Consider the following 60948-nt stretch of genomic DNA (forward strand, 5'->3'; position numbering starts at 1 on the left):
CGAGATCATGACCTGAGCCGAAGTCGGACGCTTAACTGACTGAGCCACAAGGCACCCCAGTAACACAAACAGTCCTGTCCACAGGAAGGCAGAGGCATATTGTACCACAGAGATAAAGCGCTAAGATGCAACATTCGTATTTTACTGAGCTATAGGATATTAACCAGTTTTGTGTTTATTAGCACAATCCCATCAGCACTAATTGCGTATATACACACATTCTCCCAAATCTCCAAATTCTTTGACACATCTTCATTTTATGTCTGTTTGAGAGCCATGGTTTTTAACCTAATTTCAGGAAATCCTACTTTAGCGATATTGGCGGCTCCACCGAGAAGGGCGAGGACGCCGTCCTGAGTCCTTGGGTCCCGGTGGCTGAACTGGCCACACCCTGTCTGGCTTCCGGCGAGAGTTCCGAGTGACGATGGAGCTCTTAGCTTTGCTGACTCTCTTATTCTCTGTTTTTTTCCTCTCTCTCCCTCCCTCCTGGTCTTGTGTTTTGTTTTTCTTTCTGAGCTGCCCCAGGTCAAGAATTTATTTTCAGTTGGTTGCACCGGTGACCGGGAATTTGGGTTATAGCATAACCATGTGGTGAACGAGACGGTGGAGGCGAATTCTCTGTTGGGTGAGAAACAACATAGACTCCGGTGGACGAGTCTTTTTCAGCTGTCTGTTCATCAGCTTGTGAGCTCGAATCAGTTCAGAATGTTGTGCCCGCGGGGAAGGAGCAGAGCCCGAGATCTAAACCAGTGCGTTTTTGCGTCTCTGTGTTCCTTCTTGACCCCTGGCTGAAGTGTGAGAGGGAAGCCACGAGCCCTGTGTGTTCTGATCTGTGCGTGTTCGTGTCTGAGCTAAAAGGGGCTGCACCTTCAGTTGTGCGAGTGGGAAGTTCTGCACAACTTCTGGAAGCTGTTAACACTGGAGGGCATTAAGGAGACGGATTATAATGTCTTTTAAATTAAAGAGGCCCTGTTTGGATTTTTTTCTTTTTTGTAGCGGTAAATACGTCCTTATGTAATTGTCAGATTCCTGTAATTCACAGAAAATAAGAAAAGTGAAGTTTTAATGTGGTAAATGCACTAATTTGTAAAAAACCCTTTTTTAACAGAGGCTGTTTACTCAGAAACATCTTAAGAATTTATGTTCACGTCATAACTGTAAGTCTTGGACCAATCAGAATGGCTTAATCATGTTGGTTTTAAGAAAAAAGCTGTTTTTTCTCTGATTTTTCACCGTTCAGTATAATATACTTTATGCATTTTTTAAATAAGACATTCGTTTGTTTTCTCACGAAAATACTAGTTAATTTGTACCTTCTCAGGGGGGCTCTCCTGCTTCCCAGACTCAAAATTGCAAACTATGCCCCCAGCCCACAGTCACAATCGACTGACCCCGCTCCTCAATTATTTTTCCCATCACCTTCTAACTACCGCATAGTTTAACCATTCGTTATGTCTACTGGGCACCTGTCTTCCTCGGGTCCGGGGGAGGCTCCCGAAGGACAGCGGTTTTCGTTTGGTTTGTGGACATAATCCTGCGTCACGTAGATACTCGACAAATGTCGTTGATGCTGGATGGCGGCAGAGATGAGAAGTCACTGACAGGATGTATGGTCGGCCTGGCCAGCTCCTGACAAATCTCCTCTGTCCCTCCACTCTGGAACGGACCCTATGCACAGTACAGGCAGATCAGCAGACCCGAGAGATCCGCAGAGCCTGAGGCTGGATTTCTGAGATGACGCTCAGGGACCCTGGGCTGACGAGGATGAGACACGAGCGTAGTTGAGCCCAGACTCCCATCACGGAGCACCTGCCCCGAGGTGCCTCAATTCCTTCCCAAGTTCTAAACCCAGCAAGGAGCCCAAAACCCAGATGGGGGCCTTCCCCCTTCCCCTAGCCAGGGAAGCTGATAATCCCACGGAAATGCGAGCTCACAGAGGAAGCGAGTGACACATCTGAGGAGAGCAGGGTGTCCGAGAACAGTTCACACCCTGAAAACCTGTATCTGAGCACACGGGGAGCGTTTACGCACATTTGACCACGTATGAAGTCAGACGGCGGCTTGTTTGGACAGTTTCTTTGAAACACGTACTTTCTGAACTGGACACAGGGAAACTGGAAAATTTGAATAGCCTTAGATATATTAAAGAAATTGAATTTGTAATTAAAACCCTCCCACAAAGAAAACTCCAGGCCTTGGCGGCTTCACCAATAAATTCTAGTAAACATTGAAGAAAAAAAAATACTTACCACAGACAAACTCTTTCGTGTAACAGTGGAGAAGATATACTTGCCAACTCATTTCGTGAGACGGCGTAAACCAAATATCAAAACCAAACAAACACAAGAGAAGAAAATCCGAGGCTGATATCCTTCACGTCCGCAGATGCAAGGATTTTAAACAAGTGTCAGCAAATCGAATCCCGCAGTATAGAAAGAGGATAACACGTCATGACTAAGGGGGGCTTATTCCAGAAATAGAGCAAGGTCAGTTGAAGATTTGAAAAATCACTTTACTTACGATAAAAAACAAAAACCAAAGAAACCTATTTCGCCATTTCAATATGTGGACAGTCATTCAACAAAATTCCACACTTGCTCCTGATGATGGAAGACAAGTCCCCAACCTGCTCTCAATGGGTGAAACTTCCATTCCTTAGTACGCACATAACCTACGTGGGTTTTAAGCTCTCGAAACAAATCTGAGCTGGTGGAAACTTACCCAGATATTTCTGTGACTAACTTGCGATTAACGAAGAAAGAAAAAGGAGGAGAGAGACAGAGAGATGGAGAGAGTTTGATAATGTGGCTGTAGCTCTTCTGAAAAGGTCAAAGTCCTGTCAGCAAAGCCTAACCACTAGAGTATTGTTTTGAAAACAACAGAATCGACCTTCTAGTTCCTTTGGAGGGAGGAAAAGCCAAGCCATCTTTTCTCTTTCCTTCCCTCTTGCCACTTTTAATTTATTACGGTTCCTGTAGTGCGTTTGGTCCGTGCCACTCACTCAGCAGTTGGCCTGGATTTTCCTCTCTGTACGTGCTCACGGCCATTTCTAGTCTTACCTGTGTGACCATGAAGTCACAACTTGTCAGGGTTACTGTGGGTCTCAAAGCAGATTAGGTGTGCAGAGATGCTCGAAAAACTATAGTGTCGAGAGTAATTCCGGCGCCGGCCAAGGGGTGAAAGGGATTCGAGTCTGGGATTTGCCCTGGACCTCAGTGCACCGGCCCATTGGCAAGCCAGACTGGCCCTTTCCATACACGCCCCCCTGGACGGCTGGACCAAAGTTCCGGGGAAAAATGGAACCAAACAGTGATTTCGGGACCGGGAAATGTGGCAAAGACACAGAGACTGTGGTTTTCAGGCAAACACGGGAGCATGTGGTGGAGACCTTGCCCGTCCCCTTCTAAGGCTTGGTGAGATTACACAGGTGTTTTCACTCTAAGAACAAGGTGGATTAAAAAAAAGAAGATCTTGGGGCGCCTGGGTGGCGCAGTCGGCTAAGCGTCCGACTTCAGCCAGGTCACGATCTCGCGGTCCGGGAGTTCAAGCCCCGCGTCGGGCTCTGGGCTGATGGCTCAGAGCCTGGAGCCTGTTTCCGATTCTGTGTCTCCCTCTCTCTCTGCCCCTCCCCCGTTCATGCTCTGTCTCTCTCTGTCCCAAAAATAAATAAACGTTGAAAAAAAAAAAATAAAAAAAAAAAAAAAAAAAAAGAAAAGAAGATCTTGAACGTTCTTTTACTCTGTTCAGTTCAGGTTCTTAGGCGACCAACAGCTTTCTCCTGGGAGAGCAATCCTCAAGATTTTGCGTTTTCTTTTTGTGATTTGTGCTTGGATATTTGTACCAGGAAACATAAAAACGAAGAAAAAAGAAAACCCAAGCCTCTGGTTGAGAATTAAACCATGTTCCTGAAGAAGGGAGGGAGCGTGGCTTAGCAGACTGGGCACTGGATGTGATTAAAAAACACTCGAGACTATTTTCACCTGCCTTCCTACTCCTGTAGAAGGCACTTCTGCCCCAAGTTCCATGGTGGTCGGTGGGTGTGGGGGCTCTCACCTCCTTCTTGACTCGGGCGTCTACATCTGCCTACCCAGCTGGGCCTCGACCCTGGCACGTTCAGGGGGCAGACAAACCCGACTAATTTACTATCGCAGCTGCGGTTCAACCCCGGGTCTTCCCGATTTCCCGCCGTTCTCTGGCTCGCGTCGCCCCAAACCTGGACTCATTCTCTGCTCTCCTCCTTTTCTTAATCCCAGCACACACACACGGTAGGAGCAATTCCCGTCGGCTTTTGCTGGAGAATTTCCCTGCATCGGACCAACCTTCGCGCCTTCACTGCCGCTTCCCTGGTTGGCGTGTCACCGTCTCTACCCTGGAAGAAACCCACCATCTGGTGTCCCCACCTCCCCTTGCTCTTACACACGTCTGCCACCCAGCAGCCACAGTGCTTCTCCAGAACATAACTGAGAACACCTCATGCACCTGCTCAGAACCTTGTCGACTCGTCAGTGCCAAGCTGCCCTTCCTTGGTGGCCAGCAAGGCTCCCGCAGTTAGGGGATCCTTCCTTTCCCATCTCAGTCTTTCTCCTCGTCTCTCCCTCCCTGCCTCCGGCCACCCTGATCTTCCCGCCTCAAGGCCTCGCACTTACTGCTTCCTTGGCCCTCCCTTTACTCACATCTCTGCATAAACGGCCCCACCTCAGAAAGTCCTCTCCCCCAACGTGCTTTTGTAAAACGGCACGGCACACGCATTAGCCGCTCCCCCACCTTACTGACCGTCTTCAAAGCATGTTCAGTGTCTCTCACTACATCTGCATCTGTTTGTTCATTTGAGTGTGGAATGTCTCTCCCATCAGAATGTGTGTGCCTCGGGCGCAACAGTTTCACTGCAAAGCCGCTGAGCCTAGGTCATGTCAACGTACGGTCCGTGCTTCGTGAATATGTGTGCGTGGACTCCATGAACACGGAGGGTGGGCGATGGCGGGGTAGCTGGGTCCCTCGAACAGGCCGAAGTGAGTATTTGTGGGGATGACACAATAGTGTAGCGAAGAGATGAAATGTTTCAAAAGCAACTGCTGATAAAATTACCAACTTCCGGAAACTTCCAGCACATCATGGATGTAAGTCTGGAGTTTGGAGAAGGGGCACCCTGCAAGCACTGGGCACCCGGGGTTCTGGAGGCCGGGCCCTAGCAGGACTTCTGTTCCATCCTCTGCAGAGGCAGCTGTAAACATGTCTACGACCCAACCTCTAAAGCTCTCATTATTTTTCATTGCTTTACAGGCTGGCGTTTTCTGGCTACTCACGTAGACATGCTTTTTTCCTTTTCCTTCCCACTGCAGATGATCTAAAATGAATTTCTACGGCTCATTTCTCAACTCGTCTTTGCAAATGTTTTCTCATTGGGTCCGTCCCTCCTTCTCTCTTCTGGTGTCCCCTCACACTCTCGTCAGGACAGCAGGCTGCATTGTACAACGAAAGTTTGATTCTGTCCCCCGCCATTTAAAATGCTACACCGAATTAAAGGAAAGTATGATGGATTAAGGTTAATGGAGGAGACAGTCAGGACGTGTGCCTTACAAGAATTCCCTTCTGGAACCCAGAGTCATTCACGAACTTCCTGCTACAGCATATTTACCAGCAGATCCCAGTTCTGCTCTTATTGGGATTACGGGAGCCCCGGTGGTGGGAGTGGGGCAGGGATTGGGGCATCTGGGGTACAGCAGGATGTGCTTTAGTCTGGTCACGTTGTGCGCCCCTTGGGGGTGGTGGCACCAAGGACAGCTCCACAGATGGCACGATCAGAGGATATTCCTTCTCCCTTCTACTGGCGCCTACAGGGGACAAATACAGGAAACCTGTGGCTTTGACTTTCCTATGCTCCATGACGGAGTCAAAACCTCCACGCCATTGACCAGCTTTATGCATTTCTTCTCAAATGGCGCTTCACTGGGTAATTTTAGCGATGAATATTCACAAAAAACCCTGCAATATCATAGAAGGAAATGACTAGAAGCGGGATTAAGTAGAGTACACGTGGATAATTCATAAACGAGAGCATTTGAAGGTGATGGTTTAAAAATATGTCAAACAGAACCCCAGAAAAAGAAACCGCATAGTTCGGCATCTACGTAAAAGGGAGGTCTGAGGCGTTTCTGAATGACCATCTGGAAAAGAACAGAGGACCCGACGATCGAGCTGGGTCTCCATTTCTCTCCAGGCTACGTGGTCCTCACTGCGGGAAAGTCAGTGCAGAGCTGGTAGGGGAGCTCCCCACCGGGGTGGATCCACTTGTCCTTCAGCAGCCCCTCTGGTGCTTTCCAAGAGCTTCTGGGCCACCCGTCAAGTGACGATCACCGAGGTCAGCAAGACAATGCACACGGGTCGTCAGAAAGAAAACTGTTCTGCTTACTCCTTCCTTTCTCAGAGGAACGGTCGAGCCACACTGGGCTCAAAACTATTTCACAAAACGTTGTCACGCTCGCTCTGGAGCCGAGTGACGAACACATGTTATAAATTATTTCTGCACAAAGTCTTGTCTCAGGGGAGCCGATAAATATGCCGATGGAGTTTTGACACAAACACGGTTACTGTTTTTTTGTGCTTGAGAGACACTGTTGTGTCTTTCCAAAATATGTCCAACTCTATCTAGGAGACAGAAGTTGTCTTACTCAACAAAGGAGTAATAATTTGTAAGATTTATTTCAGGGGGATGGGCGTTAACAACAGTCAGCATATTACTTGCGTACTGATTTCATTTGCAGTTTGGAAAAGGAAAATCTCAGGTCACTGGTTATCAACCCTCAGGGTGCTGGAGAGCTGTCATATCCTCGGCTATCCCAGAGGAGGCAGACACGTTCTCTGAGATGTCTCACAACGACAATTATAGACCGTCTAAGAGCCTTGTGTATTGTGACTTGTATATTTAAGCCTCTAAGTATCTCTGGGAGGTAAGAACTCTCCCTATTCTGATATTTAAAGGAAGAAATCGAGACTGAGCTTAAGGAACCGACCAACATCGTACAGCTAAAAATAACAGATCTGGGGCTTTAAGCCCGTCAGACCTCAGAGCACAAGCTGTTTTGCTTCCAGTGAAGGGTCTATAATGCGCACACCCCTAGGCTAGCAGCGGGCGCCCGGGGGGACATCTGGCTGGTCGTGCTCAGCTCCAGATGTCTTCAGGCCACAGCTTCGTTGCCATGGGCTCCGTGTCCGAGCTGGCCAGACCACTCGGCCCGCAGAGATCGTCACACCACCTTGATCTCCTGGTTTATTGTCATTTTTGAAGATGACAGATTTATTGAGATGTAATTCACACACCATACAATTTATCCACTTAAGACGTACAATCCAGTGGCTTGTAGTATATTCGCAGAGCTGTGCAACCCTCACCGTCATCACTTGGCAACATTTCCATCGCCCCACAAAGAAAGCCCCCACCCCTTAGCCATCACCTTCCAGTGCCCCTCCACGACGCCTGGCAGGTGCACATCAGCCTTCCACCTCTGGATTTTCTTATTTGAACATTTCACATAAACAGAATCCTAGAACACGTGGCCTCTTGTATCTGGTCTCTCAGTGCACCGTTTCCAAGCTCCATCTGTGCTGTTGCACGCGGTGGCTCTTTTTTTTTTTTTTTTATTGCCCAATAATATTCCATTGTAAGGATTTACCACAATAAACAAACTCCATTTGTCATTTTACGAGCACATTTGCACTTTTTGGCTATTCTGAATAACGCTGCCATGAAGGTTTTTGGGCACGTTTTGTGCACATTTTTGTGTGGACGTGTCTTCCTGGCTCGCAGGCAGACATTGGAAAGTGGTGGGACGGTTACATGGAAACCCTGGTTTTAGCCACTCGAGGACCCGCCAGACCGCTTTTCCTCATTGCTCATTGCAATTAAGTAGTTCTCCTCAGCTAGCTGCTTCTGCAAAAGTGACTTTTCTTCTGGAAAGCACGCATACTCGAATGTGTCTTCAACCGTCAAAGATTCGACATCTGGTTGGCCATCAATAGCCACTTTCAGTAACAGAAGCCAAGGGGAGGGTTGAGTCAACCCTCCAGTGAGGGCCCCGCCCTTCTTTTTTTCCTTAAGTTTATTTATTTTGAGAGAGTGAGTGAGAACAAGGTGGGGAGGGGCAGAGAGAGAGAGAGAGAGAGGGAGAGAGAATCCCAAGAAGGCTCCACACTGTCAGCGCAGAGCCCGACTTGGGGCTCAAACTCACGAACTGTGAGATCGTGACCTGAGACGAAATCGAGAGTCAGATGCTCAACCTACTGAGCCACCCAGGCACCCGGCCCTGTCCCTTCTCAACACTAGGAAGGAATTCAGTAAAGGACACAACAGTAACGGCTGACAGGGTGACACTGTGGCCATCCCGGGCAGCCTGGGAAGTCTACTAAATGTATTTATCATCTAACGTTAGGATCACTTCATCTTTTGACTCCTTACATTCTAGAGGGTCAGATTAAAAAAAAAAAAATCACAAGAATGACAAACCCCTGTCTTTTTTCTGTACTGATGAGCAGGTAAGAAAGAGAAAAGGTTTAACTTGAAGTAAGAAAAACTAAACAGACCAACTCCCCTACATGGAAAACTACTCTGAAGAGACTCACATGCGTGGTTAGAGACAGTGTCACTGTAGGTGTTTTATTGTCAGGAGGCAGGAAATGGACTGAACATCTGCCATTTCTCCTGTGTCTGCATATGAACTATCTCCAGTTTTGAGTTTTCTCTAGGTTCGTGGAGTCTGTTGCCAAAGAATGTGTCATAGAAGCTAGTAGATACTGACTGAGGAGAGAAATGAGCGACGGTTCTCATACAGCATTTTTATTGGCTGTTGTTAAAAGTTTTCCTGTTGCAAAGTTTCCCTCTCTTGCCTAGTCCGAAATTTCATCTGAGTGGGCTTGCCCACCGCGACCTGCTTCAAAGACAGTGAGCACAGTTAAACAAAACTTATATGGTATTTTGTTTGTGAGATGTTCAAAGCACAGAGGGGCAAATTTATACTCGTCACAACACATGTAAAGGCAGCAAAAGCCACTACTGTGAAGAGTAGTTAAAATTTGCACGGCAATGACATGTCCTTTTAAAAGAATTATAATACATGTCAGGGAATCCACAAATAGACTTCTTCTCAGAAATAAAAACCCAGATTTCTCAATTTGCTTCAGTATGTTGGGTAAGAAACAACAGCAGTGGGTGTCTCACAGAGGAGAGCATTGTGTTGATTCCGATTTTATGTGAAGTTGACCATCTATAGAAATCTCCCATTTTGATTAAAATTATGAATTCACAACCGTGAAGAAATGTAGAAGTGTAATTATTTTTGATGAACTGGAAACTGCCCTTAGGATGGAAGGCCACGGGAACAACCCCCATCCTACATTCTGCCTTGGTCCTTACGTCCAGGGACCAGCTGCTTGCGCTCGCGTTCGTTCCCTAGAAAACACGAGACCTTCCTGTCTAGCAGCCAATCCAGGAGCTAGATTTCAGCACACTGACCACATCTTCCTTCTCTGTGTCATACTTGTACGCTTTGGGTCCTGAAAAGAAGTAAATGTAGCCTAGAAGAGACAAAGTTGAAAATGTGGTTACTGAAGATGACCTAGAAATCCGTAAATGGAGGATTTGGAGGTCGTCCTGGAGGCGAACTGGGGATTTGTCAGCCGGAGCACAGGACCTCTGACTTGTCGCTCATCCCTCACCTTCCGCTGGGGTATACCCTCCGGGAAATCCCCTCCCCCGTCTCTCCCTAGTGAACCACTGGCCATTCTGTAAGCCTCAGCTGAAGTCCCACCGTGAAGTCTCCAACTGGGAATGTTGGTTCTCATCTTTTCTTTCTTAGATCACCTGCTGCAGTTGCTGTGAAGATGGCCACACAACTCAGTACGAAATTACACTGTCTTGTTTTCTAGTAATCTTATCTATGTTGGATGGAGGGGCATTTCCGACTGTTGTTAGCCTCTCCCCAAGAGCAGAGAATGTATCAGGAAGGGTCTCTGAATTTCTGAACAGAGTCCAGCTCTGTGCTATATACTCAAGAAGAATGTGTAGACTGGTCCACCAGATCCAATCGCATTTATTCCACTTGGTTCAGTTCAATTCAACTTTCCCGGCTACATGATAGATTTCAGGAGTTGAGTGATGGGAAAGGGAAAGGCCCTGGGAGGGCCACGAATGTGCACATTTTCAAGATGAAAAGGGCAGTTTTTACTGGATGGGCTTTAAGATGTACCCGACTGATGGACTGAAGCTGTACTTTTAAAACTTTCTATTTGCAAAGAGAGATTCTGGATGGCACACATTTTATACTCTTTCTAGCGACGTGGTTTGCTAAATTTATAAGGGACTCAGGACTGACATTAAGAACAAGAACTCCCATTTGGAAACCTGTTTTCTGTCATGTGAACGCACAGCCCAGATTTCTTGCCACAGTTTCCACAAAGAAAGTTTTTGGTGGAAACACTCACCATTTAATTCCACAGCAGCATCTATCTGGCCATTAACTCCTGAAAATTCCTCTTCAGTGTTCTTTGGGTAGTCTTTTTCCATTTTCCCTTTTCGTTCGTCATAGCTGGAAGAAGTGTTATTTCATGAATGATGTTAATAAGAGGTTCTTATCCATTGCAGGTGACACGGTGCTACTTCGGCATATTTAGCCAGGGCTGATTTGTGGCTTTACATGCACGTGTGTGTGCCTCTTCCTCTCTGTGTCACACACATGTGCACACACACGCGTGCACACACACACTCTATCGCTTCTCTTCCAAGTTCCTGGGATTCTAGGACCACTAATTTGGCAATCATTTGCTCCAAACAGTCTAAACAGATATATTCTTAGAATTATTCTTGGAATTATTAATTAATCATTAATTCTTAGAGTTATTCTACGCGTTATAGCAACATGTTCCTATAATTAAAAAAAAGACACGCTGCCTCTCGAAAGGAACTCTACATATATTTTTGGTGCTTTATTAACTGTTTCAATGATCCCCCGCCCCCCTCCACGCATGAATCCGTGGGCTTAGATTCTCGTCCGAGAATCAGTTGAAAGCCCTTCATGGGGACTTTTTAGTCATGGGCTCCTTGCTTCGAAGCCGTGGAGGAAGGATCAAACAAACAATGCAGAGCGAATAAACACAGATGTGAACAGTCAATAGATAGCGATCAGAAACAAGGAAATCTCGGATAACTGAGCCTCTGCTTTGAAATCAGTTGAACTGAGTTAAATCGCTTTTGTTTCCTGGAAAGATTATACGACTGACCGGAGAGTAGATTAACTTTCTTTTTCTGGATACGCAGTGATAACTCAGAAGACTGTTTAATACATCTCTTTGTGATCTGCGTTGCCCCTTGTGAAAGAGACTGACTCGTATGAATCAGCGTGACTCGTACGGTTCGGCACGTAGGCAGTTAGGCAGACTTGGTCTCAAGTGTGAGAAAGTTCCTTCTTCGTCGGCACGGAGCCCCCCGTGGGCACATTCCCAGAGTGGACACCACCCGCCCCCTCCCGCCCCTGCCCCGAGAGGTCAGCCGGTTCCTGCTGGTGCCTGGAGTGCGGGGCAGTTTCCTGCTGCCACAGACGACAGCCGCCTGCCCAGTGCGCCCGGCGGGTGGCTCTGAGTGCGGGCTGTGGGCGGGGGACAGACCTGTCTGGACACTGGGAGGGACCCCACGCCAGGAAAGAAGTAGTCGGGCCAAAGTGACAAGTGGGTTGAGCTGCTTGGTGGAGTGGTGTGGACGGGAGTGGATGCCGAGTGTCCCCAACTCCCTTTTCGGGAGTCACTGCACACAGATAAAAGTGGGAAGCATTTACTGTGTCACCAGAAGTGTCGATACCGTGTGTGGGGACGGGGCACCTGGGTGTGGGGAGTGACCGCAATGTCTCAGGAGAGCAGTCAGGGCAAAGCTGGAGGAAAAAATAGGAACGGCCTAGGCACATTGGCTCCTACATTTCTTTTGTTCACTCCCTTCCAGGCTGTGAAAAATCTGCAGTCGTTCATTCAAAGTGCCTTGCTTATTAATCTTTGTTCACTAGGCTGTGTCTACTTGCTTCCCTGACACGGTTTTATGGAGGAAATGGAAGCTTTGAGGAAGAGAGATCTAAAGCCTAGAATACTTGGGGAGTAAGTGCAGAGGGGAGGGCGAGGGGAGGGTCTGCAGGCGGAGAGGGAGGTGGTGGGAGGGTGGTGCCCCTGCCTTCCTCAAATTCTTTGTCTGAAGCCAGCCCCGTGCTCAGGGAGTGGTGGAAGGACTTTCGTGTCTGTGTTCTCTTTCGCCTGCTCGGAATGGAGCCCTCGAGCCTGCACTTTGTACACCAGGCTGTGCCTCAGCTTTGTGCATGGTAACCAAACATTTAGGAGGGACCTTGAAAACATAATCGCCATTTATACTGTTTTGCGGCAAAATGTGTTCTCCATCCGAACGAGTGACTGATGAAAGAACGCCTGCAGGGAAACCACTCGCAAGCGGGGGTCTGCCTGTCACAGGCATTGCGTGCTTCTTATTACAGTGGGTGGGTGGTATATTACAGTCAATGGGTGTTACATTACAGTGGATGGGTGTTATATTAAAGTGGATGGGTGTTATGTTACAGTGGGTGGGTGTTGTATCACAGTGGATGGGGAGGGCTGGGGAAAGGACAGAGCAAATACCTGTTGTTCTCGAGAACAGAAAAACAGTTTAAAGGCAGGAATACCTTTTAAAGAGAGAATACTGATTATCAACCCAATAGGAAGATATGGAGGAAAGATCTTTCTCTTTTATCTGTCTGCTTATTCACAAAGAGGGGTGGCAGTAATACCTAAGATCTTATACATAACTCTTCAGAGGATGACAGGGGTAATAACATAATAAAAGTGTTTCGGGAGAAACAGGAAGAGCATTACCATCAAACCATCGAAAAGAATTACCACTTGTTTTCATGATCATTTCGTAAAGAAAAGAGACCTTAACACCAAAAAGGCAGAGAGGACATAATCTCAGCATAAAAGACGGTTCTTGCCAACAACGTGTCTTTATACTGACCTGGACTGTACCCCTACATTTATGAAGTTGTTCTGTTCCTATTTTGCTGTGGGTTGGTGCAAAGTCTGTGATAATCTAGTCCTTGGTTTGTGGGCAGATTGTGAGGGTTTCTGCTACAGAGCAAAAAGCATACTGTGTACCATCAGATGGCTCTGGGTGTGAGCTGACTCTGTCACCTCCCGGCTCTGAGATCAGGGGAAAGAGCTCTGAGCTCTGGTTTTCTTATTTGGAAAAGAGTGGTCATGAGGATGAGAGACAATTTACACACACACACACACACACACACGTTCCTGGCATATGTAGACACCAAGAACCATTAACGGACCTGCTAGCATGGGGTTGAGTAAACTTGGTGACTTGACCTGGGCCCTTAAGTCATCCAGGAGCTTAATCTTTACCTAATCTTCAAGCACACTTCATCCGGGTAACATTTTGCAGTAGAGGCAAGGGTGAGAAGAGGTGGAGAAAGGAGGACTACAGAATGTGGAGGTAGTCCAGAGAGCACAGCGGAGATGCGATTACGATTCAGAAGGTCTACTGTTACGTTTCGGATTCTGCTGAGGATAAAAGGAAGTTGTGAGACGGGATGAGAGCCACGGGTGTGCGTAGTTTGACGACGGAACATGAATGGGGAAAAGGTCACGAAGAATGACTGTGCGGAGGATGGCGAGGACCTCTGGGTTTGGACTCACAGGGCACGAAATCCAGCCTCAGATGGACCACTTTCTAGCGAGGTGGCCTGGAACTAATGATGTAAGCTCTCTGAGAGGCAATGTTTTAGCTGTTAAGTGGAGAGAGGAGCACCTACTTCTCAAGGTTGTTGAGAAGGCAGAGGGAAAATGAAAGAATATGAGGAAATACTCACCATGATTCCTAACACACAAGCCATCCCAAAACTAGCTGAATGAGAATGTTCAGGAAAGAAATGCATTTTTATTGTGCGTCTGTCATGTACCAAGCACCTGCTAAAATCACTGCCCGCAATGTCTTATCTTGTTTGTAAAACCTGAATACCAACTAAAAATGATTGACCCGTAACCATGTTTATTTCCTCTATGAGCTTCTGTTTCATCATTTAATATTGGTTAATGGAAATAGATATTAAAGAAATCACGACTGGCAGTTAAACTTTACTGGCGATATCATAGCGCCATAAATGTGAGGTGCTTTTTTTTCAGATATGTTACCTTACTCTCCACCTTGGTAATCTAAGGGCTTGGGGGACTATTTTGGTAAAGTGCCAGCATGTGGTTTAACTTAATGCTTTGAATTTAGATCGGGTAGGAATTCTGGTGTGTCCATTATGATGATTTCTAGCATGTGCCAGTAGCAAAAACTGACCCCATTCTGCCTGCTTTGAAGCACTGAAAGAGAGCTGTGTCTGCTTAAGGAAAATGTGAGAAAGGAGGGCAAAATGGGTAATTTAGTGGTAAGGTATCTAAGTTCCATGTTTTCAGGAAGTTTCTTCAAGGAGACCTTTCTAGTGAGATGAAAACCTGGAATCCCCTTTGAAGTTCATAATCTACTTCAAGCTAGGAATTAATGGCCTTTTGGGGAGAAAGGGCCTTGTGCAGAGTGTAGACCACTCTCTACAAGTGGTCTAGGAGGAGAGTGGTCAGGAGTGGGAAGAAGGGAGGAGACCATCCCACATCGGGGTTAGGAACCCTGCCTTTGAGGGAAAGGGCTGTGGGAAGATTTTGGAACAAAGACTCTGTAACAATGTGGAAAAATATTGATGGTCTCCATTTCCACCTGATTGTGTGATGACATTTAAATTGGCATTGCCAGCCTGAATTCTCTGAGTTCAAAACCTGTATAGAGAACCGTCTTCTGGACATTTCCATTCTTGGGTTTCACCAAGATGCCAAACGCCACATGTACGAAATGGAACTCCTGTTTATTCCTTTATTTCTGCTGTACGTAATTGTATTCTTTCCCCCACTGAAGGGCCTTAGCATCTTTGCCAGAAATCAGCTGACCATATGGGTGTATTTCTGGACTGTCGATTTTATTCCATTGATCTCTAAGTCTATCCTCATGTTCCTATCACACTGTCTTGATTACTCTTGCTTTGTAGTTAAGTTTTGAAATTGGGAAGGCTGAGTCCCCCACTGTGTTCTTCTGTTTCAAGATATTTTGGTTTTCCTGGGTCCTGTGAGTTTCCATGTGAATTTTAAGATCAGCTTGTCCATTTTTTTTTTTTTTTTTTTTTTTTTTTTTTATTTTTTTAAAAAAAATTTTTTTTTTCAACGTTTATTTATTTTTGGGACAGAGAGAGACAGAGCATGAACAGGGGAGGGGCAGAGAGAGAGGGAGACACAGAACCAGAAACAGGCTCCAGGCTCTGAGCCATCAGCCCAGAGCCTGACGCGGGGCTCGAACTCACGGACCGCGAGATCGTGACCTGGCTGAAGTCGGACGCTTAACCGACTGCGCCACCCAGGCGCCCCAGCTTGTCCATTTCTACAAAGGAATCCAGTGGTATTCTGATAGGGATCGTGCGGAGTCCTGTAGATCAATTTGGGGAGTATTGTCATTTAAAAAATATTAAGGCATCCAGTCCATGAACATGAGGTATCTTTCCATTAAGGTCTTGTTTACTTTCTCTCAACAGTGTTTTGTAATTTTCAGGTTGGAAGTTTTCCACTTCTATTAAATTGATTTCTAAATATTATTTTTCTTTTTGGTGTTATTTAACTGGAATTGTTTTTTTTAACCTTCATTTTTGGATTATTTGTTGAAGTGTATAGAAGTACAATTGATTTTTGCAAAATGAACTCACATTCTGCAACTATGCTGAACTTACTTATCAGTTCTACCGGGTTTTTTTTTTTTTTTTTTTTTGAGAATTCCTTAGGCTTTTCTATATAAAAGGTCATGAGATCTAAACAGTTTTACTTTTTTTCCAATCTGAATGCCTTTTATTCTATTCATTCTTGCTTAACTGCCTTGCCTAGAGCCTCCATTACAGTGATGAATAGAAGTGGTGATAGTGAAAATTTTTGTCTCGTTCCTCATTTTAGGGGGAAAGCATCAAGGCTTTCACCATTGAGTATGAGGTCAGCTGTGGGTTTTCATAGATGCCTTTTCCCAGACTGAGAAAGTGTCCTTCTGTTCCTAGTTTGTTTAGTAGTTTTCATTTTGCAACGGTGTGGGATTTTGTCAAATGCTTTTTCTGCATTTGAGATGATCACATGGCTTTTGTTTCTTAACCTATCAATATGGTGTATTACGTTAATTGATTTTCAGAAGTATTTTTGAGTGATTTTTGCATCCGTATTCACAAAAGCTATTGCTCTGAAGTTTTATTTTCTTCTGATGCCTTGGTCTGGTTTTGGTATCAGGGTAATACTGCCCTCGTATAATGGGTTGGGAAATGGCCCCTCCTCTTCTATTTTTTACAGGAGTTTGTGAAAAACTGGCATTAATTCCTCTTTAAATGTTTTGGTAGAATTCATTACTGAAACATGTAGTCCTGGGTTTTTCTTCATGGATCATTTTTTGGTTATGAATTAAATGCCTTCACTTGTTATGGGTTGGTTCAGGCTATTTCTTCTTGAATCAGCTTCACTCTTTTATTTCTAGGAATTTGTCCATTTCAGGTCTTTTATCATATTTATTGGCATACAGTTATTCATAAGCCCTCCTTTATAATCCATTTAATTTCCGTAAGGTTGGTAGTAGTGTTCCCGCTTTCATTTCTGATTTTAGTAATTTGAGTCTTCTCTTTTTATTTTTTTAAAGTTTATTTATTTTGAGCGAGAGAATGAGTGTGTGCAAGTGGGGGAGGGGCAGAGAGAGAGGGAGAGAGAAAGAGAATCCCCAGCAGGCTGTCAGCATACAGCGTGATGTGGGGCTTGTTCCCACGAGCCTTGAGGTCATGACCTTAGCCAAATACAAGAGCTGGTTGCCCAACTGACTGAGCCATCCAGCACCCTGAATCTTCTCTTTTTGATTAGGTCAACTCGTGAGAAACGTATCTATTTTGTTGATCTTTTCAAAGAACCAAATTTAGTTTTGTTGATTTTTCTCAAATTGCTTATATATTCTCTACTTCATTTATTTCCACCATAATCTTCATTATTTACTTCTTTCTGCTGGCTTTAGGTTTCATTTGCACCTTTTACCCAGGGTCTTAGGTGGAAGTTTAAGTTATGGACTTGAGGTCTTTTTTTTTTTAATTTTTTTTTGTTTCAACGTTTATTTATTTTTGGGACAGAGAGAGACAGAGCATGAACGGGCGAGGGGCAGAGAGAGAGGGAGACACAGAATCAGAAACGAGGGAGACACAGAATCAGAAACAGGCTCCAGGCTCTGAGCCATCAGCCCAGAGCCCGACGCGGGGCTCGAACTCACGTACCGCGAGATCGTGACCTGGCTGAAGTCGGACGCTTAACCGACTGCGCCACCCAGGCGCCCCGATTGAGGTCTTTTTTTAAAGGGCATTTAGAGCTGTGCATTTCCCTTTGGGTACTGCTGTCACTGAATCCATACGTTCTCAAATGCAGTGTTTTTGTTTTCATTCTTCTTTTAAGTATTTTCTAATTTCTCTTGTGATTTCCTCTTTGACACACCGGTTGTTCATTTTCACATAGTTGTAAATTATCCAGTTTTCCTTCTGATACTGATTTCTAGCTTAGTTTCATTATGATCAGAAAAGATCTTTGGTATGATTCAGTTGAGACGTGTGTGGCATCCTAACATGTCACCTATCCTGGGCAATAAGCACTTGAAAAGAACGTGATTTAGTTTTTGTGTCAAGTGTTTGCTAGATCACCATTAGGGCTCGTTGGTTTGTGGCGCCGTTCACAGTTTCTGTGCCTTATAGATCTTGTTGTGTGTTTGCTCCGTTCATTACTGAAGTGAAGTAATGAAGCCTTCAATTATAATTATTCAGTTGTTTCCTCCCTTCATTTTTGTCAAGTCTTTTTTTTTGTTTGTTTTGGCTTCCTGAATTTTGGGGGTCTGTTGTTGGGTTGTTTTATCTTCTTGGTTGATTGACCCTTTTGATCAACCCTTGTTTTGATCAACAACCCTTGATTGATCACTAAAAAATGTCCCTCTGAATCCCTAGTAATGCTTTTTATTTTAAAGTCTGTTTTGCCTGATATTAGCATAGTCATTCTGGCTTTGTTATGATTGCTGTTTGTATGATAGATATTTTCCTCGTCCTTTTACTTTTAGTCTATTTGTATCTTTGAATATGAAGGTGTGTCTCCTTCAGCATGGAGCTGGGTCTTGTTTTTTTTTTTTTCCATTCAGTCTAATAACCTCTGTCATTTGATTACACTGTTTAATCCATTCACATTTAATATTATTGATGTAATTGGATCTGATTCCACCACTTTGCTTTGTACACGTCTCATGTCTTTTTGGTTCCCTTTTTCCTCCTTAGTGCTTTCTTTTGCATTAGTGAAGATCTTCCAGTGTACCATTTTAATTTCTTCCATGACTTTTTCACTACATTTAAAAAAGTTATTTCCTTAGTGGTTGCTGTAGACCATATCATATATACCTTACTTTACCACAAACCGTTGGATTTATACTAACTTAATTCCACTGAGATTCAGAAACATTATTCCTATAAAATCCATTCTTTGGTCTTCCTTTTGGTGGTGGTATTGTTATATTTATTACATCTGTATATGTTATGAACCCCCAAAATACATTGTTCTAATTACTATTTTAGATAATTTAATGTCTTCTTGAGAAGCTGAGAGGAAAGTATATGTTTATAGTTTTTGATATGTTAACTTTTTTTTTTTTATCATTTCTCCTTTCTTTTGTTGTTCTTGTAAATCTGCATTACAGATTTGATATCATTTGATATCATTTCCCCAGCTTAATACAATTTTCCTTACACCCACTTCTTTGATGCTGTTGTTGACAAATATATGTTTCTGAATATTATAGGCCCAATGATACAATTTTATACATATAAATAATAAACATATATACGTGCAGTTTTAAACAGTTAATTTTAAAATCGGGGGTGCCTGGGTGGTGGCTCAGTTGGTTAAGAGTCTGACTTTGGCTCCAGTCATGATCTTTGGCTCACGGCTCATGAGTTTGAGCCCCACGTTGGGCTCTGTGCTGACAGCTCAGAGCCTGGAGCCCGCTTCAGATTCTCTGCCTCCCTCTCTCTCTGCCCCTCCCCTGCTCACTCTCTATCTCTCCCTCTCTCTCTCAAAAATAAATAAACATTAAAAAATATAAAATCAGTTAAGAGAAGGAAAGGGAGGAAATATACCTTTATTCTATCATAATTACATAATTACGTTTACTGGTGCTCTTTGTTGTTTTAATGTGGATTCAAAGTGCTGTCCAGCGTCACTTGCCTTCAGCCTGAAGAACTTGTTCTAGTATTTCTTGTAAGGCAGATATGCTAGCAATATACTCTCTCAGTTTTGTTTATCTGGGAATGTCATATTTGGTCTCCATTTTTGAGATAGTTTAGCCAAGTGCAGGATTCTTGGTTGGGAGTTTTTTTCTTTGAGCACTTTGAAGACGTTTCCCAGCACGTCCTGGCCTGCCTGGTTTAGCCAACCTGCCATCTTGTCGGCTCTGCTCCAGTCACACTGCTGCCAGAGTGAGATTTTTACCACATGAATCTTACTGGGTGACTCCCTTATTCAGGACACTTAAAGATATCCTTTTTTTATAACTTCACACTGGTCTCTCTGGAAAGGTGCAGGCCCCCTGTCATCTACACCTCGGTCTCCTTGGGCCCCATCTCTCATTCTAGCTGCATTATGACTCTTGGAGCTGCCTGCAGTTGTCCCCAGACATACAGGCTGTTTTGCGTTATCAGTGCCTCTGCTTTGTCTGGAAGCCACGCCCCCCCGCCCCGCCTCCCTCCTGGGAAACTCCTACTTTCTTCTCAAGATGTTCCTTCTTCGACACCTTAACTTCCTCTAAGAGTTCCTTCTTCGACACCTTAACTAGAGCTGGCCATTTCCTATTTGTTTTGCCCCAGTGATCCCCATCCAGTCTTCTACGGGGGCACCTGTGACACTTGGATTGCTCTTAAATCTTTATCCATGCATGTACTCTCAACTGTGCGCCTTGCTGAGGGCCTGGGCAGCGCCCCATATGAGCTCAGGATTTATTATGGGACAGTCATTTCACATCCTTCTCACTCACACCCACCGCCCTGTGAAGCAGATACTATTTCTGCCTCCCTTTGGACGATGACGAAACCAAAACAGAAAGGCCATCCCTGTTGCCCAAGGACTGCTGAGATGAACACTCTCTTAGTCCTGCCTGCACTCTCAGTCCACAAACTCTGAGCTCTCTCTTGAGTGTCAGGGTCCTAGTACAGAGCCTGGTGCAGAAACGTACCCAACAAATTTAAGATTAAAAAGCAAGATTTTGAACTCTACCCATCTTTCTGGTTTTTATCACTTATTTCTCTATGGTGACTTCAGTATATTTGGGGCATCATGAAGGGGAGAACATGTCCTACTTTGCATCAATCACGCCTCCAGTCTGTCTGCATAGAAGAGTGCCTTAGGGATGGAAAGGGGTGGGGCCTGCAGATTTGCAGGTCACTGTACACAAAATTCTTTGACTACCTCAAAGAATGATGGATCTGAGGGCACCCCCGGTCCCCAGGAACTCCCTGGTGTAGCCACTCCTCTGCTGTTGGTAAGCAAGAGAGAACATTTACAGGGAGAAATTAGCCAAAGGTGACGGAAATAACGTAAAGGAAGAAAAAGTGGCTGGACCATTGGGGCCCGCCAGGAAGAGGAAAGGAAGGAGTGAAAGCAAATGGACGTATGGGGAAGAAGCCCTTGTTGTTATGTTTAAGCAACACATCGTGTAGCTTGTGGTGTTGTGAGCGCAGGGTGGGGCACGCGGTGGCGTCAGCATGATAGAGCTCCCTTTTGGATTTCAACTTGTAGTTCTCTGCGGCTGCTCCCTGTGCATTACTACTACAGTGACATGTGGGCTCTCACTCTTAGAGCCTAAACCAACCTGGCCCCAGGCTAACCGTCAATCCTCAGTGGGGGATGTTCTTCCATAGTTGTCTCATGGCACATCAGTCACTGAAACGGGTCCCAGCCCTCGGACGTCATGGAGAATCTCCCTGACATTAAGCCTATCCAGAGACTTCTCTTCCCTTGGCACATCATTTATGTCACAGACTGAACCAGCATGACGACCGAAGAAGAACCTGATGAGTGACTAAAGAAAGTAAGTCGTAACACATCAAACAAATTCTTGGTCTATAACTTGAGGCTGCGGCCTTCTGTGTTTTTGAGTATGGCCACGTGCTTTACTGATAGAACATTTGTCTCCTTTGGTCTTTCCCCCCTTTCCTGTTTATTTTTTTTAAGTTTGTTGATTTATTTATTTTGAGAGAGAGAGAGAGAGAGAGAAGCAGAGAGAGGGAGAGAGAATCCCAAGCAGGCTCCACATTGATGTGGGGCTCAAACCCACAAACCATGATATCATGACCTGAACCAAAGTCAAGATTCGGAGGCTTAACCAACTGAGCCACCCAGCTGCCCCTCCTGCCTTTCCTGTTTGGAACAAGACGTAGTGACCGAGGCTTCCTTGAGTCTTGGGGCAACCGCAAGAGTGGCGTCTACATGTTAATAGCAGAGCAAAATGTTAGAAGGAACTTGGGTCCCTGGTGACCATGGATTCACTCTAAGTCTCTTAAACTCCTGACACATTACATACATGAGAAAAACAGACCTTTACGTGTTTCAGCTACAGTTATTTCTGGGTGTCTCTCACTCGCAGCTGAACATAATTTCTAACCAACGCATGGCTTCACATGACAATAAGATGTCATACATCTGAGGCTCTGCTAAACCAGGGGTGCGGAGTTCAGGGTGGGAGAGTTTGTTAATGGAGTAGCTAACGACAGCCTTTGCTCGACTTCTGAGCTGTAAGTCCAGGTTGTTTGTCTTGTTCTTTGGTGCAGAAACCAGGTGTGTTGGAGCATGTGACACAGAAGACTCTCATTGGTGAAAGGAACTTCCCTGTGACCAGCTCTCTGATTGGAGTGCTGCTCAGAGAACTGCTGAGGTTTCAACAATCATTTGTTAATCATCACAAGTTTTTAAGCAGTTGTTAGGCACCATGTAAGTTCCTACAGTTACTGAAAAGTTACTCTATTTGAACACCTACTATGTGCCAGGCTCGGTCTAGGTGTCTCCCTGCACTGTTCACTTAATACTCTAAATAACCTCGGAAGGGTAATTTTCTTGTATTATTATTTTTTAACTGTTTATTTATTTTGCGAGAGAGGAGAGACTGCACGCAGGGGAGGGGCAAAGAGAGAGGGAGAGAGAGAATCCCAACCAGGCTCCTCACTCTCAGCGCACAGCCCACTGTGCCTCTTGATCTCAGGAACCGCGAGATCATGACCTGAGCCGAAATCACGAGTCAGACGCTTAACCGACTGAGCCACCCAGCTGCCCCAGCCTTGGAAAGTTAATTTTAAAAGTGCCTGCCGGGTTTCCTTCCCATAATACCAAAATGGGTCTTTGACATTTGAGTTAAACCCCTAGACCAACTTTTTAATGAATCTGTTTTATCCAGATTACTAAGACTTTTCCTTAATAGACACTCACAGAAGCCTAGTTGGAAAGGTGCACTGTGCTTTCCTCAGGGGGGAACCGGGCATCATTATAATCAGAGACACCCTTCCTCACCAACCTTACATTCTCAGAGAATTAAAAACCTCTCAGCAAGCCTCTTGTGTCAGCTGTTAAACCTCAATTCCGCCTGGCTGGAGGTGCATGCTTTGCTGGTAGATGATAGATTAGTTCAAAGACTAGGCAATGAATGGAGAATTGAAATAATGGAAGAGTGGATAATCTCCCAAGTGAGATTCGGGCTGTGAGCAATCTTTGAGAAATTAACTGAATTAACACAAATGCCCTCAAACTCCCACACGCAGGCTTCTACAAGCATTTCCAATCTCATTCTTGGAAAATCTGCAATGGGAGTTGGGTTTCTCAATACCTATCTTCCGGTATGTCAGCACTGTGATTACAGCCACTTTATTTTAAATGAGGACCTGGGGGAATCTGCCCAGCAGACACCAGGGGCTTAATAAATGAATTATGATCAGGATTTCAGAAAAGAAGTTCCGAAAGAAAGATCTCTGGCTTCTTGGTTTAATCACTGGACTGGAAGTGACGGGTCAGGACAACACATGATGCTCTGAGCAGTGATCCCAGGGCTCTCAGTGGCCTGGAGTCAGCAGGTCTACATTTGTTTGGCACTCATTTCTATAAAATAAAATTCCCTTCTCACAAAACAGATCTGTTCTCCAGTTATATTACTTTCTTGGCTCCAATTTGGAGAAGCTATCAGTCAGATGGAAGAAGCCAAAAACGTATTTATACATTTCCTTTATGCCTAGAAATGGTTATTAAGAGTAGGTGATATGCCAGCACAGCTATGATTCAGAATAGAAGGAGAGTTGAAGAGTTTCTCAGACAAACAAAAACTAAAGGAGCTCACGACCACTTCACCTGCCCTGTAAGAAATATTAAAGGGGACACTTTGGGTGGAAAGGAGACACCAAAAGTGACAGTATAAAGGCAGAAAACACAAAAGCAGTAAAAATATTTCTGTTAAAAAATCAGCCAAGGAACTCACAAAGAAAGGGTAGAAAATACAAAAACATACATCTAAACCATGGGGAGGAGACGAGTGAAGAATGGGTTCAAACTTAAGTGACCATCAACCTAGTACAGAAATGCTATTTGCAGAGGATGTTATATACATACCTAATAGTAACCATAGATCAAAAGTCACTAATAAGCACATAAGAAGACAGAGAATGAAATTGAAATATATTGTTAAAGAAAATCAGCAACACATGGAAGTGACAAAGACAAGAAAACACCAGAGAAAAGCTCCAGAAACAAGCACAAAACAAGTAATAAAATGACAATAAAGTCATATTTATCAATAATTACCTTGAATGTAAATGGACTAAATGCTCCAATCAAAAGGCATCGGGTGTCAGAATGGAGAAAAAAACAAGACCCTTCTGCCTACAACAAACTCATTTAGTCATAAAGGCACCTGCAGATTGAAAGTGAGGAGATGGAGAATCATCTATCGTGCTAATGGATCCAAAAGAAAGTCAGGGTCATCATACTTATATCAGACAAATTAGACTTTAAAACAAAGACTGGAACAAGAGTCGAAGAAGGGCATTATATCATTATTAAGGGGTCTATCCAACAAAAAGATCTAATAATTGTAAATATTTATGCACCCAACATAGGAGAACCCACGTATATAAAACAGTAACAAACATAAAGAAACTCATTGATAACAATACCACAATAGTAGGGGACTTCAACAGCCCACTTACACCAATGGACAGATCATCTAAACAGAAAACCAAGAAGGAAACAATGGCCTTGAATGACACACTGGACCAGATGGACTTAACAGATATATTCAGAACATTCCATCCTAAAACAGCACAATACAGATTCTTTTTGAGTGCACATGGAATATTCTCCAGAATAGATCACATATTAAGTCACAAAACAGACTTCAACAAATACAAGAAGATTTAAGTCATACCATGCACCTTTCTGACAACACTGCTATGAAGCTAGAAGTCAATCACAAGAAAAAAATGTGCAAACACCACAAATATATGGAGGTTAAATAACATACTGTTCCAATTTTAGTATATGTGCTGCCGAAGCGAGCACTAAATAACATACTGTTAAGCAATGAATGAGTCAACCAGGAAATCAAAAGAAGAAATAAAAAAATACATGGAAACAAATAATAATGAAAATACAATGGTCCAAAATCTTTGGGATACAGCAAAAGTGAAAGGGAAGTTTACAGGCCCATCTCAAGAAGCAAGAAAAATCTCAAATACACAACCTAACCTTACACCTAAAGGAGCTAGAAAGAGAAAAATAAACAAAACCTAAAACCAGTAGAAGGAAGCAAATAATAAAAATTAGAGGAGAAATAAAGGAGATAGAAACAAACAAACAAACAAACAAATGACAATAGAACAGATCAATGAAACCAGGAGCTGGTTCTTTGAAAATATTAATGAAATTTGATAAATCTCCTAGCCACACTTATCGAGAGAGAGAGAGAGAGAGAGAGAGAGAGAGAGGGAAAGAATAAATAAATAAAATCACAAATGACAGAGGAAAACTAACAACCAACACCACAGAAATACAAACAATTACAATTTTAGAATATTATGAAAAACTATATGCCAACAAATTGGACAACCTGGAAGAAATGGATAAATTCCTAGAAACATACAAAACTAAAACAGGAAGAAATAGAAAACTTGAAAAGACCACAAAGCAATGAAGAAATTGAATGAGTAATCAAAATAGTCTCAACAAATAAAAGTCCAGGATCAGATGGCTTCACAGGCCAATTCTACCAAACATTTAAAGAACAGTTAATACCTATTCTTCTCAAATTATTCCAAAAACTAGAAGAGGAAGGAAAACTTCCAAACTAATTCTATGTGGCCAGCATTACCCTGACACCAAAACCAGACAAGACTCCACTAAAAAAGAGAACTACAGCCCAATATCCCTGATGAACATGGATGTAAACATTCTCAACAAGATACTAGGAAATCGAATCCAATAATACATTAAAAAAATCATTCACCATGATCAGATGGGATTTATTTCTGAGTTGTAAGAGTGGTTCAATATCAATCAATGTGATACATCACATTAATAAAAGAAAGGATAAGAACAATATGATCATTTCCATAGATGCAGAAAAAGCACTTGACAAAGTACAACATCCATTCACGATGAAAACCCTCCACAAAGTAGATATAGAAGGCACAGAGCTCAGCATAATAAAGGACATATACAAAAAACCCACAGCTAATATTATCCTCAGTGGGGAAAAACTGAGAGCTTTTCCTCTACAGTCAGGAAGATAGATGGGATGCCTGGGTGACTCAGTTGGTTAAACATCCAATTTCAGCTCAGGTCATGATCTCATGGTTTGTGAGTTTGAGTCTCACGTCGGGCTCTGTGCTGACAGCTCAGAGCCTGGAGTCTGCTTCTGATTCTGTGTCTCCCTCTCTGTCTTGGCCCCTCCCCACTTCTATGTGCTCACTCTCTCTGACTCTCTTTCTCAGAAACAATAAATGAATAAATTAAAAAAAAAAAGATAGGGATGTCCACTCTTACCACTGTTATTTAACATAGTACTGGACGTCTTAGCCACAGCAATTTATCAACAAAAAAATAAAAGGCATCCAGATAGGCAAGGAAGAAGTCAAACTTTCACTATTTGCAGATTATCTGATACTCTATAGAAAACCCGACCTAAATGTGAGACAGGAAGCCATCAAAATCCTAGAGGAGAACACAGGCAGCAACCCCTTTGACCTTGGCTGCAGCAGCTTCTTACTTGCTATGTTTCCAGAGGCAAGGGAAACAAAAGCAAAAATGAACTATTGGGACCTCATCAAGATAAAAATCTTCTGCACTAAAAAGGAAACAATCAACTAAACTAAAAGGCAATCAACAGAATGTGAATAGATATTTGCAAATGACTTATTGGATAAAGGGTTAGTATCCAAAATCTATAAAGAACTTACCAAACTCAACACCCAAAAAACAAATAAGCCAGGGAACAAATGGGCAGAAGACATGAATAGACACTTTTCCATAGAAGACATCCAGATGGCTAACAGACACATGAAAAGATGCTCAACATCATTCATCATCAGTTAAATACAAATCAAAACCACAATGAGATACTACCTCTCACCTATCAGAATGGCTAAAGTTAACAACTCTGGAAACAACAGATGTTGGTGAGGATTCAGAGAAAGGGAAACCCTTTGGCACTGTTGGTGGGAATGCAAACTGGTCCTGTCACTGTGGAAAACAGTAGGGAGGTTTCCTCAAAAAATTAAAAATAGAACCACCCTATGACCCAGAAGTTGCATTATGAGGAATTTATCCAAAAGATACAAAAATGATCATTCGAAGGGGCACACACACCCCAATGTTTATAGCAGCACTTTCAACAATAGCCAAATTATGGAAAGAGCCCAAATGCCCATGGACTGATGAACAAAGAAGATGTGGTATATATGTACAATGGAATACTACTGAGAGATGAAAAATAACGAAATCTTGCCATTTGCAACAATGTGGATGCAACTAGAGTGTATCATGCTGAGTAAAGTAAGTCAGAGAAAGATAAATATCATACGATTTCACTCACATGCAGAATTTGTTAAATGCAACAGAGGAACATAGGGGAAGGGAAGGAAAAATAAGATGAAAAGAGAGAGGGAGGCAGACCACAAGAGTCACTTAAGTACAGAGAACAAACTGAGGGTTGATGGAGGGAGGTTGGTGGGGGGATGGGTTAGATGAATGATGGGCATTAAGGAGGGCACTTTTAAGGATGAACACTGGGTATCATATGTAAGAGATGAATCACTGGGTTCTACTCCTGAAGCTAAGACTATACTGTATGTCAACTAACTTGAATTTAAATTAAAAAAAAAAAAAAAAGAAAATCTGAAAGACTCCACCAAAAAACTGCTAGAAATGATAAATGAATTCAGAAAAGTAGCTGGATATAAAATCAACAGTAATCTGTTATGTTTCTCTACAGTCATCATAAAGCTGCAGAAAAAGAAATTAAGGCATCAATCCCATTTACAACAGCATCCAAAACAATAAGATACCTAGGAAGAAATTTACCAAAAAGGTGAAATATCTGTCCTCTGCAAACTATAAATATTGATGAGAGAAACTGAAGAGGCCACAAAGAAATGGAAAGACATTCCATGATCATGGATTAGAAGAACAAATATTGTTAAAATGTCTATACTACCCAAAGAAATCTACCCATTTAATGCAATCCCTATCCAAATACCAACAGCATGTTTTACAGAACTAGAACAAACTATCCTAAATTTGTATGGAACCACAAAGATCCGGCATAGCCAAAGCAACCTCGAAAAAAGTTGAAGCAAAACTAGAGGCATCATAATTCCGGACTTCAAGCTATATTACAAAGCTACAGTCATCAAGACAGTATGGTACTGGCACAAAACCAGACACATAGATCAATAGAACAGAATAGAAAACACAGAAATGAACCCACAACTATATGGTCAACTAGTCTTTAACAAAGCAGAAAAGAATATCTAATGGAAAAACGTCTCTTCAACAAGCGGTCCTGGGAAAACTGGGCAGCAATGTGCATAAGAATTAATCTGGACCACTTTCTTACACCATGCACAAAAATAAATTCAAAATGGATGAAATACCTAAGTGTAAGACAAGAAACCACCAAAATCCTAGAGGAGAACACAGGTAGTAACTTCTTTGACCTCTGCCATGGCAACCTCTTACTAGACATGTTGCCAAAGGCAAAGGAAACAAAAGTAAAATGAACTATTGGGACCTCACCAAGATGAAAGCCTTCTGCACAGTGAAGGAAACAATCCACAAAACTAAAAGGTAACATACAGAATGGGAGAAGATATTTGCCAATGACATATCTGATAAAAGGTTAGTCTCCAAAATCTATAAATAACTTATAAAACTCAATACCCCCAAAACAGATATCCAATTAAAAATGGGCAGAAGACTTGAATAGGCATTTTTTCCAAAAAGATACACAGATGGCCAACAGACACATGAAAAGATGCTCAACATCACTGATAATCAGGGAAGTGTAAGTCAAAACTACAATGAGATACCACCTCACACCTGTCAGAATGGCTAAAATTAACAACTCGGGAAACAATGGATGTTGGTGAGGATGTGGAGAAAAGGGATCCCTTTTGCGCTGCTGGTGGGAATGCAAACTGGGGCCTCCACCCTGCAAAAACAGTATGGATGTTCCTCAAAAAGTTAAAAATAGAACACCCTATGCCCCAGCAATTGCACTACTAGATATTTATCCAAAAGATACAAAAATACTAATTCGAAGGGATACAGGCCCCACCCCCGCCATGTCTCTAGCAGCATTATCATCAACACCCAAACTGTGGAGAGAGCCCTTATGTCCAGTGACTGATAAATGGATCAAGAAGCTGGTGTATATATAGAATGGTATATTACTCAACCATCAAAAAAGAATGAAATCTTGACATTTGCAAGAACGTGGGTGGAGCTAGAGAAATGAAGTGAAATAAGTCAGAGAAAAACAAATACCATATGATTTCATTTGTATGTATAATTTGAGAAACATAGGGTCAAAGGGGAAAAATAAATAGAGACAAAGCAAGAAACAGACTCTTAACTAGAGAACGCAATGATGGTTACAGAGGGGAGGTAGGTGGGGAATGGGGGAAATAGATGATGGGGGTTAAGGAGGGCACCTGTTGTAATGAGCACCGGGTGACGTGTGGAATCACTATAGTCTACACACGAAACTAATATCACACTGTACATTAACCAACAGGAGTTAAAATAAAAACCTAAAAATAGTTAAGTGACATAAAATAAAGATGAAAACCCTTGGGCCCAAGTTGGGTACTCTCCCATTCACCAACAGATCCTTCATGGACCTGATGTATTTAGCACAGCCAACTGCTTAGAATCTGGTTTTCTCAGTCCCCTCTTCTGAACTTTGGATGAACAGGCAATTCGGAACTGAGAGTGGGGAGTAGAGGCAGAGTGTGCTCTGCCTTCAACTTGAGTCAGTTAAGGACAGAAACCCAGCAGATGGGAAGAGGTGTGGCCCCACGTGCAGGGATTGGTCGACAGATGGCGCCTTGCTCAGTCTGCTTATAAAGACCCCTGCAGGTGGGACAGGGCTATCCTATGTGATCCACTACGGATAGGAAGAGCCTTCATGGTCTGGGTTGCATGAAAGAACTTAGCAATAGTGCTTTTCCTTTCAGCAGAACTTTCCTTCGAAGAGCCCCACAGTCATGACCACATCCATTCTGCACAAAATCACAGAGTATTCTGGGATACACTGGTACCCACATCCAGGGAGTCAGTTCTACCCCCAGGCACTCCCTGCGGGTAGCCATGTATTTGGGGAAGCTGTACCCACTGGAGATCCAGTGCATTGAAACATGAGGGTGTTTCACGTGCTGGAGAACACGTAATGGGATTACTGAATGAATGTTTCACTCATTTGGACAGTTTGTATCTTTGAGACAGTGTCCACCATGAGTAAATGGCACCCCAGGGGCCAAGAGGAGCCCACGGCCTTTTGCTAACTTGCTTTGCATTCTTTTCTGCTGAGGGATTTTCCCTTCTCATTGAATGCATCTGGAAAATCAAAAGGAGAAGAGCCATACCTGTAGTATTCGTCTCCGACAAAGAAAAGGGTCTTCTGCACATCCTTGAGGTAGACGGCAGCATCTATTCGCTGTACATACCTTGGGAAGCCAAAGTCATAAATGGTGCGAGGAGGACCTTGCATCTGGAATCCTCTTGTTACCCAGTAGTGGGGGCCTGAAAACAGAAATTAAGTTTACAAAAACTCGGGGCGCCTGAACGGCACAGTCGATCGAGCGTCCGACTCTTGAGCTTGGCTCAGGTCGTGATCTCACAGTTGGTGAGTCTGACCCCAAATGGGGCTCTGTGCTGATGGTGCAGAGCATGTTTGGGATTCTCTCTCCTTTTCTCTGCCCGCCCCTCTCTGCTTGTGCGCTCTATCAAAAACAAAACAAAACAAAACCCTAAAAAATTTATATATGAAAAAAGTTTACAAAAATTCTGTGCCACTCAGTAAGGCATTTCATTCATGAGGATTTCTATGCATGGTCACGATGGGAGTGGTTTATGGGATAGTCACTGTGGCTATTACCCAATATATAAGATTTTATTCAATTAAAACTACTCTTGAGGCGAAAATCTCAAGCGATGCCTTAAGAAAGCAATAACGTTGATACAATTGGGTCTTACATTTAACACATTAATTTTTTCAAGACACTTTCCATGTGTACAATCTCATTTGGGTCTCGTACGCGTGCATGGGAGAGGACGGGTGTGGGATGTGCCAGTGCTGTGATTCTTAGGCTGGCACCAGCCTTCTGTCTTTACCTAACCTCAGCATCAAGAAAAAGGAGCTAAAAGTGACAGTTGTCCCTAACTGGGTAACGTCCACTGGCTAGCCATTGTCGCATCTCCAAGGTCGGTGTTACTATCATCACTGTGCGAAGCGAATCATGAAGAGAATTGGCCAGAGTCACGCAAACAGGAAAGGGCTGGAGCCAGGGAGTGACACTGTGCATGCCCACCTCCTGAAACCACAGGGGTCCTTCCATGCCCAGCTGCCTCCCGCAGGGCACATAGCAAGGGTGCTGTCCTCACACGGGGTTCTGTGTTGGCTTCTGTTCACTGGAGGATCTCAGTGGGATGTGCCACTCTGCGGGGCAGGAGCCGGGTCTGTAGCCCCCGGGGGTGCTGTCACTTAGCACGGTGCCTGTCTTGGGTAAAGTCCTGGCTCTGACAGTCATTGCCATTCTTGCCATTGTTGTAACGGCAGAGTGGCATCTCCCACCCAACCTGAGGAGGTGTGACTGGAACACGCTCCATGATCACGGGACAGAGGCTGACCGCACCAGATGTCCCAGCATTCCGGGCCCTGCCCCCTGCCGTGTCTTCCCTTCGGGGGTCTGTCGAGTACCTTTGAAGAAGTAGGCGGTGCCCCTCTCGGCCACTTCATAAGCTGCGTCCACGTTGGACATAAGCTGGGGGAAGGAGCTGGTAATGGTGCTGGGCCGGATCCCTGCCATCATGTGCACCTGACGACGCCAGAAAATCCTGTTGGCCAATGGACAAGACATCAAGGTTGAGGTTGATCTTAAATGGGACTCGGACTGAAACGTACTGCCAGCCACACATCAGAGGCCATTTCTAAATTCCTCTCACCCTTGCCTTGTTTGCAAAGAGAACATCAGTTTTTTGACCTTGGTAAATAGCTCTTCTCCCTTCGTGTTCTTTTTTGTTCCCTTTTGTTCTTTTAGCATCTCTGCAATCCCCTTTTACTGGTGATGTACGTATTTAAGCTGTGCACCTTCCATCGGAACTATCTCTTGGTACACATGTCCCTTTCCTACTCTGATCTTTTAAAAATGAAGATCTCACAAAAAGAAAATTCAATCCAGGTTAACATTATGAGTATTACAAATGAACCAAAACTTTGTGGTTAGGAGATGCGAATTATTCCCGCCAGAACCATTAGCCAGCAAGAACATTAACCGTGATCAATTATACCGCTGATATACTTAGCTATTCAAAGTGTTCATATCCTTGAAGCTGATGGCTTGTTAACAGAAAATCTGGCACGCACAAATTAACGCGAGGTTTAACAACTCTTCCAATATTGTTTCCATAAAACCGTGGTAGTACCACAAGGGCATTGGGCTGAAACTGTCAATATAAATGTGGTCCATTTTGAATTTTGGAGGCGAAAGTCATTTTTACAAAACATGAAGAGCTGACTTGACTCTGTAGAAACTAGAATCTATACATAAAATTATTTATCGAGAGTGAAACTGTGATAAAGTTTTGACATTTAATTTTCTGGGTAGTTAGGGTAGGAACTCCTCAATCTTACGTTGGGTTTTCGTGTTCAGTTAATTTAACAGATACAGCGAGCGCCTATCGGCAGGGACTGTGGCAGATACCAAAGATGAAGCACTGAACAGACCCAGGCCTAGCCCCCAAGGAGCTACAGTTCTCCAGATGGGTATGTAACTAGGCAAGTATAATTCAGACAGGTAGGTGATTAGGCGGTTATGATCATAATTACAACCAGGTAGTTGTGCTGCAGAGTCAAGTTTAGGACGCCCTGGGAGCACAGCGCATGCCCCACAGGACGGAAGTTCTGTCGCATTCCGCGTTGTGGTGAAAGTGTCCCAGGGGAGGCGGTGTAAGCTGATGTTGAAATTTAAAAGAGCTTTATTACAACAGACATGTGTTCATGTTTCCTAAGTAGCATCATGATGCAGAAGGAAAAGCCCATCGTGTTTTAGAAGACATAGGCTTGGGTTCTAACTCTGACCGGCATCTCTAAGCTCAGTCCTATCATCTCTTAGATACAACTACTGATACCTGGCCTGTCCCATGAGATCATTACGAGGGTAACGAGATAGTGATTGGAAAGTGTATTATCAACTGTAAAGTGCCAAATAGCGAGATATTGTCCATCCTAAAAATTATTATTTGCCTAGTTGCTACCCACCCACCAATTGGGCACCCCAGGGTGGCAGGCATCCATGTAGGGCACCGCCCCCCCCCCCCCCCCCCGCCGCTGTCCACGCCCTGCACATCACAGTCTTATCTAGAACATGTATTAACAGATGAAACACCAAGACCCAGGAAGGCTGGTGGGCCCAGAGGTCATCTGGTGGTTAGCGACAGACAGAGCTGTCTTGATTTTCATCTCACACTGATCTCCTCCACATGTTCACTCTCAGCCCCAGATCTCAGGTTTCCTCTGTTCATAACCTGGTGCCTCGTCCAATCAGAGCTATCCTTCTCTGAAGGCAAGAGGGACCCCCTTCCCTTCTCTCTCTCCACCACCAGGACAGGAGGACAGGTTTGGGAACCCAGAAGATTTTGGGTAATGAAAACAAAAAGGTCAAGTTCACAGTCTGTCTTCTGGTTTTTGTTAATGAAAACCTGATGAGAAATCCAAAAAATCAAGTGTTTTTCACTTAATTCAATATGTAGTTCTGAAATGCCGACTGTTCATGTCACGGTGCTAGATGCTGAGCGAGGCACCGAGCGAGCATGCGCTGCAGGGATGAGAATGCTGGGGAAGAGGAGGTGAGGAGAGCGGGCAGAGAGGAGCAGACATTTCCTCTGGGGATGAGTCACCACCTGCATCAGGTCTCTGACGAGGCTCAGACAAATTCCTACTTCTTTCTCCTTGGGCACCATAAAGCTGGGAAATATTTCCATTAATTTTCATTTAAAAGTCAACAGGTGACTTTCGGCAAACTTAAGCCTCATTCTCAGGTGCAGTAGGGACACAGATGTCCCGGATGACTCAGGACAAGAGGGAGGAAAATGCAGCGATCAGGAGAAAACGTACTGTCAGAACTTGTCACACGTGGCAGAATCTAAAATTCCTTTCTGAAAACACCCTGACTTCGGATACTGCAGGTATTGTGAGGACCAGATCGAAGGAAAGTCGGCATTCTAAATCAAGAGCGATGTTGCGCCCCCGGAGACATTTGGCAATGCTTGGGGACAAGTTTGCTTGTTGTACCTGGGGGCGGTCAGTACTATTGGGGTGTAATGGGTGGAGACCACGGATGCCACTAAACATCCAACCATCCACGAACAGCCCAGCCAACCAAGACCTACCTGGTCAAACATCAGTAGTGCCCAAGTTATGAAACCCTGGTTGAAACACTGTCACAACGTATTGTAATGCGTAAACTGGACACATAAGGTAGAAATAAATACTGTCCATCACTTACATAAAACAGCGCAAGTTCCAGAATAATCTGTAATCATGAACATTTTCAGGACGCTAATGGTGGGTAGTGAAGCAACAGAACCCATACTCAGAGGATACACAAAGTTGGAGCTATTGATGACAATAATAAATGAATGAAAATTGACAACGCTCTCCCACCGAGTACAGCAAATAATCTCCTGATTCATCTGTCAATGGGTTTAAAATCTAAGCAAAAAGAAAGACAATCCACGTACTTCTTGGACAACGCCAGCTGGAGGATGTATTGGAACTGGCAGTGGGAATAGGTAAACACCCTATCGATAGTCTGTAATCTGATCTTTGATAAGAGGGGCAGGACAATGGGACTTATTGACAGGATAGATCTGCTGATCATACATTTAGCTGCACTGTTTATCTCTTGGTTCCCTGGAGCCAGTGCCGTGCCTGGCACGTGGTCAGGGCTCAGTAAATATTTGCTGACTTCATAAATCGGTGCCAGGGATGGAGAGGAGCTAAAGAGATCACCAACTTTCATAGTCTCTGAAATTTTTATTCCCTTTTCCTAAAGAACAGCAGCTAATTCACCAAGTTTGAGATTCGTTTACCCACAACCTTCACCTGGCGTTCGCCTGGGGCCGGGTCACGGCTTATCCATTTTTCTAGCCCCCGAACACCAGGGCACTTACTCCACATTTGCTGAACTTTTGTTCTTTCTTGGTTGTACCAACCGTCTTCACTCCCCACTAGTGTGGGCTGAACCCGTCCGTCTGTCTGTCCCTCAGCTCTCATTTCAGGAGAGGCCTCCACCTCCTCACTGTCCGACTGTCAGGGTAACTCAGCATGAGCCAAATGGGGACCTTTACTTTTCCTTGACTTCGACCCTCTGTCCTCCTTGACCGCTCTTCTCTCTAATCCCGCTCCCTAGTTTCAGGGGGAAGAAGGATCTTTCTTCTATGTTTTTGATGCTTGTGGTCGAATTTCTGCTTATGTCCCACGGAGGTGGGGCTGTGTGGCCTTGTGACAGGAGCAAGGGAGCTTGGGGAGATGTGTGACCTCGTGTGTATCACTCAATTTTTTGAGACTCAACTTCCTGTCAAATAAAAGTGAGATATCATGCTATCTGTGCTGATACTTCAGAGGATCGATTGAGATGATGCACATAGAAGTGTTTTAGAAGCTCTTGACTACTCTTAAAATAATTTGTAGATATCGTAGGAAGACATGTTTCCACCCTGCAAACGTACTGATTGGTGATAGGTAACCTTGAAGTTAGTAGAGCTAAGTTTCTTTCTAAATCTGTCTCGCCGATGTGAAATTTTTGTCATTGGAAGCTCTGAAGTCCAAACTATCACATCATTGGCTGACAGGCCACTCACTTTGGGGGTTCCACTAACCAGATAGACGCCAAGAAATAAAACAGTCATCGCTCATCTCCTGGAGCCCAAGGAAGACACAGCTTATAAAACTGAAGACCCGTATGTAGACAGTGCTTAAAAACGGCCAGAGCAGAGCGTGGGGTCCTTAGCTTGTTTATACCCCTCTGAGGAGCCTGGGCGTCCATATTTATCAGCCAGAACCTGTGAAGCTGTCAAGGCTCCTCCTCAGCCAGGAGGGTGTTCGGAAGGGACAAGGAATCCGGGCTTCTACTCTACCTTCTGCCCCTTTGTTGGAATTCTTGAAAACACAATGGAGAATCAGTCCGAGTAAATACACCGCCTCCCGCTCCCTTTCCATGACGCAATCTCATACCCAGAAAAAACACGTTGTCAGGGAGCCTTCAGGTGTGCGGGCTGGGCTCAAAGCCACGGAGTCCTGAGGGATGCCAGACACAGAAAGTGCTAGTTTATTGTCCCTCCTTCCCCAGCAGCTTCGCGCTTGCGTTCCTCCACTGGCTCCTTGTCATGCCTTCTACCACGTCTGGTTATTTTCCCACAGTGGACCCTGCTGCCTGATCCAGCCGTTAATTTACCTCTCTCTGCCACCAACAAGACTCTCAGGTGAACGGCCCGTGCCTACCGTTTCCACACGCCCCCCAGCTTTTGTTCTTTTGCTCCCCAGGACCTGGATTCCTTCCTCACTCCTCCCTCATCCTGGCCAGCCTATCTCCTTTCTTCAGTCCTCAGTCTGATGGGCTCGGCATCCTTTTCCACCATTGAGCGCGTTTGGTGGGGGGCCAGGGGGGCGGGGAATCCTCTTTTCCTTCATTTAGTTGAGGTTCCATGAAGGGTTTCTGTCTCTGATGTCAAGTAGGTTTAAAAGTCCAGCTGGGGAAAAGAACACTGTGCATACGTGAGTAAGCGTCTGGAAAATGCTTAGCACAGCACAGTGTAGGTGATCATGGAACGTCAGATGTCATTATTAGGGTTCATTTTCAGACCCTCCGCTGCCTCGTCCACATGGGAGGACCCACGGGGCCACTGTGAGTGCTCCCCTGAGCACCAGCTTCTGTAAAACTAGATCGCCATCACCATCACTGTGGACATCTAACACCGAGTGTCTCACAGATTGTGGTTTTCCTGTCTGCTGTCTTTGACTCTTCTCTTCCACTATCTCCTCACTAAATGAGCCAGGTCATGCAGGCGACTCCCTTCAGGATGCCCCTTCATTCATCCCCTGCATTTCCTTGCGTAGCCCGATGTGAATGTTTTCCTCTGCGTGCTGATCTAAGATGCGTAACATCGTTCAGGAGGCAGCCATTAATGAGGGACGGATATCCTTAATAAAGAATTGTGTTTTGAGAATAAAACAGAATGCAGACAAGCCCCTCAAATATTTTCCACACACCTCCATGGTCTAAGGACTTTCTTCTCCTTGTGGTAGATGAAGGCCCTCACGCCCTTTCCCCGCACACTCCAGAGCATTTGGGTCAGAAGGCTAGACGGCGCTCATGTCGAGTGCTTCCCTTGGGAGGTCCCCTGCATGGCCAGTTTTCCGTGTGAGGGACAAGATGGACTCTGGACCAGGAGTGAGAAGACCCGGCTGGCAGGAGGGTCTGCTGGGCTGACAGACAGACGGGGCCCACCTTTCTCACCTCCAACACGAAGGATGTGGACACAGTCAAGCCTCAGGCTTATTCCGTAAGCAAAATGCTATTCCTCTTGTGAGGTCTATTGCTGGCTGGGATAGTCTTGGTTTTATCGGTAACATTAAATTGGATAAAACCTGCAACAGTCTGAGAGACACAACTACAATTTTGGCCCCTTCTCTTCCCTAATTGCCTGAGGAGATGTTAATATTCTGCCATCCACCATAAAGAATAAACGCGTGTGAATTAAACATGGGCATACACTTGTATGTAAGTCGTATGTATTTATGACGTTCACCTTAGTATAGTCGAAGCCCAGTCTCTTCAAACAGAACGCTGGAATGTTCCAATGGACCTGTACACACCGCGAGAGTGTGCAACCGTCTCACGGTGACCGTGAAAAGCTCTGCATTGCACACCGTGTGGTTATGACGTCCACGGTTTGAATTGTCTCCTCCATGGATTATTGGGGAACCCTGGGCTGGGGGAGAACAATGGCCTGCCGTGCCTTGAAAGAATTCTCTGTTCTTTGTCCAAGCTTAGCAAGCACTTAGGGACTTTAGGTGACAACCAGCAGGGGATCAGAGCTGCAGTCATGGGATTCGAGCTCCAGATAGCACCGAGGGAGGCAGGGAGTCAGCGGTGGGGGTGAGGGCTCTGGCTGGTCACAGGGTGGCCGGTCCCCAGCTCTGTGCTTTTGTGGCTCCTTTCAGAGTCTTGTGAAAAGGGAACCATCATTCATACCTCACTGGCCATTGTAAGGACCTGATAACAGAGTGCTCATCACTGTAAGTGCCGCACTCATGGGGGTCCCTGTGATGTCCTGTGATGTCTGAGCGACCTGTCCCAAAGAGGAGCAGGAGAGGTTCAGGGCCCCCGGCCAGCTTGGAAAGGGACCACTCCTACTCCCTGCCTCGGGTACTTCCTCAACCTTTGGGCTTGCCGGCCCCGCCCCCACAACCCAGCGGAATGGGAGGACACAAGGGGGGTGGTGACTGAGCATTCCTGTCCCCTGACCCCCCCATTTCTCAGTGTCTCCTGCACCCAGGCCTCCCTTCACATTCTGTTACCACTCCCAGGATTTATGACGACACTCCATCAAATAGTTGTTAGCAATTGCTAAATACTCATGGTTTGATATATTGAGGGTTTTGAAACACGTTTTTGCTTTTTTAAAGAAAACACTTACAATTGTACCTAAGGGCGTAATGTCTTTGACTTCAGCGTCTCCTTGCGACTCGTACAACCAGCACCTCATCTCTTCCTCGGGGGCCCAGGGCCACCTGCCCTTGTCTGACCCCACCGGCACAGCCCTGCCCCTCCCCACACCCAGGCCCCTCCCGCCACACGCCTGGCCCTCCTGGCTCAAAGCCCACCAATTCTGTTTTGCTTTACTTTTTGGTAATAATAAAAAGTCTATAATCAATAAGTATCGATAAAAATCATTAAAAGCTAATAATAATAAGAAGCCTTCAAGTTGTTCCTAAGCCTTAATCCACGACACAGATTTTCAGATTCCCCTTCCGAAATATATCATCTGTCATTACTGACTGCCCGCGGTGTTGGTGCGCTCTCTGATCGAGGTTACCTGATCAGTAAGACACTGCCAGAGTCTACACCAAGTCCGCCCGCCGCTAAAACCTGGGCTCTGCTCCAACCTGCCCCTGACGCCCACCCACTGTGGAAGACTGAGTTCAAGCGGTTGCTAATTTTTAAAAGTGAGAAAGAATTGAGATGTTTCTAAGTATGGGATTGGTTAAATACATGATGATGTATCTCTTCACTGGAGTAATGTTTGCATATATATAAAAAAGATGACAAAACTCAGTGGCATGGAAAGATGAAATACTGTTGAGTAAAAAAGGTTGATGGATTAGCTCATCTAATAAAATCCCAGCTTTGTGCACATCCCTGATTCCCTCCCATATTTAGTATCTCTCTCTATCTGGAAAAAAATCTGGAAGGATATACAACATGTTTAAAAACGTGATTACTCTGTTATGGGCTGAATGTGTCCCGCTCCCTACCCCCAAATTGATGTATTGAAGCATAGCCCCCAGTGTGATGGTGCGGTGATAACCAGCAGACGGGACACGTCGGGGGTGACCGGGTTAGACGAGCCCCTGAGGGTGGAGCCCTAGTCTGACGTGACTGGTACCCTTATAAAACTAGACCCCAGAGAGCTTGCTGTCTCTCCTAATGTGCACAGAGAGGTTGTGTGGGCACGGAGGACGATGGCAGTGTTTGTGAATGTCTTTGTCCCTTATGGAACCGAGGGCGAGTACTTATCTTTCTTCATACCTCCAGCCATTACAGTGGTGCCTGGGCCAGCCCATAAGGGCTCCATGAACACGTTTTCAGTGAAGAAAAGGAATAAAAAAGTATTCAGACATGCATATTCCTCAGCTACCTCTGCCTGTTCCGGTGTGAATGGATTCTGTCCCCGGTAAAGCGGGGAGTGGGGTGAGAGTTGGTAGGTCTCTCTTTCCCTCCAAGAAAAGAAGCGACCACAGTAATCAGCGTCATGGACCCAAGTCCCCCAGCTCCCTGCGAGGCCAGAACCCCAGGACAAAAGGGACCACCTCACGTAAAATTAGGAAATTTCCAGCAAATTTGTATATTTCACCTTAGTCATGATCGGATTCCACTAAGTGCACTTTGTTCGACTGCAACTGGGGAGTCCCATTTGGCCTTCACCCCTGGCCTCCCTCAGTCACGAAAGACCTAACGCGGTCTCAGCTTTACTTCATTCGAACGGGTGTCTTTTTATTAATTCGCTTCCACCCAACGGCAGAAAATGATACAGCTATTCAAACATGAGCACTCTGTCTAGCTGCTATCACCACGCTGTTTACGGCAATCTGGGCTTTCACCCAAAATGACATTAGAAAGGTTTTCGCCTTCTTACCTCAAGCCGTTTAGGCTTAATCATGGTCATTATTGATATTAACCATCAGACACAGTCTTCGCAGATGTTCCTTCACATCTGCACACATGCATTTTTTCAACTGCATGTTATTTACATGCTGTGGGTCTATTATTGATCAGTTAAACAACGAACAAGGATGTCCAAAAAGTAGGTGGCTTGAAGCTTGACCCCTTTCTACAACCTCCTTATTATTTGAAGACTAACCCCACAGGTATGCCTTTCCTTACAGATTCTCGGCCACGGAAGAATGATCAAAACCACTAACACATCCGTGATTTTGAGATTTATAATAGCAAGTATATATTTGGTCTCCCTCCTGGTTCCTGGCACGGAGCTGCTTTGGAATTTCCGGTGAGGAGAGCAATGAAGGTGTCTTTTGTTATGTTAACGAGGTGACTTTTGGACCTCACCTCTGGATGGGGGCTAGTTGCCGGAGGAAATGGCCAGGCAATTAGAGGATTAGAGCTTTCAATCCCAACACCCACCTCACCCCCATCTTGGGGTTGGGGGGAGGGATGGGCCTTGGATCCGTGGCCAATGGCTAGCGATTTAATCAGTCATGCCTCTGTGATTAAAGCCTCCATAAAACCCCCAAAGGAGGGGGTTTTGGAGATTTTCTGGGCTGGTGAACATGTAGATGTGCCCCTGTGGGGAGAGTGGTGCATCCAGGGAGGGCAGGGAAGGTCTGCACTCTTTCCCCATACGCTGGTCTCGGCACCTCTCCCTCCGGCCGTTCCTGAGTTCTATCCTTTTATAATAAACTTAGTCTAGTAGAGTAAAGCTGCTCTAGTATGGCAGCCACACCCAAGGAGGGTCACAGGAACCCGTGATTCACAGCCGGTGGGGCAGAAGTGGCATCTGAAGTGGACAGAGCCCTCAACCTGTGGACTCATCCGATGTTATTTCCAGGTAGATGGTGTCAGAATGGAGTTGAATTGTAGGACACACAGCTGGTGTCAGAGAATTGCTGGGTGGTGGGGAAAACCCCCCGCATCAGAACCGGTGACCAGAATTGTCACCTCCTATGTGAACGCCACCGACGCCTACTGGAATGGACAGTCCTTGGCAGAACCGCCCCAGCTTTCATTCTGGCACTTGAATGTGACCTTGTTACACAAAATGGGAAACTTAATTCTCCTTCACCCTGCATACGTTTTGCCAACTTCCTTGCGTTTTTTTCCGAGGATAACCACTGCCTCTCACCATTCATCACTCTTTCAACCAACAGAAAACTCACAACGATATTATTAGATGTACTTTAAGTAGAAAAAATATTACCACCAACCATTTCCCGTCTTCTAGTAAAACTTCCACATGAGTTTCAAACCCAATGGCTTTGAATTTTTGAGTATCATTGTTTTCAAATTTTATTTCCTCTTTCCTTATTATACAAATCTTAAATTTACCCTATTTAATTTCCCTGAGTGATGTCCATGCCAATAAAAACACTAATAAATAAAGACCAACCGGAACCCCCACTATCACCTCCCACGGCTGTAAAGGCAGCGATCCCTACAGCGTCCACACTAACAATCCCAGCTTCTCCAGCATCACAAATTATATCATAAATTACTCCCACGCCATCGCATTTAAATACCGGCTCGGCCTCACCATCCTTTACAACTCACAGAACTGCAAACGCTTCTACTAATAAGTTCAAATGAAACAGTCCTAAGGCCACAGTACTAGAAACTCAAACCTCAGGGTGTTCTTCAGGTGCAACAGCTGTGGTGTAGCTAAAATCCATCAATATTCCTGCCTTCTCTACACTGTCTGACCTCTAGCTGACAGCGGAAAAGTCAGGGGGCACCGAGAAAGAGGGTTTTCACAAGAGGGCCGTCTTTGCAGTTTTCCCACCCGTCTACCCATCCCTCTGATCATCCTTCCATCCACCCACCCACCCTCCTGTCTGTCCATCCACTTGTCTGTCCACCTGGCTATCTATCCACCCCCACTACCGAATATTTTTTGAGCATATCCTATGCGCTCTCACTAGGGATACATGATAGACAGAAGAGACATCAGATCAATCTGGGCTAGTGCTCTAACTCAGACACTTAGTGAAACCGTTAGCTCAGAAGAGTGCCTCGTTCTCTTTGAGTTTCTTTCTTCGTCTGTAAATTGGGGCTTCTAATCTCTACTTCGCCACGAAGAGGGTCAGAAGTACCTTACGTATACGGAAAACTCTGCGCCCAGCACCAAGAGCACGGTGGGCGCTGCACACACGGTGCTTTGGCAGCTCTCAGTCTCCCCGGAGACCCCCGCCTCCCACCCTACCGCCACACAGGACGGCATCTCTGCACGGTCCTCCCTCGCGGTGGCAACGAGCACTTCTAGAGTGACTGACGCGTGGAGCTGAGGCCTGGGAGGACCTGGTGGCGCGTCTGGGGCTTACCGGTCCCTGAAGAACAGGAGCTCCTTCCCAAGCATCGTCACGGCATCAAAGGACGAGCTGGAGTCACAGAGGTCGGGGGTGGATGGACTTTGAGGTGGGGCGTGCGGCACGGTGGGCTTTCCCGGGAATGTTTTCCGGGGTCCTAGGATTCAAAGTGACTTGGTCAGCATGGTACCAGGAATCTAGGGTTTGTGCACTCGCACTCCAGAGACGCTCTTTGTCGGTACAGGACGAGGTGAGGAGGCGCGTGGCTGCCTGTGGCGGGCAGACCCGGGTTTGAATCCCGGCTGTGCTAGGTGCTGAGTTGTGTGAAAATCGTGCCTGTCACTTAACCCCTCCACGCCTCTGTTCTTTCGTTAGTGAAACGGGAGGGAGCAGGGGGTTTTGTGAGAAGGAACATCTGTAAAGCACCTGACACATTGGCGCGTAGTAAGTGTTAGAGGGATCGCAGCCGCAGGAGTCCCAGATTAGAGGTGTCTTTTAAAAGTTGCCACTGATTATTTCTTTTTTTTAAATTAATTAATTAATTTTTAATGTTTATTTATTTTTGAGACAGAGAGAGACAGAGCATGAACGGGGGAGGGGCAGAGAGAGAGGGAGACACAGAATCGGAAACAGGCTCCAGGCTCTGAGCTGTCGGCACAGAGCCCGACGCGGGGCTCGAACTCACAGACCTGAGCCGAAATCAAGAGTTGAATTCTTAACTGACTGAGCCCCCCAAGCGCCCCTGATTATTTCTTTGTAATTAAATTCTTTGTTCTAAGAGACATGGTCATCTTCTTGTGTGTTTTCAGTTCGTGCACATCTGCTTCTGGGCATCTTGCTGTGCATAAGCCTTTGTCAGGCACCCAGGAAAGACCGAATCCCGGTGCCAACGCACTACACTGAGGTGGGCACTACTTAAAGGCACCTTCTGGTGGATCCTGCTCCTTGGGAGGCCTGCTGGTGAGTTTTCACTCCCCCTCTGTGCTCCTGAGGGCTGTCTGCTGTCTACAGGAAATGAGCAGGGGCTGCCTGGGCCACTCACTGGCCCTGGCAGATGCCTGTTCCTGACGAGCCCCGTGGTCAACAGAGGTGAGGGTCAGAGACAGAGGACCCATGAGAGGAAGAGATGGGTAAGATCTAGGGTGTAGGGTCAGCGATGGGGTGAAGATCGGGGCTGGGTGAGGCTTTGGGAAACTATTGGAAACTGGAAGGTGGTCAGGTCAGAAATGTGCTAGTGAACAGGTACTGTGAGCCAAGCACCCGGGGAGGGGTGGGAGGTGACAGGTAGTCAGGGCTGGGTGATGTGTATGTGCCAAGAGATATAAAACGATGCTTTTGTGTTTTGTTCACCTGTGCAAGACTGGCCATGTCCAAATACATGCCCCAGCCCCTGGCCCAGGGACCACGGCCATCAGAATGGTGGTGACCTTCCAGTACGGAAGGATCTGTAGAGAGAGGGCAGGCAAATCGTTGGGCTCAGTGGCCCAGGGGAGTCGCTTCACATTGGAGCCCTGCCCTCGGTGCTCTGCAGCCAAGTTTGTACAGTGGAGACGTTCACGCTATTAGTTCCTATCTCTCCCAGGAGGAACAGTGGGCAGAGCTGACTGAGCACGTCTTTGGAGAAGATCGGTCTCCCAAGATCAGATGCCATCTGACTGCGAAAGAGTGTGCTTCTGTCTGAACTGCCAGGTGGCTTCACCAACACCCAGCAAGAGGGGTCTGGGCTCTCCAGGCCCTTTCTAGGCTGGGAGGATGCAGACAGGCTTTGGCAATTTACGGCGGAGTAACCACCCTCCGGGTTTAGGGGGCAGTCAGTGGCCCAGAGTTTCCTGGGATAAAACATGAAAGCAAAAGTGTCAAGGTCTAAGACGTCCAAGATTCCTTCTCAGGGCCTTGTGGATCCTTCTCTTAAGGAAGACTAGGTCTAGAGTTTTTAATAATTCCTTATTACCTTTGAAAGAATGGTAAGCCATGGGATAATTTTGATTATCTCGGGGTACCTACTGTCCTGAGCCTCCGCTTAGCTGTCCAGTGAGGAAAACACTTAACACTCTAAGCAGGCTGGTCATGAGGATGGGGTGACAGGATGAGCGACGTGAGCCTGTGGGTTATCTACACCACTGGGAATGCAGTCGTCATCCTCCCTGACATTTTTAGGAAGATCAGATCAATTATCTGCAGATGGGTCAGAACCATATATAGGAAACTATAAAATATACCCATCCTCTCCCAGTATCTAAATTCTGACCCTCACCCTCCCAAAACCTCCCACCGCCCAAAGACAATTGATGATATTTTCTATGGCTGTTGAGGGACCAAGTGCCCTGGAGGAAAGATGTAGAATTTAATTGCACATCTTAGAAAAGAAAGCCATGTTCTTGTCTGGTAGATAAGCTCCTCATAAAAGGCCACAGTGGGGGCTGTGGTCCCCCGCTTGATCTTTACCCCTGCAGGTAACTCCTGGCAAAATACACTCTCCCTAAGTTGGAGACTGAAAGCCTGTGACTCTCAGGGTTAGTAGTCAGAGAAGTGTGGTGACTGTACCATACAGGGCCTGGATCCCTTTCACATCGTCCTTGGGCAGGTGAAATCCGTAGGGATGCTGGTACTTATAGGTCGGGTACATCAGTGCCGATGGGTCTGTGGAATGCGCCAGGCCCAGTGCGTGGCCAAATTCGTGAGCAGCTACGGTGAATAAGTTGAAACCTACACGGTGCGAGACAGAAAAATACAGCGTCAATGTGGGGATTTATTGTTAGGGCCTTCTGTCTTTACAGGAGAATTTATACCCCAATGCTAGTAGGAAACTCATTTGCCTTTCATAACCAGGTTATTCTGGTGCTGAGCTTTGCTGACGTTACCTATGTTTCCCCCTCGGCTGGACGGGGCTTCGGACTGGGAAAGGATGGAAATGTGATTCGGTCCATTTGGCTCCTTGTCAGCGACACTCAGTCGATGGGTGGAGGAGGGCCCAGTTAGAGCTCATGGCGGCAACGAGATCTAGATTTGGCCACGACTTCGGGGTAAGTTCCCTGCTGTGACAGCCTCCACCCCTTGTCATCCACACACACTTCCCGAGGAAGACTTCCAATGGCAGGCATCATATTCTGGAACCTTCCACCCATCCCCAGCACACTTGTTAGGAGAGTACGACCCTCAAGTCCTTTCTGAGCACAGCCTGCTTGCCAGCACGAGTGAGAGACCGTAAGTGCGGTGCAAAGAGTGCTGAGGAGGGAGGGTTGAGGTTCCTCGACACCCCTCGCTTTGAGCGGGGCTCAGGAGAGTCTACGGCACACTTGGGGGTGGGGCGTTCCCCTTATGGTGTTCCCTTGTGGATTTTTGGCTTACTTGTTTTTCCTAGCCAGCCCCCCTACTTTAAGGGTGGCCTGGGACGTTGACCTCAAGGTTTCATGGTGGAGGCCCAGAAGAAGGTACAATAGTTTCCAGGTTATGGTCAATTGTGCATATATACCATTCATTCCCATAGTCCACTTCTCGGCATTGTCGAAATGCGTGTCCCCTCCCAGACCTTCTCCAGGTGCAAATGCATGGGCTAGGGTCCCTCGAGGCCCATCGAACGGATAGGAGTCCCCGTGGTCTAGACAGTTGGGGAGAGAGGTCAACAGAAGTTAGTCCTGCAGACGATTTTCGAAGCATATTTCACGTTACAGGGAACGGACAATACTGTTTTTACAGATTTTTTAAGTTTATTTATTTATTTAGAGAGAGACAGAGCATGAGCGGGGGAGGGGCAGAGAGAGAGGGAGACAGAGAATCCAAAGCAGGTTCCATGCTCTGAACTGTCAGCACAGAGCCTGATGTGGGGCTCGAACTCACGAGCCGTGACATCATGACCTGAGACGAAGTCAGATACTTAACCAACTGAGGTGCCCAGGCGCCCCTCACTGACAGTTTTTAATTTAAAAAGGAGGAAGAACAAAACGAGGCAATGTTGTAAAGCTACGTTCGTGGGTTTTGAGGATTTCAGCGGGAATACTTTGTTTTGTTAAAATCCAACAGAACAAAGCTCTGGTGTGCCGTTCGAGGGGTTCAGCACAGTGCGGGGACCTCAGACTGTGAGCCCCGAGGTCCCTGTTACATGGCAGCACGGCCCCCACCCAGCCTGTGTTTCACGGGAAAGAGCGCAGGCTTGCACGATCAAGAGAGAAGCGGTCTCCAAAGCCGGCCTGAGCCACGTGGCCACGGTGGCCCTGCCGTCCAGGAGGAATGGGAGCCACCACGCACCCGGCCACACCCAGGGCCACCTCGGAGGGCTCACACCGGGGCCTGCTGACCTCCTCTCTCCTGGCTTCTGGGCGCGCCCACCCCAGGACAGCAGGTTAAACTTCAGGTGGAGACTTGAAGTCTCAGGGGCCCTTAGAAAGGGCAGGACACTTGGTCCCCTCTGCTGCTTGGAAGCCAACAAAGGGAAGGAATTTCGAGGCCTTTCCTTAATCTGCCCACTAGACACGCGGCTCTGGACAGGGCTCCCCGTGCAAGGTTATGCGTCCACTCCTTACTGGGGTGAGCAGGGTGGAGGCCTGGGGACCCCACAACGTGTGGACGGGACAGCAGCAAACCCCCTCCCCCACCATGCCCGGCCATTGCTGCAGGGAAGAAGCGGTCAGGGTCACGGGGCGTGCGTGCCTTTCGGTGAGGATTCAAGGTGCAGGTTCCTGCTGTGTAGCAGACACCGTCAGGGGGTGGGGAGAGGTCAGGTGGCCCCCCCAGGCCAACAGGGAGCCAGATGGGACAGACTTTGTCTCTGATGTGGCCACAGCACAGCGGAAGCCGGTTGGGCTGAGTCTGCCAGGATGACGAGCCCTCGCCGGGACCCCCCGGTTCTAGTCTCTGCCTGATGGCCGTCATCACTCTGCCATGACCTCGGCCTCCGCCCGTCTCACCCTGTGCAAGAGAGGACGGTGCCCACCCTCGCGCTGAGGGTTGTAGGAGGAAACAGCTGGCTTCGCAGGCAGAGCCCAGGGACCCCCACGGTACCTCCGCTTTCGAAGGATATCATGATGTCCGCTTCTCCCGAAGTCACCCTGACGAAGGTCAGGGGGACAGCGCTGCCCCAGGCCTGCAAGGCCATCTCCATTGCCTTGTCCACGTCAGCGGCCGCCATGGATGGTGTGTACTTGGATATCCTGTGAAGACACAAGGAACGGGCCTTCCTTTCAGTAGACGCTCCTGGTGAAGAAGGGCGACCGTTGCGTGGAGGTCGAGGTGGGGCTGAGGATCGAGAGGCCGAACACGAATCTACCATTTGGGACTTTTTCTCCCAAACAATTCTTACTTTGCTTCTACCTTTGTTACATTACTAGGACGGGTGGGCAACTAGGAAAAGTTGAAGGGGGATGAGGGTCGAGATCCTGTGGTGCTGAGACAGGCTGGCTTTCACTGGGATCACATTACCCTTGATTTTAAAGATCAGAACCCGGTGCAATTTCACAGGGAGTCAGAAGCCCATTTTCCCCTAAGATGGTTTTAGCTGAGCAGGGCTTTTTCCCCCAGCTGGACTGAACATTTTCAGTCGTGACAAGTAAAAACACGGAGCAAATTCGTATTCAAAGGCTACTGGGATTTCCCCCTTTGGGGGGGAAGGTTTTTCTCTTGAAACCATACGCTATCTCAAAGAGGAAACACCAGCTTTAAGCAAGGGTGCTCACGTAGACTGAAAGAGGCTGCAGTCTTTCATTCAGTGCCGCTGCGACAGTGACTTCTGGAGGCAGAGAAGTGGAGGGCATTTGGGGCAAACAGCGGAGCCGTTGGCGGGCCTCCGGGACGCGGGGGCTGGGGCTTCCGACAGCAAGCAGAGGAAGGGGAGGAGGAAGGAGGTGCCCCCTGGGACCTCGGAGGGAGCCAGGGGCGCAGAGCGAGGAGACACCTCGGCGACAGCCACCCTGGGGAGCGGACCTCTGCCCTGCTTCCGTTCTCTGGTTCCTCGCCCCGTCCCGTGCGCACAGTCGGAGCCCAACAAATACTTGGTAAGCTCAGGAAGTGCTGAGTCAAAGCTAGTGGCTTTCAAGGGCTTCTGGGTGCTGGTCAAATGTCGGCACCTGCGATAACCACCTGAGAGGCTGGGTCAAGAGATACACAGCTGCGAGCATAAACGCGCATTTCGGCAAGTATCCTGGGTGCTCTGACGCGGGTGGGACCGTCCCAGCCAGAAAGCAGCGGGGCTGATCCTGGGGGTCCGAAGGGAAGGGGCGGGGTCCCACAGGGAGCCCGCATGCAGGTGGCCATCCGCCCTGGAGAGGCGGGAGCACGGAACCCTCTCGCAGGGATGGACAGAGGCGCCCTGACAGGAGTCCGCACCTGAAGACCGCTGAGGCAGTAGAGGTCACGGTCAGACTCTGCGAGCACCTGCTTCGTGCGGGCCACGGCCCTGAGCCTACCTGACCTTCACAACGACCTGCGGAGATAAGGATGAGGATCCGCATCGTGTGATGGGTCGGGACCCGAGCCCAGTCTGGCTCCAAGATGTACACACATAAGCACCCAGCTACGTTTCCTGTTTTAACCCCGTGGGTTACTAGCAGTTATTCTGAGATCCAGTGGCTACGTAGAGTACTGAGATGCCTCTGTGCTTTCTCTTCCTTCCCTCCTTCTCTCGCTCTCCTTTTGCGGAGGGCGGGGGGGGGGGGGCTGTCCGAGGAATAGTATCACAATATTCTTTTTTTTTTTTTTTAATTTTTTTTTCAACGTTTATTTATTTTTGGGACAGAGAGAGACAGAGCATGAACGGGGGAGGGGCAGAGAGAGAGGGAGACACAGAATCGGAAACAGGCTCCAGGCTCTGAGCCATCCGCCCAGAGCCCGATGCGGGGCTCGAGCTCACGGCCCGCGAGATCGTGACCTGGCTGAAGTCGGACGCATAACCGACTGCGCCACCCAGGCGCCCCAGTATCACAATATTCTACGTCTCGCAGCTTCCAACTAGCATTGATTCCGTGTCTTGGCCTTGCTTAGTCACAGTTCTGTGACGCAGCTAAATGTTGGAAAGACTTCCTGGGTTTATACACAATTTTCCCATCTTGCCCCCCGTCCCCCCCCCCCCCCGCCGCCCCCCACACACTTGGGAGTTCTTGCCCTGGCTTTTGGATTTCGAGGCTTTCCCGGACCGCGGCAGGGGAACATTTGTGTTCAGAGTGTCACCTTATGGACTCAGTCTCCCAGCCGCCAACAGGTGGCCCAGAGGAGCCTCTGGGCTCGCGGGTACAGGTCCTCCCTTGACCCTAGGGACCCGGGGACTGGGTGTGGCCGTTACAAGCCACCCACTGGCCGCCCCCACAGGTATCCTTGGCGAGAGATGAGCAGCAGCCCTTCAGATACAAACGTGAACGACCTTGTGAGCACAGAGAGTGGGAAGGTGTCGTGATCAGAAACCAATGTTTTGGTCACCTTGGCTTTTTCCATATAACGTACACAAAGTAATATATGATAATTTGTGCATACATATAATTGAATTGTAGGTTTGTGGGGCTTACTTTTTTTTAATGTTTATTTATTTTTGAGAGAGAGAGAGAGAGAGAGGGAGGGAGGGAGACACAGAATCTGAAGCAGGCTCCAGGCTCTGAGCTGTCAGCACAGAGTCCGACGCGGGGCTCGAACCCGTGACTGGTGAAATCATGACCTGAGCCGAAATCAGACACTCAGTTGAATGAGCCACTCAGGTGCCCCTGTAGGGCTTACTTTTTAGTAATGGCTGTGTTTTGGGGCCCCTGGGTGGCTCAGTCAGTTAAGAGTCTGACTCTTGATTTTGGTTCAGGTCATGATCTCACGGTTCCATGAATTTGAGTCCCACATCGGGCTCCATACCGATGGTGTGGAGTTTGTTTGGGATTCTCTCTCTCTCTCTCTCTCTCTCTCTCAAAATAAATAAATAAACTTAAAAAAAAACCACTGTGTTTAGCACCTGGCTTACAGGGTTCCTGGGCTGTAAAACTCCTCAGAGCGTCAGGGGCTTCTGTGAGCCCTGTGCAGACTGTTTTAACAGTCCGGCCTTGCCCCATCCCCAGGCATCGACTAAATGTGCTGGTCCTAAGAACAAAGTCTGGCTCCAAGCCGGGCCTGGCTCTCCGCTGCCCTGGGCACCTGCCCACCGGGCCGCCCCACTGCGCGCCCCTGTCCGTCACGACTCCTCTAGCACTTGGGAAATCCTCACCGTTGGTGAGGCCTGGGCAAAAATGCAGGTGCGGGCCCAGGCGGGCAGCGGTATCTGCCTGCCTCTGAGCTACCCTAGGGTGGAGGGGCCCCCCAGGAAGGAGGTCTGCTGTCCCCCCCCCGACCTGGGTCCCTGTGCTCCCAGCAGCTGCTCCCAGAGTTCTCCGCTAGACCTGCAGCCACGATGGTCTGTTTGCTTTTGTGTCTCCCCCAAATGACTTTGAGTTCCCTGAGGTCGGGAAGGTGGTCTAGTCATCTCTGTATCTCCAAAACTGAATGCCTATAGTAGGCACTTACTAAACCATCAATAAATTATTTTTGCAGTTGATAAAAAGTTACTTTTTAATAGGTGAGTTTTATTGCTTCCCTCTGATTGAGGAAACTGTTTTAAGAAAACTGGTTGGTACTGTCAGGTTATTAATCCTAGATTAGATTATTCTTCTTCAAAGACAAGTGTGTTGTCTCTTACCGATAAAATTATTGTAATGTCTAAAATGGCCAGTCATCACGATAATCCTGAGGTCATATTTTGTAGTAAATCCTTCACTGTGACTGTCTAAGATCAGCCCTAAAAAGTCTTCCTTAGGATTGTGATGAGCCACGATTTTATACAGATCAGAAGGAAGATGTTTCAAAATGAGAAGAGAAGAGAAGAGAAGGGAAGAGAAGGGAAGGAAAAGGAAAAGAAAAGAAAAAGGAAAGGAAAAGAAAGAAAAAGAAAAGAAAGGAAGAGAAAGGAAAGAAGGAAAGAAAAATAAAGGAAAAGCAAAAAGGAAAAGAAAGGGAAAGAAAGGAAAGAAAAAGAAAAGGAAAGAAAAGGACAAGAAAGAAAAGAAAGAAAGGAAAAGAAAAGGGAAAGGAAAGGAATGAAAAAAATAAAAGGAAAGAAAACAAGAGGGAAGAAAAGAGAAAAGGAAAGAAAACAGAAAATGGAAGAAAAAAGGAAGGAAAAGAGAAAAGGAAAGAAAGGAAAAGAAAAGAAAAAAAGAAAAGGAAAGGAAAGGAAAAGGCAAGAGAAAAGGAAAGGAAAGGAAAGAAAAAATAAAGGAAAAGGAAAGGAAAGAAAAGAAAGCACGGACAGGAGAAGAGGGGTGCTTCTCTCTGACCTGGAAGGACTCCATCTCATTACCTGTAGGTCAAAGTATTTTTTTTCCACTTGGGTTCACCTGGGAAGAGGCGGTAGTTTGCCACATCGGGAACTCCGCATCGGGGCCTCTTGATCACGTCCATCGTGGACCGGTCCAACTTGCCCGTGACTCGGAGGCCGAAGAAGGCTTGCAGCTCCTTGATCTTCTTGACCAGGGAACTGGCTCCTCGCGCAGCCATCTCACCGAGCTGGTGGCCTCCCTTCCTGGTGTAATACTTGTCAAGATAGGCCTGGAACAGATAGGCAGGCGGACACGTCTGTGCACCGTCTCCAGGAGAGACTCATGCTCAGGTTAGGAGGGGGCCGTTTCTCCACAAGTGGCATGCAGTGTGGAGGGCGTACTCCCGCCTTGAAAAGAATTAGGTACATTCTCATGGATAAAGCTTTGATGGACGTATGCCGCGTTACTAATATTAATTACGTTTGCGTAGCTGGGATTGGAGATTTTCTCCTTTTACCCACTTATCTTTCATAGTTTTCCTATAAGGACTAATTATTTTAAGAGGAAAACATAGAGGCTCCTGGGTGGCTCAGTCCGTTAAGCGTCCGACTCTTGATCTTGGCTCAGGTCATGATCTCACAGTTCCTGAGTTTGAGCCCCCCATTAGGTTTTGCACTAATAGTGTGGAACCTGCTTGGGGTTCTCTCTCTCTCTCTTTCTCTCTCTCTCTCTTTCTCTCTCTCTCTCTCCTCTCTCTCCATCTCTGCCCCTCCCGAACTCATGCTCTCTCTCAAGATAAATAAATAAACTTCAAGAGGAAACAACAATAGAAGGAAATAATGTGAACATTTTCCCCAGGGATCGTTTGTCATTGAAATCTCCACCCAATTTGCAAAATCCAAGACTATTCTCTGGGAGGTGGCTATTGGTGTCATGTTTCCATCAAACATTATGCACGATCAGTGTGTTTCTACACACAGAGGCCTTGCAGTCCAACCTGACATCCCACACAACGTCAGACAATCTGTTTCTCCGGTGGCTTTTCATTGTTAGGTCTGTGAACCTGTTCTCCGGGGCCAGGCTTCCAGGACTGTCTCTGTCTCCCACACCACCACCACCCCCCACCACCGCCGCTCCCCGCCCTCCCTCCCCACCCCCGCAAGTAAAATTATCCTTAAAGTATTTTATTTGCACATTAAAGGTTAAAACCTCTACATTTATCATTCAAAACTCTTCTAGAACTCCTGGGTGGAGTGAGATGGCATCATGTAAATGCAGGACCGGAGTTGGACGCTGGTCCAGGATTTCAACGACCCACCTTATTGCAGGGAGACCCCGAGCAGCTGAAGATTTCAGTGTGTGTTGCATTAGATGCAAAATTTTATATTTACATTTTATGCATGAGGTATTTATTTACTGCCTATGAATATTTACGTATCGCATTACTTTAGATTCCGTATAAATTATGTATATGATTTCTGCTCTATCTACATGTCTATATATGTGAATGCTAAAACATTGAAAGCAACCTTAATGTCTAACAATAGGGGTTTTGTTGGCTATATTTTTATATATTCATGTGAAGCAATACTAGGCCTCTAAGATCGCATTTTTGAAAAATATTTAGTGGCATGGAGTAATGCACTCAGTATAATGACAATATACTGAGAAAAGCCTAGGTGAAGTCTTTATACAGATTATAATCATAATTCCCCAAACAAACCAAACCATATATACGTGTACATATTATACTCATGTTTGTTATATATGTATAGTAACAGAAGGTTAATGTGCAAATTAACATTGAAAATTGATATCGATTGACGTATTGATAGTTACTACATGCATATAACTTATAATGAGCACGAGTGACATAAATAACGGAAAGAAATATATCTGAATATCAATCTTGTTTACCTCTGGGTTGTAATACCAAGGGTGGCAACTTATTTTTCGTCCTTTCCTATATCCCAAGGTTTCCTGCTGTGAATGCAGACTGTAATTGTTTTTTTTTTTTAATGCTTATTTATTTTTGAGAGAGAGAGAGAGAGAGACAGAGCATGAGCGGGGGGAGGGGCAGAGAGAGAGGGAGACACAGAATCAGAAGCAAGCTCCAGGCTCCGAGCTGTCAGCACAGAGCCCGACGCGGGGCTCGAACTCACGAGCTGTGAGATCATGACCTGAGCCAAAGTTGGACACTCAACTGACTGAGCCACCCAGGCGCCCCAGACTGTAATTGTTAAGGAGAAGATTAAAACGAGTAAGACACACTCACTTGTTTGGGCTACATGCTCTGTCTGCTCTCTGTGGGGTCGACCAGACCTCCCGCCCCGTCTTTCCTGGTGGTGATTCCTTGTGAGATTCTTCTTCTTCTTTTTTTTAATGTTTATTTATTTTTGAGAGACAGAGACAGAGTGTGAGCGGGGGAGGGGCAGAGAGAGAGGGAGACACAGAATCCGAAGCAGGCTCGAGGCTCCGAGCTGTCAGCACAGAGCCCGACGCGGGGCTCGAACTCACAAACTGTGATTGTCATGACCTGAGCCGAAGTCGGGCGCTTAACAGTCGGAGCCACTCAGGTGCCCCATCCTTGTGAGATTCTTAATGAGGCAAAGACCCAAAAGGAGAAGAAGGGGGTTAGCTTGGAGCCCCCAGCCCTGGAGCCCAGGCGAGCCCTGAAACAAAGGTGTGACCATCTTGTTTCATTTCCATCTCTGGGTAGGCCATCATAAGTAAGCATTTTATGTCCTTCTTTCTGATCTTTTTGGCAGATAATGGTTCTCCGAGCCATTCCTCTTGGCTCAGGTTGATGCTGTGACAACACGACGCTCACGCTAAGTCTAGATTAGGCTCTTCCAGGGGTAAGCTCTGTGCAGGAGACCAGACACTCTATGTTTTCTGAGACAGTTTTGAATTCAAATATTTTGTTCCCATGTTAGGTTATGTGTGAGTCTTACACTCTGGGTTCTAATTTTGGTTTACAAAATACAGTCATAGAAGGGAAGATGGATTAAGTTGGAAAGAGGTTGATGGGGCGCCTGGGTGGCTCAGTCGGTTGAGCGTCCGACTTCGGCTCATGTCACGATCTCACGGTTTGTGGGTTCGAGTGCCGCACCGGGCTCTGTGCTGACAGCTTGGAGTCTGGGGCCTGCTTCGGATTCTGTGTCTCCCTGTCTCTTTCTGCTCCTCCCCTGCTCACACTCTGTCTCTCTCTCAAAAATAAATAAAGACTAAAAAAAAAAGTTGGAAAGAGGTTTAGAACTACGCTTACAGGATAAGCCATGTTTGTGAAGAGAAAGGTGTGCAGAATCATGCGCACACAGATAGGTCCTCATAAGCCAGGACTAGGCTGACGAAGAGAGGGGTGGCCAAAAACTCAGTAATCAAGAAAAATAATATGGAGTGCCACATTTCACAATCAAAATTAATGCAAAAAAATCCATGATGAACAAAATATCAATATTTTAACTAAGACGAGGTCCAATCCTGCCTCATTCGCTCATCCTAATCCCAGCCCTGAGTCACAGCAAAGTGTTTTGAAAAATATAGACGAAGGGGTGAGCAGTGGTTTTATCTTAGTGATGGAATTGACTTTTTTCATTATCTGTTGTTGGATAATATTTCTTTTCTTTTTTGTTTTTGCTTTTTAAAAATTGTTTATTTATTTTGAGAGAGAGAGAGCCAGGGAGCAGGGGAGAGGGAGAGAGAGAATCCTAAGCAGGCTCTGTGCTGTAAGTGCAGAGCCTGACATGGGGCTCAATCCCACGAATCGTGCGATCATGACGTGAGCCAAAACCAAGAGTCGGACACCTAACAGAGCCACTCGAGTGGCCCCGTTTTATAATTTTTCTACTGTGAACATATACAATTTATACAATGTTTTTTTTCTTATAAATACACAGAAGATGCTAGATCTTTAGCTCAAAAGGTTTAAGTCCGATCATAAACAACAGTATTAAAACAGTACTCGACACGGTCCTAGGCTCAGAGGAGATGTTCAGTTAATATTTGGGCTCTTTTTCTCCAGGTAAAATACGCAAATTTGCTTCTTTGAAGAATTATCAGATGTCCCGAGGGCCTAAATCATTCTGGAAACTTTCTTGTCAAAGTTATTGACAAGGTTTTAGCATCTTTTCAGAGTCAAAACATTCGGGGAGGCACTTAGATGTGCACTTAGAATTGCATTTGTGTTAATCCGAACCCTTGGGTGAGGTTGGCCCTGGTCAAGGATTTTAGGCACCCCCGGAAGTGTCCTATTTGCTCCCCACCTTTTCCCCTCCCCTGTTGTTAAAATTACAGAATTTTAAGGTTGGCTTTTGGGTGGTCTCTCTCTGCTTCTCTTTCAGTGTTTGAAAGAATAAGATAATGGAGGCCTAGAGGGTCAGTCCTGGCAAGCCGGTGGCCCAGGTCCACTCTCTGCCCCCAGCTCTTTGTTCAGTGCACTTTCCTGGCATCCTTCTAGAGAATCAAGAACTTAAAAAACTCAGAGTCAAGTGTGCTTCAAAACAAGGTAAAGTTCTAGATACGGTTTCTTCAGCATTTCTTGTGTTGTGGCTAAGCCACAGAACGGGAATCGTGAGGACTTCTGATGCTGTGTGAGGACTCCTAGGTTGCATATAATCTACGGGCCCAATTAAATACGTTATAACTCACTTACATTCTGGAATATTTGTAACTCTTGAAGGTGATGTTTAGGAAAACAGCATAAAAATAAAAATTTTCTTATGATACAATAATCAGTAATAAAGGTAGGAACCAAATATAAAAATTAGAGTATCTCTTCGTGCACAGAAAGTAAAGTGGTATTAAAATCACCTGAATTTAACATCTGTATTTGAAAGGTTTCAATTTCAATTTTTTATTTTCTTTAATTATGAGTTTATAATAATGTGATAATGAAACATATTATTTTTAAGGACAACTTAACAACCTGTTGTTTGAAGCGTTGTATTGATATCAGTGATTTTTAAAAACACAAACAAAAATACAATAAAACTTTGGTTTAAGAGACTAAGCATTTTATCATTCCATCATTTTCATAGCCTTTATGCTCATCAGCAAAGCAGAATTTAAAGAGTTATGAGAGGGCGTCAAGTAAGTCACCTAAACCCTCGTTCATTTTTTCAAGTGCAGGTTATCGGACTCATGGGTTTGCAGGAAGCATCTGGCGTTTGGAAATTTGGCTGGTCTGGTGTTTCCGGGCACAAGAGACCGTCCGTTGTCTCTGAACAAGTGGTCTGGGGAGAAGAGAGCCACGCGGAAGCTAATTATCCTGACCCGGTTCACAGGCACCCCCTGGTCCGCTGGCCACCGGCTACGGGACTCGGCCAGTCCCGCTGTGTGCCCTCTCCCGGCTCCCGCCACCAGCCTGGCGTGGCGGCCAGGCTCCTTCACCCCCAGACAGTCACGTGACTGGCCCCTTCTCAGAGTTCAGGTTCACCTTGAGAGCCACCTCCTCACAGAAGCCTTCCGGGACTACTCAGTGACAATGTCCCCCGCCGCCCCGGTCACTACCATCCAGACTCCTTCCGCCCTCAGGATCACTTATCACTTTGAAATAACCTTGGGCGCTTGTTGACTGACCACTTGCTGATCTTCTCCCAGCGCCCTCCCCTCCCCCATCCCCACCGTCCCCACGTAAGTGCCCTAGGCCCAAGGATTTGACTTGTTTTGTTCACTGGTGTTTCTCGAGTGCTCGGAACAGACCCTGGCCTACAGCACACGGTAAGCTGTCGGTAAGTGATCGTTGAACAGATGAGCTTACGCTGCATGCTTCTGTAGTATTTCATCCGTTGTATCGTGAGGCTGCCAAAGCTGTTATGTGTAGAAGCCCCCCCTCTCCACAGGGGATACGTCCCCAAGCCCCCACTGGGGGCCCAGGCTTCAGGTAGATCTGAACCCTATATAAACACTTTTTCCTGCACGCACATACCTATGAGAAAGCTTGATTTATAAATTAGGCACAGTGACAGATTGACAACAGATACTAATAACAGCGTAGAACAATTACAACGATATAGTGTCATAAAAATTATGTGAGTGTGGGCTCTCTCTCAAAATATCCTACTGTTCTGTACTCACACTCTTGTGATAATGTAAGGTGACGGAATGCAGCGAGGTGAATGGCGTAGGCGCTGTGACATGGCGGGTGAGCCACGTAGGCGCTGTGACGCGGTGTTAGGCTACCGATGACCCTTCTGATATGTCAGAAGGAGGATCATCGATTTCCCCACCATGAATGACTGTGGGTAACTGAAACCGTGCAAAGAAATAAGGAGTGACTGCTCTATTTCTATAAACTCTAAGGGGGAGGGGATTAATTCTTTCTAGTCACTGGGATCCACTTGAAAGGTTTGCCCAGATCATTTTTTTTTTTAAGTTTCTTTCTATTTAATTTGAAAAAGATACAGAGAGCGAGCAGGGGAGGGGCAGAGAGAGAGAGAGAGAGAGAGAGAATCCCAAGCAGGCTCCGTGCTATCAGCACAGAGCTTGATGCAGGGCTTGAAGCCACGAACCACGAGATCACGACTTGAGCCGACATCAAGAGTCAGCTGCTTTGACTGAGCCCCCCCCCCCCCCCCCCCCCCCCCCCCGGTGAGTCTTGCCCAGATCATTCTAGCCTGCTAAGGAGTGACGGTTTGTTCCTGCCCCTAGTTGGTGACGGGGCCTGCTGTAGGCAGAAGAAGGCGCTGCCTGGGTCCCTGGTCCTAGTTTGAAGGTCCTCTGAAAGGGAGAAGTGAGGGATCCCCAGCATCCCAAGGCCACTTCACTCTTCCCCAAGACCCATTGTAAGCGTATCTTTTCCTGAGACTTTCCGGTCTTCTCCCTGTGTACACCGCTCAGGGTTAGCTGGTTTCTTCTGCGAAGGGCCGATGGGCAACGTTTTCGGTTCTGCCGCACCTCGCCATCGTGGTCCAGAAGCCGTAGGCGAGAAGCAGACAGAAGGCCAGGGACCGTTTGGCCCCGATGACCCTCGTTTGTTGGGACCGGGGCTACCATCACAGACTTTGGCTCCCTCGGATCCATTCTGGCCTCTGCGTGACTCTTCTTCCGAGGCCACAAACACTCTGTGGTTCCTCAAAGTGGCATGACGAGTGCTGAGGGGACATTGCATGTGGGGGGAAGGGACCCAAAGCCAGCTGGCACCGGTGAAACATGATTTGAAATAGACCCTGCAATGCTGAGACACGTTCTCTTGAAATGAGTTTACGTAACAGTGGGCCCACGTCTCGCGGAGCTGAATGTAACTGCTCTGTGCTTGGCATTCACGACGCTGTTCATAAGCAGGGCTGAGAGTGAAAATATTGACTAGTTAGCTCACTAATCAGAAGGCACGGGTGGTGCACACAGTCGGTGAGGCCACGCGGGTGCGGGTGTGCAAACCATTTCCTCAGTGCCCCCACCAGCGCGGTGCAGGGGTGCAGCCTGGCGGGTCGGAAGGCAACCTGGAGGCAGGGCCGGGAATCCCGGACGTGCTATCACTTGACAGACCGTTGAAAGAGCGCCTTTCACACAGACACGTCTCATTTGCACACCTGTCACTAACGTTGGGAGTCCCATCCTTACAGATTATTCCCCCCCAAGATTTTATCTTTAAGGAATCTCTACCCACAACGTGGGGCTCGAACCCACAGCCCCGAGTTCAAGAGTCACACGCCCCACCGACTAGGTGCCCCTAGGATGTTTCTTTAGGTTAAAGATCACCACCTTCCGTTACATGCAAAAACCACTTGGAAGCAACTAGACGTGAATCGCTTTGAGTCACATGATCATTGCAAAAATTCTACCGTGCATCATTTGTATCGCATCCTCTCCAACCAGTTGAGAGAAGTCTTCCAAGAAGAAAATACAGAAAGCGTGTGTAAATAAGGTACTCGGGGAGCACGCTTTAGAGAGGAAAGGCTCGCAAGCGAGGAGCAGTAGACACCCAGGAAAAACTCGGCTCACTTTAGATTTTGATCCAGCTTTCCCTGAAGGAAGAGCTGTTTTCTAGCATGTGGACGCAAGAAATCTTTTTGAGGTGACTGCCAGGAAACCCAGCACTAAGTTCACAGCCCACCTCTAGTGCACAAAACTTGCACCTCGGTTTTTATTTTTCTGTCCCTGTTTTCCTCCTACGTTTTCCCTCAAACACCTGGTCTTTCAGCATCGCATGCGTTTTGGCAAGCCGCTTCACTTCTGTGGGACACCAGCCACCTGGCTCTCCCTTTGCTTAGTCCTGCAGCACATACCCCGAACGCGCCCTAGACAGCAACCTTCGCCGTATGGGAGGCGGTATCCGTTAGACTCTACCGGACTCACAAGACGATGGCGGAACAGTAACAGATTTTTCCTTGTTTTCTCGTTACACCCTTTCAGGTTTTCCGGGGTGGAGGCGGGAAGGGGAAAGCGCGCAAAGACTCACAAACCTGTGCCAGGTGGTAGTTGTTTCTTGAGGTCCTGGGGGTGGCTGCAGGTGGGGAGGGGGCTGCGGTGGAGAACTTCAGAGCCGTGACGAGGAGCACAGCAAGGCCAGACGCGGGGAGCACCTTCATCTCCTTGGGGCGGCTCGGCAGTTATATCAGTCCCGGGGAAGGCAGACTGCGCGTTTGCACTTCGACCTTGAGCGGCTTTTATAGCGTCCACCGGGTCTGGGCCCTCGGAGCGAGGATGACTCATGTCTCAAAAGGTAATTATAGAGCTCATTTCTCTCCCTGATGATGGGGTAACACACCGGGACTCGGGAGTCGGGGAAAGCTTCGTTCTTTGTGATTTACCGAGTCTAGAAAGGAGAAAGACAGTCGGATTGAATGAAGTTTGTCAGCTGCTTACATAAATTGGGGTAAACTGGATTAATTTTAACCCAACTCAATGGAAACATTTGATGGGCCTCAGTGAGGGGGGCCTTTTTCCACTCTGATGGCAGAAGAAGTCAGGGATTCGAACACA

General features: G+C 46.4%; 1 protein-coding gene across 1 annotated transcript; it reads right to left on the bottom strand.

Annotated features, from left to right (window-relative positions):
- Nucleotides 1-9354: 9354 nt before the first annotated feature.
- Nucleotides 9355-60554, bottom strand: MMP20 (matrix metallopeptidase 20). The gene is made up of 10 exons (XM_030333616.1): nt 60429-60554; nt 52065-52312; nt 47768-47916; nt 46242-46367; nt 45314-45475; nt 42785-42926; nt 31649-31785; nt 30315-30471; nt 10474-10577; nt 9355-9567 (listed from the first exon to the last, which is right to left on the bottom strand). Exons 1-10 carry the CDS (start codon nt 60552-60554, stop codon nt 9467-9469), a joined length of 1452 nt encoding a protein of 483 aa, XP_030189476.1. The 3' UTR covers nt 9355-9466.
- Between the last annotated feature and the right edge of the window lie 394 nt (nt 60555-60948).

This window comes from Lynx canadensis, chromosome D1 (assembly GCF_007474595.2).
Source record: "Lynx canadensis isolate LIC74 chromosome D1, mLynCan4.pri.v2, whole genome shotgun sequence".
NCBI classification, from domain to species: Eukaryota; Metazoa; Chordata; class Mammalia; order Carnivora; family Felidae; genus Lynx; species Lynx canadensis.

Excerpts from the sequence above, each read along its gene's own strand:
- MMP20 (XM_030333616.1), bottom strand. The coding sequence starts at position 60,554 with ATGAAGGTGCTCCCCGCGTCTGGCCTTGCTGTGCTCCTCGTCACGGCT. Across the intron at positions 47,917-52,064 it reads AAAAATACTTTGACCTACAG|GATATCCAAGTACACACCAT; the intron begins GTAATGAGATGG and ends GTGTCTTCACAG. Across the intron at positions 31,786-42,784 it reads CTCCTGTTCTTCAGGGACCG|GATTTTCTGGCGTCGTCAGG; the intron begins GTAAGCCCCAGA and ends ATTGGCCAACAG.